The following is a 72,089-nucleotide window of genomic DNA, read 5'->3' as shown; positions in this document are numbered from 1 at the left end:
TTAAAAAAATGTTACAAAGCACTTAAATAAGTAATTAATGGTTAATTAAAGAAATCAAAATTGACATAAAACCTTCTGATTCTATTATATAATCCAGGAATTCGTGACAAGTGCGCTCAATCGCTGGATCCTTACAATTGTATACTGTAAGACGTATAATTCACAAATGAACAGGATAGGACACAGGGGTTGATGAAATCAATGGCGAAGTAAAGTCCCCAGATGGGCCAATGATTCCTGAAGGTTAAGACTGCTGGTCAAAAACCACAAACAAACCCTCATTGGGATGGTCCCTGGACTCACAATAAACAATTATAATACATGAAAGAGTAGTACTCACAGATGCCCCTGTCCTGTATGTCCTGATAGGTAAAAAAGGAGGAGGTAAACACGCTCCTATGTGTTTTGTATATACAATACACTTTATCAACGAGTAATGATGGATAAATAAAGATATTTTTATACATCATTCTGGGACCCACTCCATTGGCTGCGCACCAGTTTTTCCTCTTTCTTATTCTATTATATACCCTTGGTTTGGCTGTGTATTAAAGATGTATTCTAGTACAGTTATTATACATTAAAGGCCCTGTATCTACTGTATGTCAATGTTTAGACCATCTGGATGTGGGATTTTTAATTTAAATATCCAGTACAGTAGGTCTCCTGTTTAGCTAGTTTCAGCAGGAGGTCTCCACCCCTCCAGTTAACTGCTAGGTGTTCAATCACTCTATACGTCAGTCCCGTTTAACCCTATGGGACTGCCATATAGAGTGATAGAACACATAGAGGTATTGTAAATGCTTCTGTTTTTGGTTACAACCAGACCCAAAATACGTCATGGTGAGTAAAAACGTGACAGAAACGCTCCACCGTATTCTGTATTTTGCACAGTCTTCAAATGACCTGAACCCTGGTTGTAAAACATTGGTCTACCGAATCAATTAATTTCCTGTACACTGATTGATTCTAATGAATTATAACTCTGTCTAGACGTCTTCCACAAAGCTTGGTTTGAAATGGGAATTTAATGTAACGTGCAAAACCGGTTGGGGAAGATTTTGTCTCTCTTAATTGTACTTGTGGAACTTGGCACTTATTTGTAAGTCAGACCAAGTATTTAAAAAGAGTTATGGAATCCTATATCCCAATAGACTCTTAGGCCTGTCTTGACTTGAACATCCCAGGGGGTATCCTAAAGGATATTGCACGTACTGTATGCAATCTATTACAATTGATTCTTGTAAATATCAATTAGGAATTATATGCTCGTAGTGATGTTTGTAACGTTACCTCTATTCTTTAATACAGCATAATAGGTAGTCTTGAAATCCAAGTTGAAATAGTAATTTACACATATGTAATACATTAACGTATTAAGTTAAGCATAGTTAGTAGCTCCGTCATGCACATCTGCGCTACGATTGTTAATTAGTGGCGGGAACCTTGATTTTAATCTTGTGTAAAATCTGATTCTAGTTATTTGTTAAGTGCTCCAGACAGATTATTTAACATTACAAGAATTTTTCACTAGGACATTGTACAGTATAATAGGAAAGGGGAATTCTGTATTCACCCATGAATCAGCTAATGAGCTTAATAATAACAGCAAAACAACAGAAATACATATTTTATCAATTTCAATGAAAATATGAAATATTTATTTATAAAATGTTTTACCAGGAAGTAATACATTGAGAGTTACCTCTCGTTTTCAAGTATGTCCTGGGCACAGAGTTAAGACAAATAATACATGGTTACAAATACAGTTACATAAATGAACAGGGTATACATTTTATACAAGACATTGCATGCACAGTTAAAGATAATATATATTATAGGCGTATGAACAGTTACAGACCAGATTAAAATGCGAGACAGCTTTAGTTTTGCTAGAACTTAGACTGGTGGCGGCTGGGAGAGTCTCTGGTAGATTGTTCCAGTTTGGGGGTGCACGGTAAGAGAAGGAGAGCTTGGAAATTAGCCCTGAATATATTGTAGGCATTTTAAAACGCCCAGAAAATTCACCTTTTCAAGGAAGCCTATCTAGCACACGTCTAACACTCTCTGCGCCCTCCCCCCCGCCAACACTATTGAGCAGCTGTGCAGCTAGACTGAACTCTACCCTGTTGTAAAACCCCCAACATTCACACCCCCAAACCTTAATGAGACCAGCTGTGCGCAGAGGCGGATTTACCACAAGACTAAGTAGGTTATAGCTTAGAGCGACAATTTTTGGTGCGGCGGCAATTTTTGTGTATGTTGACAAGGGGTCTTACCTTCTCCGGAACTGTCCCCTGCCCAGCATCGCATTGTCATGGCGACCCAACGTCAAATGACGCCACAAGATCACTTGACGATGCATTGCATGACAATTTGGCATAACATGCCGCCGTGAAGTCTTGACATCATGACGCCGCTTGGCTGCCTCAGGACGGCCACCCCCGCTGCCAGCGGGAGCTTGTGGGCGGCAAAAGGTGAAATCCACCTATGTCCACTTTCTCCTGATCAATGAGCAGACACTTTACCTTTTATTTCAGCATTCCCTCATGCTCTAATGAGCCTTATGTATCTGTTTTAAGCAAGTTTGTCCTTATTTGTATTTAACTCTGTAATTATCAAACCTCTGTACCCCCATTGTACAACGCTGTGGAATATGTTGGTGCTTTACAAATAAACGTTAATAATAACGATACATTAGAAAAACTCTTTGTTGATACTTTCCTTACTTTCTGCAGTGACACATTCCTTTCTTTTTTAGACTCTTTTTTTTGGGGGGGGAGGGGAAGGATACTAGTTTTTCCTCACACGAAGTAATGATTTGACAACCTATTAATTAAAGGCAACTTATAACAGGAATTCTACATAGATACAGACAGAAGGCTCAATATTCATAATAAGGATGGGCAGGTTCGTAGGTCTGAAATTAAAACATTGCAAGTTGCCAAGTCAGTTTGGAAGTTTGAGTTGAACTTTGTAACAAACTTTTGAGTATCCGGTGGAATTCCAGCCAAAACTCCGGAAAATCTACTTCTCACATTAATTTAATTTCTTTCTGGAAATCTGATGAGTTTGAAAAAGAAAAAAAAAAGCAAACTAGCAAAAAGTTCAAAGAAGCTTTGGAAACTTTGCAAGTCTCTTGTCTTGAAATTTCACAAGTGATCGCAATGTTTTAATTTTCTTTTTATTACATAGGATTGAAGCAGGGGAGCACCGGAGCTGAACCGCATCCATTGCAGGTCCAAGGAACCCTTGCTTCCCGAGTTACAGGCCTCCGTCTCGGGTGCCGGTATGTCCTGCAAGTATAAATGTCTTGCGTTATGGATCACGTGACCAGGACATTTAAACTTGCAGGAGATACCGGCACCTCATACTGGGGTCTTTACCTCGGGAAGAATGGGGTCTCGGACCTGAAAGCTATTCAACTCTGGAGACCCCCTGCTGCAATCCTATGTAGTAGAAATAAAAGTACCTTCATTACCTGTGGCTAACCGCTATGGTAATGATGGGTTTAAACAGAAGTAAAAAGTTGAAAAACAGACACACCAGACAACACATCTAATTGCTTCTTGGATTTATTCCACTGACAGTTTTTATTTGGGTCCATGTGAGTAGTGGCACCTCGAATTTAAATAGACACTTCTATCTCTTTAGCACATTGCAGTATTGCACTATGTATTCTTTTTTATGTCTGATATGATCCTACACTCCCCATTTCGAAAGGACACGTTAAACAGAAGCATCCAGGTTGTTGGTAGATGGGGTGAGTGAAGGTTGTAGTTGCCCCAGGGTGGGTGGTTATGCCTCCCGGAAGGGTTGCGGTAGTAACCGCTAAGGTATTTAAGGTATTACCCCCTCCCACTACCCACCCGGGAGGCCTAACCACCCATCCGGGAGGCCTAACCACCCACCCTGGGGCAACTACCCCCTTCACCTACCCCCAACAAACCCCCACCTTGCCATCACAGAAGAATGGGCAAAAGCCCTATATTTGCCAAATATGACAAATAGTGCTTTTGCCCATTCAAATATACAGTACAGTTCAATAAAATGCTAAATACATTATTCCATGTTTTACTTACCACTGCCAGGATGAAGACTGTCCTCCTCTTCATCCTCACCAATGTTGCAGAAAGGGCCAATGCCCAACCATTAAAACACCAGTAACCACTTAATTAAGGGGTTAACCCCTCACGCTACCTACACCGGAAGCCTAACCACCCACCCTGGGGCATCACTAAAAATTGAAGGCATCACATGGTACATCCACCAATTCTTATATAAGGCCTGTCACATGTCATTAAACAGGAAGAAGACAGTGTTGCAACATTTGCTGGACCTGTTGAAGAAAGAAGAGAAGAAAAGAAAGAAGATAAGAAGATCTACTCACGGGTGACTCCTCTTCAAGCAACGTAGGATCGTTGACTTCTGCGTATTAGATAGACGAACTTTACTAGAATATAATTAAAATAAAAAACAATCCACTGAGTTGAAAAACCGAACTTCATTTATTACGCAATACAATCAAATGGCTCCAAAAATAAGACACATTTTCAATAAACATTGGCCAATTCTGCTTCAGGACGATATGTTTGCACCGAAACCCAACATTATTTTCACCAAAGCCGCTAATCTTAAATCTAAATTGGCACCTAGTTGCCCCTTAATATACCCCAAATCATCTTCATCTAATTTCACTAAAGGTTTCTTTGCCTGCACTACATGCACCGCATGCACATACAGTGTGAGCAGAAAAACCTTTATGTCTAATGTTACCTTCAAAATCTATCAGATCAAGTCATTTATAAATTGCTACTCTGCATTTGTGATCTACGTTTTGCAATGCCCATGTGGCTTCCAATATGTGGGGAGAACTGGAAGAAAGACAAAGGAAAGAAGAGTTTATGAGCACGTGTACAATATCGAAAGGGTCTTATCACACATAGTGTCTCACACCATTTCTTGACACACCATAACCAAAATCCAGCTGGTCTGGTGTGTCGAGCAATAGAGATTGCCTCTTTGAACTGAAGAGGAGGTACTAAACTCAACCAGCGTGAAACCTACTGGATCTATGAGTTGAAAACGCTCTCCTAGTAGATTAAATATAGATTTTGAGTTGGGAGTGTTTGAGAACTGGCTACCAATATTGGAAATGGTTCTCTCTCCACTATCCAGTCTGAAACATAGGTGGTGTATCTCTCTGGTGAAGTCTAAGATCAATGACCAGTTCTCTCTTAAATTTTCAGAACAGCTTGTTCTGTCTTGAGTGATATAAAAAATATACTTCGCCAACCAAGTATTACTGAAGGTTTCCCTGTACAGTTACTATATGTACAACCCTTGTCATTTATAGGTTTATACTATTTTGGATTATTAGGTGGTATAACCTTAATGATATAATCGTAGATGTACTGCTGTGTTTTATTTTTATTGTTGTCATATGTATTGCCAGTTTTATTATCCTGTTAGTTCTCTGTAGTATTGTTTTTGTTATTATTTCGTTGGCTGAAATTTGTGTTAGTGGTGATTGGCCGAATTTGATCCAATCACGGCAATTGTATAGGTATAAATATTAGGACCTATCTAACACTGCATATACCCCTGATGAAGTGACGCACACGAAACGCATAGGGTCAGAGGTTAAGGCTAATCGCAAGAGACACGTGTGCAGTGTTCTAGGCACGGTGATACATTTCCAAGCATTATAAAGGGGTACTTCCCTCTGGTATCTTCTCCTGTACCAGAGCTCGGGTCACTGAGCGTGTAGATGGCATCGGAACGATCCCACAGAAGTCCTCCTGCAACAGAGGAGATAGTAGCAGCATTTGCCACAGTTGGATTTGCCTTTATGACTCCGCACTGTGGTGAGTAGGATTCTGTTTTTTACCACCAGACCAGCAGCACCACACCACTCTATTTATAGAACTTTATTTTTTAATAAATTAGCTTAACTGTTTTTCTGCAGATAGTTGTTTTTTGTTATCTGTTTCTGTTTGTTGTATGATTTTTGTAGTGTGTTGTTTGTTTGTCAAACTTTGGTGTGTTATTATTGTATTGTCTGTTCCTGTGTTTTGTGTGTCCTATTGTAGCAGTATACAATGTGATTTTCTTCTATGTTTAATCCCGTATGTCCTGAGACACTTCTCTGTGGATCCATCAAGCTGATCCGGGTGTGCCAGATTGGACTTCCTAACAAGGTTCCCAATACCATCTATTATCACATTTGGACATTTATTGGACATTTTTTGAGGCGCCGGTTCGTATTTGTTACTTTAATTTTATCAAGCCGCTTATGAATTTCCTCAGTTAACCAATTGGTTGTTAATATAGAGGATATGGCTTCCTCCTGTGGCTCTACTATTGCAATTGATTCTTCCCTTGTAAATACAGAGGCAAATAATGTTAATAGACTTTAAGTCGTATGTTTTAAACATGTTAGCGCGCAGATACACGTTAACATGTGCTAACACACGTAGTACGATAATACGCACTATATTTAACTGTTGAACATACATTTTTAAAGCACATACAGTACTGCACATTGTTTGATAAATATTATTTTATTCATCAATTATAATATATAATTTAAAAACTTAGTTGTGTAGAAAGCCAGTGCATCAGAAAAAACAAGTCCTGTTTGGCATAATAAACTGAGGTTTAGGATAAGCATATAGCATAACGAAGCCCTAATAGGGTTAGGGGACTAGTACCTAATGCCAGCGGCACCATAAATAAATAGTACAGACCAACGTCCCATATATCAGAGAAAAAAGGGGTACAGCGACCCACAAAGTGAACTCACTCAGTTTCTCCTGGAGTATCCAATCTCAGAATCTTCATAGGCGTGCAATCTCCCAGGTGATGGCAGGAACAAGTAGAAAAATAATGCAGTGCACTGCCCAAAGTAACAGAAGGAGGCTCAAGGTTTTAAGCATCAAAAAATAGATTTATTACATTAAAAAGTGGACAAAAGGGTCCCCCCTAGGCCACAGCAGGGGTCCACCAACTAGTTTCAGGCAAAAATGCCCTTTATCAAGGTGTACAGAACAACCCAAAAAGCCCCAATTTATAATACAGCACTGATCATGCTATCACGTGACGTCATGACCAATCAGAAAGCAGCACCTATTAGATGTGTCACATCAATACACTAAACTTTATTAGACCCCACATGTCTGCAAATACAAGGCAATGAGTATGGGCAAACAGGTAGTGCGCTCTGATTGGTGCACTGACTTCTGGAACAAATATAACTTTATTAAACTGACATTTAAAAACGTCCATGACAACAAAAAGGGGCTTCTTAAACCTTAGTGCAAAGATAAAAAAAACAACAAAATATAAAGAACAGACATTCTACATAAGGACTAACATTAATAATAAACTTAAAAAAAAGAATATTAATAACAATTACAACTTAAAATTAAAAACATAAACATATGTATAAAGTGCTATTAATCAAAATTGTGAGAGAGATAATAATACATTAACTCCCATGAGGAATTTTAACTATGTCCTAGATGGCATGAATATTAAAAATTGACAAAAATAGCACAGTTGCACACAGAACATTTGCAAGACCAGGAGGGCACAAAATAGATTCATACATAATTGTTAAATGTTACTTAATCATTTATCCCTTCTTTCCTTTAAGATTATTAAGCACATAGACCAGAAATTAACCCTATAATAAAAAAAGAGAAGGGGAGAATCCCCTAAGTATGGAATCAATAATGGTCATATGTGATCTTAGGTTTATCCAAAGGGAAGGGGGAAAGGTCAACATTTGAATACTTCAAAGAACAATAAATACTTGAATGTGAAAAGATTAGGTATATGTTAATTTCACAAAGCAGGAACATGATGATTTCAAAAGACCAATATTCTATTACAGAATATTATTTACTTGAGGAAAATCAATCACCTCAGAAAATGTCTATAACAGAATATAACATATTTATATCAAGTTTTTAGGGATTTTCTAGGAAGGTTCCCTTGTAGACATTTAGCAGATATTTCAACACTTAATTAGCAAGATTTTTTAGAAAAAGCATATAGTTAGCAAGATTTTTAGCAAATTTTATAACCAATCTCTCAAACATTGTTGGCAAATTTTTGGCCAATTTTCTAACCATTTATTTAACAAATCCTGCAACAGATTTTACATTAAATCTCTAGCAGGATTAATAACAGAATTTTTAGCAAAATTTTTAGCAGAAATTTTTTTAGCAATGATTTTTAACAAGGTTTTTGCAAGATTTTTAGCAAGATTTTTAGCAAAAATTTGAGGAAATGTCCCAGGTCCCAATCTGTATTAAGTCCAAATGGAACCTGGGTTTTCAAAGTAAATATCCAAAAGGCCTCTCTCTGATCAAGCCTCTTGGTACGATTACCACCTCTCTCATGACACAAAACTGACTCAATCCCACATACTTTGAGTAATCTACTATCTCCATGTGGGCAGTGGGTACAGTGTAGTGGAACCGGATGATTGAGATCTTTTTTCTTAATGAGCCTCACATGCTCCATAATGCGTATTTTGAGGCTCCGTGTAGTCCGGCCCACGTACTGTTTCCCACACTTACAGGTGAGAAGGTGAATTAGATATAGTTTTGGCCTTTTTGAAAACCAGTTTGGGTTTATGTGGCAGACTATGTCCCAAGACAGGATCAAGGAGCAAAATGCTCCAATGTTTTTCCAGTATTTGTCTAACTTCTTGTGCCTGTCGACTGAACTGAGTAATAAATAAAGGGCTGTCTAGTTGTGATGTCTTTTTTGGTTTTCTTTTTAACAATTCACTCCTTTCCATAATTTCAACTTCTCCCCTTGCTTTATTTAGATCAAGGGGGTCATGACCCCTGGCCAGGAATCTATTATATAAGTCATCTGATTGCCTATGGAAGTCAACATCTTTTGAGCAGTTTCTTCTAAGTCTCATAAACTGCCCTTTTGGTATTTCTTTTATGAGTGACCTGGGGTTGCAGCTGTCTGCTCTTAGATAAGTGTTTCGTGAATTTTCCTTTCGAAAAATATCTGTGTGGATAGTCAAGGAGTGATCAATATATAATAATAAATCTAAATATTTAAGGTGATGGTGATCAAAAGAAAATGTGAACTTTAAACCATACTCATTATTATTAAGTGAATCTATAAATAATAACATAGGGGCCTATGCAGAGAGCTGCGAGAAGCCCAATCTCGCCAGTTTTTAGCCAAATATGCCTATAGCAATTTAGTAAATGGCGAGAAACTGGCGAGATGAGTAAAAACCGCCAGTTTTTTTTTTGTTTTAAAAACTCGCCGCGCGGGTGGCGAGAAGCAAAATCTCACCAGTATTAAAACCCGCCTTATGCAGGTAGCCCCGATTACCATCTCGCCGCTGATCGCGCCATTAAAATGGAGAGATGTTCTCCAAATTGCTCCGCCAACATAAGTTGGCAAGAAGCTGGAGCTGAGCGGCGAGAGGGGACATAAAAAAAAAATGATCCCTTTTCCTGGCTCGGATTGATGCCGGGGGGCTCCAGAGCTGATACCCAGGAATATCAGCACCGAAGGCCCCCGGCATGCATCCGAGCCAGGAAAAATGCATGTACAGCCCACTTCATTACCTTAGCGGCTAACCGCTAAGGCAATGAAGGGGTTAACCCACCGTGCCAGCTTTATTGTGGGTAGCGGGTGTGGGTGAAGGGGGTATTTGGCCCTTGGTAAGAGTTTACGGCTTGCGGGGGGGTTGCGGGTGCACTTAACCCCTTCAGAACCGTAGCAGTTAATACCGCTACGGTCATGAAGGGGTTAACCCCTCCCGGTACCCCCGCAAGCCCTAAACAACCACCGTTGGGCTAATACCCCCTTTACCCACCCCCACTACCCACAATGAAGAATAATCACACACAGCAGCCCCAAAATAAATAAATAAATGTAAATGAATAAATAAATAAATGAATATAAATATATATATATAACAACAACACCTATAACCCCTAACATACACATATATGCACATCAATGATACTATAGACCGGCGGGGGCCCTCAGGTGTTACCCGCAGGCCTGCAGTACCAATTATGTGCCCCCCCAAATTAATGAATAAACACATACATACTTTTAAAGAAATAAGCCCCCCCAACTCATAGAAGTATAGTTATGGCCACAATTACTATTATCCACAAAGGGATAATAGTGAATGTGCCCATTTTAAATACATTAACAGCAATAAATACATTAAATACATATAGCACTCACCCATGTCCGGCTGCAACGATGAAGGCCATCCTCATCTTCATCCTGCCCATGCCCCCTCCGCTGCTGCAAAACAGACACAACAATGAAAACATCCAAAGTAATGTCCCCTAACCCCTTAATCACCATAGCGGTTATTCACCGCTACAGTCATTAAGGGGTTAACCCACCCTCACTCACCACTCGGGACGCCTACATACACTCCCACAGTAACCCCCCAGCCCGTGAGGCCTAACCACCCTCACCCACTACCCACAAGGGAGGCCTACCCACATACCGTTGGGGAACAACCCCCCCAACACCTACAGTACAATAATGTCCAAAATAACTATTATCCAGATAGGGATAATAGATTATTTGGCCATTATTAAAAACATTAACTAGCATATTCAAATACATTAAGTACTACTGACCTTATCAACAAGAAGTCTCAATCGCCAGCAACATCCTTGTCTTGCCCACAAAAAACATAGCCAATACAAAGCCAATACATTGCAATTACATTTAGATATCAATTAACCCCTTAAATACCATTTCGGATAATAACCGCAAAGGTATTTAAGGGGTTAAGCCACACTGGCCCGATACCCACCCTTCACCCATGAATTTGTACATTGGCTTCATCATGCAAATATATATATATATACAGATATATATATATATATATATATATATATATATATATATATATATATATATATATATATATATATATATATACACACACACACATGATGAACCAATATACAAACAAATGTAGAAGGGTTATCAAAAACATGCATTACTCAAAATAACAGTTCTCCATTAACACACACTACAATACAAGTAATTTCCTTTCATAATCCTAACTGATATTACAATCAAAAATATCAAATGCCAATCAAAAACCTCTAATCACAATCAACACATTGCATTTACATTGTATATATGATGCATATAATCTACGCACCATATACATTCTGCAAATGAATGTTAACAATAACATTGCAAGCAAAATACAGATAACTCCAAACAAATATACTGTTTTAACCAATCCGGTAAACATAAATCAATTACCATTCAATAATGACATCCCTAATCAATTTACATTCCATCCCTAAACAATTTACATTCCATCACTAACACTTAAACAATTAACTAAATCAAACCTGCAACTGAACAATGTAGGCTGTGAAAATATATAAGTACCAAGAAGCATAAAAAAGTAACAACCAAGGCTACCCCTGACCTCTAAAACAACATACAATAGCAACGATTACATCTATCTAATTTAAAAAAACTTTAAACACACATTAAAGTACATGCATAGTCAAAATAATTAAAAACACATCAAATCAAGCTTTTAAAACACTATCATTTCTTACCCTGTAAGTATATATCTCTCTAGACATACATACATACAGTGGCAAGAAATGATATACCACAGATAATTAAATAAACATGTAAAGAACAGAATTTAAAAAAATTAACTAGTTCAATTAAATACATTTCTTTAGTTCACTTACCATTACTTGGCCCCACCGACTCCTGTTGAACTGGTTACTCACGTACAAAACCACCAGGCACAGGAACCCATAAAATAACAAACCATAAAAAAATAAACATTAAACTAAAAATCCAAATCAATCCACGGGTCTTCTACTTGTAATCCATCTTCATCTGTATTCTTCTTTCTTCTATCTTCTTCCGGGGTCTTTTTCCCGTCTTCGGCCACGCCCTGGCCTTCTTCTTCAGTAGGAGTACCTTCCTCCTCGGCGTCTGGCTTAAAAATGAATGAGACGACATAGGCTTTTAAAGGCCTATGACGTCACATTTTCGTCATATGGTTCCCACGGCCCTGACTGGGCCGTGAAAACCATGTGTTTTGGCCGATAAAAAAAAACTGATGACGTCACTTAAAGGCAATGAGAGCACAACCAATCAGAATGGCTTTGCTTCAATTGCCTTTAAGATGACGTCATTAAAAGAAACATGGCCGTCCACACATGGTACGGTAGCCAATCAGAGCGTGGGAACTCCATCCCTACTCTGATTGGCTCTAGTACCATGTGACAGGCTTTCAATGACGTCACATCCTTTCTCCCCCAAGTCTCTGTCACATGGTATACTAGAGCCAATCAGAGTAGGGATGGAGTTCCCACGCTTCCCGAGATACAGGCCCCTTTAGGGGGTGCCGGTATCCCTCTGCTTTCTTTACATTCTGCGGTCACGTGATCGGGACCTTTAAATGCAGAGGGATACCGGCACCTCATAAAGGGGCCTGTATTTCGGGAAGCAGGGGGTCCCCGGACCTGAAACCAATGTGGTTCAGCTCCGGAGACCCCCTGCACATGTACACTATGAATAAAAATGGTATTAACATAATTTTTAATGTGCTGATGTTTGCGCAGAGAGAGCGGCGGATCTCTCTCTGCTGCAGACATATCTCGCCAGGGGACGGCTTCTCGGCAGTTTCTCGCCAGGCAGCCGTCTCACCACCGGTTACTAGCCATTATTTCAAATGGTGGTGGCGCATTCATTCGCCAGGGATTCGGCTCTCCCTGCATACAGCGAGGTTAACACGCCAAAAACCTGGCGAATTGAAACCCTGGCGAATGCCATTTTTCGGCCCTTTCTGCATAGGCCCCATAGTGTTAGTATCACCTTCCCAAATAAAAAGAAGGTCGTCTATGAAACGACGATAAAAACAATGTGATCCCTAAACGGGTTCCTATCTCCAAACACGTGGAACGACTCCCACCATCCCATGAATAAGTTTGCATAGGATGGGGCAAATCTGGTACCCATAGCAGTTCCACGTGTTTGGAGATAATAAACACCGTCAAATAAAAAATAATTGTGTGTTAATAAAAAGTGAATAGAATCCAAAATAAAACTCCCCTGTGCTGGTGATAAATCTGAAGTGTCCAAAAAATAACTTGAAGCTGCCATCCCCAGGTCATGTTTAAGGATAGTATAAAGTGATGTGATATCCATAGACAACCAGATGAAATTGGGCTTCCAAGAGAAACCTTCTAACTGATTAATCAAATCAACACTGTCCAAAATATTGGACGGAAGAGCTAATGCCAGGGGTTGTAGATAGTGATCCACGTACCGTGAGAGACCATCTCCCAAAGACCCAATGCTAGAGACTATTGGCCTCCCTGGAGGAGAGACCAACGTCTTATGGATCTTTGGGAGATGGTGAAACACGGCCGTGGTGGGAAATGGATTATATAAGAACTCAATCTCATTAGTATCTAATACACCCAAATTTTTTCCTTTCTCTAAGTGTTCCTTTAGATCAGACATGAATGAACATGTGGGGTCGGCAGGAAGTACAGCATAGGAGAGAGTATCATCAAGTTGGCGTTTAGCTTCCTTGTGGTAGTCGCTCCTATGCTGCACCACTACCGCCCCACCCTTGTCCACAAACTTAATGATTACTTGTTTATTTAATTTTAAGTCTTTTAACGCTTTGGCCTCACCTTTAGTTAAGTTATTGGTCAAGGGTTTATTAGATTTTACAGAGATACAGAGGATAGACAGATCTCTTTCTACCATTTTCTCGAAAGTTGTTATTGCATTACCCTTGACATAAGTTGGGTAAAAACTGGATTTGTTTTTAAACCCTGAGGCTTTCCTCCCCAAGAAATCTTGGTAGTCATATTGAGAATCCTGATCTAGGAGCAACTCATTCAAATCCTGCAAATGGCAGAACTCTTTAAAGGAAAAAACATTTTCACATATATCAATAACTTCAGGAACATAGGAACTGTCAACAACCCCCACACCTGGTGCAGAGTGTACAGTACCTGTGTCTTGTATGCCAACATTTTTCTTAAAGAATTTATTAAGAGTTAATTTTCTAATAAATTTGTGTAAGTCCACGACTGTATCAAAAAGGTTGAAATTGGATGATGGGGCAAATTTAAGTCCTTTACTGAGGAGAGAAAGTTCCTCTTTGTTGAGTTCCACATTAGATATATTAATGACTTCACTAAGGTCTTCTAATTGGCTTTCTTCCTCTTTGTCGAGGACCCTTTTAGATCTGCCCCGTCTACCCCTTCTTGTCCTCTGTCGTTTTTTGACATTGTAAAAAAGGTGGATCTTTGACTTTGCATAATTTCTTTTTGCTCATCTGGTTTTCTCCCCCAGTCAGACTTTGATTTGGACCCTTTTGGTTTCTTTTGTTTTTCAGAATATCTCTCTTCATTTTCAGAATGTGTATGGAATGAAACAGAGTGTCCTGAAGCCTCAGCACCTGAGGCATCTTATTCTGGAAGCCAGAAAGTGTCTGTAAGGCACACGGTATCTTCTCACTATTCTGGAAGCCAGGGGTCATGTGTAAGATGATATAGCCCAGATAGTGTCAACTCGGCCCTCTTTTCCAAGCACAACAAGTTCTGTTTCTTTTCTTTATTTTATTTGGGGAAAGTAGCATAAAATACAGTCACTTGTGAAGAGATGTTGATGTATGAATAGTGTCTCTCTGTGGGTGCCTTGGTAGTTAAGAGCAGGTGAGAAGATAATCCTACCATACAGGAGTATACAGCAGTGCTCACTCATCCAGAGGTAATGGTGGAAAAGGAAGTGAGGTGCAAGGGTCACACTAAAGGTTCAGTGAGACTGCACTAACTGTCAGCAAAAGACAGGGGGGGAAATGGGAAAGCCCAAAACTAGGAGGACTGGAGAAGTTGCCAGAGCAACCAGGGGTATGACAGACTGGAAGGAGAAAGAGATACATAATGTATCCATTCCATCTGCACTGAGAGAGAACTGCAAGGAAAGTGACATCCTAGTGCAGCTAGCAGGGGGAACTGCCAAGGGAAGGGGGGCTGAAACAGAAAAGGCAGACAGGGGTATTTCTGTTCCATGACACATCTGATTCCTGACTGGTGGTTAATTGATCAGATTTGTTTTTAAGGATTGATTTTTGAAAAAAATGTTTTCTTTTTGCTTTAGCAGGAGTAGAGCTGTTGATTTGAGAGGGATTATAGGATTTTCTGTTGGTGACTGGTATTTGCCAGAAATAAATCTGATTTCTTAAGTAGTCCTGTTTATCCCTCTCAAACTTCACCTGTTTTTTCTGCATAATCTCCTTTTCCACTTTATTTATATTCTTAGCTAATGCTACATCCATTTCTAAAAAAACTTCCATTTCTGTAAACTCACATAGTTTCTTCTGCAGACTTTCTATATCTTTTTCAATTTGTGTTTTCTCTTTAATTTTAAAAGATACAATGAGGTCCATTAACTTGAAGGAGCATTCATCAAGTGCTTGTTTCCAGTTGATTTCTAAAGAGTCTTCTGGAAAACCGAATGTGGGGGATTTTTTAATTCGAAAACCTCTTGGAATTCGTTTAGTTCTAATGTAATTTTCAATAGATATAATATCCCACCATAGTCGAATTCTCGTTGTGACTAACTTTTCAAATCGTGTAAAATGATATTTCAGATCAGTTGTATCATCACATTCAGTATCCAATGCATTATCAAATACAAGTTGTGCCTTTCTGTTATAAATAAATAAAACCGTGAGCCTCCTTCTGTTACTTTGGGCAGTGCACTGCCTTATTTTTCTACCAATTTAAAAACTTAGTAGAAAGTAATGTTTGAATTTGAAAGCAGTTGCTGTATTAATTGTAATTTTGAGAGTTGTCTCTAATGCTATGTGCAGCTAATGTTTCACGTACTGCAGCGGGCAGTTTCGTTAAAGGTCTGACTGCAAGTAACTACAAGTTTAGCCTTCACTTAACTAGTGCATCGTTAAATAGCAGAATTATGTGTAACTGAGATCTGTGCGATGTTAATGGAAACGCCTCTTTTTGTCTTACCCGTACAACAGAGCTTCGCGCTATTTTTTTTAGCTTTGAGGATCTACATTAGCACCGAACGATGTGTTAACTAAACGTGGCACCTTGATAAGACAATAACGGAGTTATGAAGCTTTGGGCCTAAGAATTACAGTTCTATCACTGGAAAGGCAGATTAGAAAAACAAATATTATGAATTATCTTACAGTTTTGTCACTGGGAGACATTAGTAAAAACTAATCTCTTCTCCATCACATTCCATGATCCCCCGTTAACTTCCTATCCCATCCCCTCCCCTCCCTCATCCCACCCTCCCCACGACCCAAGATCTCCCCTACCCTCACCACTTCCAAAACCCTCCAAAGTCCCCCCACCTCACCAATCCCATCACCTCCATTATCCCCACTGTCAGACCCTTCACCATACCACCGATAAGAATAAATCCAGACACCTAACTTCATCCACTGCCCCCAAACCAAGCAAGTCCTCAATGCACCTACTGTAACCCATAGCCTGACCATAATGTTCCCACCCCTACCTATCACAATGACATCTTAACAATTACTCTATAATCTAATCTATATCTAACCACACCTTTGTTTTACCAACTTATGTCCAGCACCCTGGATAAGTGCTGTTATAAATAAATAAATAAATAATATATTGCATTCAATTGTATGCATTGGAATGCCGAAGGGTATTGCACTCAAACATTATTTATAAAGCATCCAATTGCTAAGCCCCTAGGTCATGCTGAATATTGTTTTGTAAAGCCCTCTGAAAAATGTCAGTGCTGCATAGCATTAAAGTAAAAATAATATTCATAAATATAAAGATTATTTATATGAACTGCTGAATGCTATGCCCCGGGATTGACAAAGGAGCTGGCTCTAGGAGTGAAACTACAGTATGTTTGTCTATTTACTAATCTCTCCTGGCTGCAAACTGGGGCAGAACAATTGCAAAATAATTGCACGAGAAGAATAACAAATAATAACACTCCAATTGCTTTAAATGGGGTACCTTTACTTGAACATAGACTTACAGTATGCACTGGCGTCACACCAGTTTTGTCAGTGTGAGACATTGGTAAATACAGATGCAGCAACGAGTATCCGAACACTTGCCTTGTAAAATCTGGGGCAATCTCCCAGTAATGCTGCAACATTTCTGTGACATTTCTGTGACATTTCTGTGATTAACAGAGCGGGGGTCCCTGGCAGTCTCATTCAGTTTGAATAGGACTGCCAGGGACCCCCGCTGTGTTAATCCGATGGGCCATTAGTCTGTCTGCAGAAATGTCACAGAAATGTTGCAGCATTACTGGGAGATTGCCCCAGATTTTCCCAGGCAAGTGTTCGGATACTCGTGGCAGAATCAGTACTTTAGACCCTATGCTCTATAGTAAAAAAAAATAAAAAATAGTGGCATTAAGTACTGGCCACGTATATATTTAGCATTACTGCTTCAGATTGGCAGACTTCAATCATTTTCATATCAGAAGTTGTTATCCTGCAAATTTGTCCAATGGTTTCAAAAAGTATTATTTCAGGAGCTTTGAATAAGATAATATGGTAGAAAGAATTTTAATTCACAAGGAACATAACTCAAGTCAGAAACCACTGAAGAGTATACTGTAGGTATCTATATGGTTCACACGTTGAACTGTCTTCTAACAATGAAAACTAATGGAGCAAAGTCATAGCAGTAACATAATATATGAATCACTTAGGCAGAACCAGGGAGTTGCATTCAGACATATGGTTGGTGGACACACTGTTTATCTGCAGTAATTACCGAGACGAAATGTACAGATGTTTCAATCTGTAAGGAATTCCATGTATCTGAAACTCTTCCCCTGCAGCCTCAGACAAAATATATCAGGCACCGGATAGTGATACCAAATGTACAGGCAGCAGGCACTATCTCCAGAGAAGCCAGTGAAAATGTATTCTGCAATCAATTGACTTCAGTCTGGTCCACAATGTGCCTCCATTGGGACAACAAGGCTCGCTCTCTCTCAATCGCAGATACATTCACTTGGTCCTTGGCGACAATATGGAGCACTATGAAGAAGCATTGGGATCGAGGCATCAGAAATGAGTGAATATATCAATATTACATGTTTATCACCTTATATTTGAAGGACTTTCATTATATAATAAGAATAGATTTTACTTTTGGCAAATGCATAGTATGTCTAATTCTCTTAGTTGCATAGATCAGTTGTAATAACCTCAAACATTACCACTTTTGGGGGAATAGCATTGCCTTTTTTCCCCGATCTGTCCTTCCTTAAACATACAGTAGCAGTTATATATGTCTGGCAATGACATAGATCAGGGGTGGACAAATCCAGCCCTCAAGGGCCAACAACAGGTCAGGTTTTCAGGAATATCCCTGCTTCAGCACAGGTGGCTCAATCAGTGGATTCGGACACCTGTTCTGAAGCAGGGATATCCTGAAAACCTGACCTGCTGGTGGCCCTTGAGGGCTGAAGTTGCCTACCCCTGACATAGGTATATAATTATACTCTCTATATACAGTGACATCCGGTGACTATAGAGGCAAAAGCCAAAGGAGATGATAACATTCCCTACTTTGTCATGAAACTGAAGGAGAATTGAGGAGTTATGCTGCATTTTCCAGGGCCCATCTTTGTAAGGAATAGAGAGCTTAACTGGATACACTTTTACTCATGTTATTCTTGAATCTCAATCATTTTCTTTAAACGGTGATACCTTATATTAGATTAATATCAGCATTCTTTTCACATACTGGGCTGTAAAATGCTTCACACATTTTATGAAACATAAATTGCTTTCAGAAGTGACCTCCGAACTACTTGCCTCCTGACGCAAGAGGTGAAATTAAAGCAAGTTACCTTCTTGTACTGACGTTAACGTAGAAATGAATAAACTAACATTTTGTCTACAAACATTCAGGCAATAAAACAGCTTTTTGAAGAATTTTCCAAAGCTCTTTTTTTTGGATGAAAAACATAAATATTGGCATTGGTAGAAAACACATGTGTAGTAAAACTGTATTTGGATTTTTGGGTTATCAATATTATAAAAAGAAGCGTGGGAGGTAAAATGCTTTCGAATCAATGTTTTATAATTAGCACTACCAATAAAGACCCATTTGTAGTAATTATTTCTCCGCAGAATAATGGAGCTGTAAAGATCTATTCATATATTTATTTAATACAGATAATTTTTTTAACTCATGACTGTAGTTTGTAGGTTATGCTTGGTGTATTTTAAGTATAATTTATTTTCCTCTCCCTCACTCCCCCTCTCTTTCTAATTTTCTGTTGAAGCCCCTCTCCCGAATTTTCTCTCCCTCTTGTTAGGCCACAGACTCCAAGTGTCCGTGCTTGAGAGCAACCAACAGCCAGGTGTCCAAGATTCCTGAAATGAACACTACATAAACCTACTAACTCAGTTCTAATAATCACCAAGACAACTTACTGAAGGATGTGTTTTTCTGAAAACCTGGCTTGCTGGTTGCTCTCGAGGACTGAGCTTGGGGGATCCCTGTCCTAACCCCATTGCAGGGTCTGGGTCTCTTAGTGTTGTCAATTTTAGCAGATTCCTGCAGCAGCTAAAACTAATTTTGTATTTATTTTAGCTCTGTAAATCTTGGGTAAATATCTTGTGAAACTAGGAAATGTAAACATTTTGCAATGGACCATTTCGCCCATCTGTATCATCAGTCACGGCAGGTCTGTTTGCTCAAGACATGGTTATGGGAAGTCTGCTTAGGTTTGGTTGTTTAACACACATTGTTGGAATTTAAAAAAAAGTAAGCAGGTGTTCTTCCCAACAGTGGCATACTGTATTTTTCCGGGGCTGTAGATAAGGTTAAAGGTAAATTAAGACCTTAATAAATCAAGTCCTACAAACAGTTTGCAGTGATCTGCTGAGTGTTACTACAGTATGAAATAGGTAGTAACTTTCCTGAAATGTGTCCCACTCCTATCAGAAACACTCTGCTTTGCTTCTTCAAAGACCATCTCATATACTCCCGTCAACTGTTCTTTTTATAACACCTCTCTTGTTATAAGTGGTTTCTTTCTTGGGGCTTGTTATCAAATCCACAGAATCTACACATGTAACTAATGTTATCACCACTCGCGGGTGGCGCGCACCCGCAGGAACAGGAGTGCAATAGCCTCGCCCCATCTCGCATGCATAGCCACTTCTTCTGCTGGGGCTTTGTGCATGTGGCACTGCAGCTCACCACGTGTTGCATTAACGTTGGGTACATCTGTACCTACGCTGTCGCAAATGTGCATGTATGTCACATTTATGGATAAGCTCTCCCAAGTTACCTCCAAGTCAAAGGTTTCTCAGCATATTAGAGATTGTGAACTGTCTGGGTCAGGGATTGTTCTATTGTGTGACCTATAATACGATGCATTTATTGTGCCACAAGTACCTGTATTCTAATGTCTATGTTTTGAAGCGCTGCACACATGGTTGGTGATACGTCAACATATTTGTTGTGTGTGCACGTAGCTAACAAATCTGGAACAATGGTAATGGATTAGTAATGATTTATTGAATTTATTGAATTGGGAACTTTCGACTTTCCTACCCACAAAAAAGTGGCAGAGGGTAAGAGACCAGCACTAAGGAGAAGGGAGTATGAAAGGGAGGAGTAAGGTATGATTCTCATTTTGCAGCTAGCTAATGAGCCTGAGAAATGTCTGATATTTAAAAGCATAGATCAGCTGAGATTAGTTAATCGGCCTGCTGCAGGGAGGCAAGCTCAAAGACTGGACTGGTGTTGCTACTCCTCCCACACAACAAATACAGGCCAAAGCCTTCCAAATATATCAAAATATAGTACCAACAACAAAAATATCACAACCTGCATCATTTGTGTGCTGTGATCAATATGACCACTAGAGCTCAATACCAACTGCCCATGGGTGATTTGGGATGTTGTCCCAAGACCAAACTAAACCCACAAAAGCATACTTTGTGTCCACACTGTATGAATGGACTAGCATAAACGCAGGGCAGTTGATTGAATATTTGATACCCTTGGGAGATATCAGCACAGTATTTACGGGAAACTTTCATTTCAGGAGAAATCCTCTAAATGTAATTTAAATTTGGACAGGATATGTGCTCTAATAAAATGATTTTTATCTGTTAAGCTGCAGCAGGAGTCAATAAACTCAAACCCTCCAAAGCTTGAGTCATAGGAATGCTTTGCAGACTCCTCCATCAGTGAAACAAATAACGAAAGCTCCACACGTTTGCTGGGGAATAACTAATGACATCAAAACACGGAGTACATCCTTTTTGAATTTTGCTTGGTAAGTTTACCACACGGCATACTTTGCTTATTTATTTAAAGCACAAACAGATGGTTCCATTTTTTAACTTGATTTTCTGGAACAATCAAAAGTCAGTGTTTTCATCTGTAAAGTGACTATTTGCTCTGCTGATAAAAAAACAGTGGAATTCAGCTCAGATTTAAAGATCCAAAAGTGCTTTTTGGTTCGGCAGTATTTCAATAGACTTTGATGTTGTGCAGTTGTGGCCAACTCCAGTCATCAAGGGCCACCAACAGGTTAGGTTATAAGGATATCTCTGCTTCAGCACAAGTGGCTCAATCAGGGGCTCAGTCGTTGACTGAACCACCTGTGCTTAAGTAGGGATATCTTTAAAACCTGACGTGGTGGCTCTTGAGGACTGGAGCTGGCTACCACTGATGTAGTGGAACAGTCATATCTAAACAGTAAATATGCTACTGTATGTAGGATCTGTTTCTAACTTTTTCCATTTACTTAGCTTATGTAACACACTTACCCCCACCCTATGGGAGATGTGGCGGCTATGGTGTGTGTGGTGCGTTACCTGCTGCTCACAGGAGGCCTGAACCTCCGCTGCTGGGAGCCTGGGGTGTACCTGATCCGTCTGGTGACAGCGCCTCCACCTGCACTATATAAGTAATACACACTGGTTTGGTATAACATGTTTACTGAACGCGTAAGAATAATAATGATAATAACAGAACCACTCCTCGCAGGGCCGCAACCCCACACTGTGTCCCCAACACCGTGTTCACACCCGGTAGGGTTTACCCCAAAGTACTGAGGTGCCCCATGGCACCCAACCACCCTGGTGTCCACAGAGTCAACCCACCCAAAAGTGATCCCCTGATACAGCGACGTTGTCCTTGATGGCATCTACCTCCACATGGGGTGGTATTTGGTTGGAGTGTCCCACCGTGATGATAGTCTCTGTGCCTTTCGGTGGTGGTCAAATGCAAATGCTGCGTGGCGTTCTGCTGCGACCCTGACACTAATGATGCTAAGCGGGGCAGTGTCCCTGTCTAAGGGGCCGGTCCCTATAGCAGCCACAAGCTATGTGGGAGTCGGGGCCTAACTTGGGCCTAACAGGGGTCTAGTATAGGGGTCACAGTCGCCCTGCAGATACACAATCTACCCTAATCTTGTCCCTAGCACGTGCAAAGTATCAATATCAAGGAGCAGGGGAATCCGCCCGTGCAATTGGTTAAGTTTAGCCACTTGACTCCTAGCCCTTGGGCATTATGAGGTTTGTAGTTCCCCTGCGGTGCTATTTCCCTAATGGATGCCGCTTGCGCTTGCACTGCGCTTGCACAAGGAGTCCCAAGATGGCCGCCACAACTACTGCTGGCACTCTGTGCATACGCGGCATTTATAACATGGTGGCGCCCTGCAAAAGGCGCCACCGGGAGCGTCAGGTGATCCGGTCACCTCCCAAGTCCCCACCGCAAATACCCGGCACTCGCCGAGCACACCCTGTACCTCCACACCCACAACAGGAGGTTGGGAACCACGGGGGACCCAGGGGAAACCTGCCTACACTTACAAAGAACACTTCAAGGGCATTGCGACAGGGTTAATACATCTGTGCTAATTATGCAGCAGCAACACTAAAGCCTTTCCAAATTGCTGGTAAAATATTTCTGCTTGAATATCACCCATCTTTTTATGCAATTAACAGAAACATGTGCAGTTAGGGGCTGTCAGAGATTCAAATGCATCTCTTAAATACAATTCTCTTGTGATGTTTACTCTTTGATCATTGAAGCTAGAATACAGACATTACAAACCCGAGCTACTGATATGATATCTCTGGAGTTTTGAGACAACTTAATTTCTCTAATGGGCTCACTGTTCACAGAAGGGGAATAAGGGTGAGACAAGCATCTGTAGACAGGTATTGACTTCTTGTTTGGATCAAACATGAAGATTACTTCCTTGATCAATGTGCATTAACAGACAGTATTGATTTTTAACACTGCTGAGACAGATGCTTATTTATTATATGTGCAATTATAGTACATACCAAAATGATCTTGTTGTACTTACAGTAGTTTTCCTTCACATTATTAATGAGAGAACCTTGCACCAACTTATGCCTAGCATAATCTGCAAATAATAATAGTGACCGAAAGTAAACCTGTCAGTACTAGTAGCACCTTTTCCCCCACCCTAAGGCTGCGGTCCCAGTAATTACTACAGCGCACGTCTCGGTGTGCGCTGTGCGATTAAACTCCGCCCCCCAGTACCTCCGGTCCCAGTTACTACCCTGACGTGCAATTTCCTCCTACTCTGCACGACAGCTTTTCAGGGAGGCAGGGGAAATTGAGTTTACTCCTAGCGACGGAGGCGTGGCCACACCCCCACCGGCGGTTCACCCAATGAGGGCGAACCAGCCGCGTGACGTGATGGCCACGCCCCGCAAATCCCAGACCACGCCCCCTCCCGTCGCAAGCTCCCTCTCTCCCCTCAGACCGCAGATCGCGGTTAGCGCTGTGCACGCGCCGTACCCCCTTCCCCCCCGCCGCGCACGCATGTCACAGTCATGACTGGGACCGCCGTCATGACTGGGACCGCAGCCTTAATGAGATCATATAGCTACCGGTGTATTCTGGTGCTGGTGAATACCTGTTAGGTAGAACAGAAGTAAAACAAAACAAAAGGGGCGCATGAGAGAAAACACAGAGACAGGATGTACTACCAAACACAATTTCTCTGTACACTAATACATGTACAACATACTTAAAATTAAGACCGGATCATAATATCCAATGATACAACACGCAACACTAACAGAGGGCAAGCCTCAGTACCCCAAGGCACTCGTTGAATTCAGAGATCTTATGGAATGGGGCTTACATGATGATTATCAGCCAGCCCAATGCCTTCAACGGAGCCCTCATGGGTGTGTATGCGTGCGCAGCTTCTGGAGTCCGTCGTCTTGAGCCCTCCGTCGCTGCCTATGACCTCACCGCGAAGTGTTTCGTGTCAAAATTACACTTCCTCAGGGAGTTGGTCTAACAGTTCTCTTGGCACTAGTTAAGTACCCTTCCTGGAAATAATATCAGCCTATGGGAATGGCACCTTGCAATTAGCAATCCAATCAGTGTGCTATATGACACACCTGTTAATAAAATCGTAAAACACTGACAGTACATGAACAATACTAAACAAGACAAACATTTAAGTAATCACAAAAACACAATTATTAGTACATAATGTTACTATCAATTTAATATAAAATGTCTATATACTGTAAAAAGACTAAAACCATATAAAACGGTGGTTATTATAAATATCAAGGAAGATGTTAAATTTAACCCTGATATCCTAAAACCAGCAGCATTAAAAAGCATGCATGCAATCAATCAATCCTGCATGTCAGCCTTCACAGAGTTAATTACTGAGCTTAGAAGGTAAGGGCTTACATGAAAGTGAACCTCTTAGCATGTACCACTATAACAATCTTTAACACATAATACGACATAACTTAATAGTCATACATATAAAATGTTAGTACAGAAAAGTTACCCTGTCATGGAACAAGAACTACATTTCTCTCCTCTGCAGCTTCTGCCTGTCAGATCTTATTCCCAGCTGCATGGAGTTTGCACACACATACAGTACTGTGCCTGTGTAACTTGCAACAATGTTGCATTTCTTGCCTCTGGGCATGGAAGCAGTGAGCTGCTACTGCAGTTTCTGAGATCCTCACCAGAATGGGCTAGTCTGCCCCCCCTCCTGTTTGTTCAGACATAGTCTGCCCCTAGACTATTCCTTTACCCACACTGCACCTCACTTCCTTTTACACCCTGGAGACAGTGAGTAAAGAACCCCTTCTCTGTTTATCCCCCATGGTGAGGCCATCTCTTTTTACCGGTTTCTAACTAATAATCCACAAGTATCTGTATCCTGCTGCCTTTTCCCAATAAAGTGGAGGAAATTTTACAGGGCTTGGAGTGATTTAAAAGGGAACTGTGTTAATGCTATCGGGAGCCAATCACACCAAACGTGACCCTTGCTTCTGAAAATACCCACATGTAAAATATTCGAGGGATAACAAAAGGTAAACTACGTAGTTCCCTGGCTGGGAGCCAAAGTGAATATACAGGTAAACCCCGTTATAGCGCGACCCGTTATAATGCGAAATCGGTTATAACGCGGTTTTCACGTGGCTCACGGTTTTTTTAAATTATTTTTAATTTTTAAGGGGTGGGCATAAATTGGGACAAAACATCCCCCCCTGCTCACAGCCCCCCTTGCTCAAAGTACACACCAGCTCACAAAGTACCCCCCTTGCTTACAGTACCCCCCCTCTCTCACAGTATCCCCCTGCTCACAGCCCCCCCTTGCTCAAAGTACACACCAGCTCACAAAGTACCCCCCCTGCTTACAGTACCCCCCCTCTCTCACAGTACCCCCCCTCTCTCACAGTACCCCCCCTCTCTCACAGTATCCCCCCCTGCTGACAGCCCCCCTTGCTCAAAGTACACACCTGCTCACAAAGTACCCCCCCCCTGCTTACAGTACCCCCCACTCTCACAGTATCCCCCCCCCTGCTCACAGTACCCTCCTGCTAAAAATACCCCCCTGCTCAACCAGTAACCCCCCTCCCTACTCACTGTAATCCCCTTCTCAAATTCACTTCATCTGTTCCCCACCTCTTCTTGCCGACTTCATACAGTTCCTTTGCATCCTGCTTAGCGAGTGAATCGTCCACACTGCTCCCCTGGTCTCTCCCGGCAGTTGACAAAGACACCAGAATTCTCTCGAACATGCCAGATGTGTCGGAGCAAATATCATCCTCCAGGCTCCTCGCATATTTGATTCTATAGTCTGGAGTCACGCAAACCAAAGTGGCTAGAGACCTAGGACTGAATGAGTCTACAGTTCGCGGATGGAAAAAGGAGGAGAAACTTCGTGATTCAGTTAAATCCATAGAAACAGACGATGGACTGAAGCGTAATCGTTTGCGTGAACCTAAAGACAGCCAGTTGGATAAAGCTGTTTTTCAGTGGTTTGTCCAAGAAAGATCCGAAGGCATGCCTCTGTCTGGACCCCATCTGCAAACGCAAGCCAAAAAGTTTCACAGCCAACTTCACGGCAATGCTTCAACCTCCTTCGCGGCAAGTAGTGGATGGCTAGATCGCTTTAAAAGGCGACATGGAATAAGGAAAACCGCTACATCAGGAGAGATACGGTCAGCTGACGATGAAGCTGCATGCTCGTACCCTGCCCAGCTTCAGAAGATAATTGAAGATGGTGGCTATACCGCAGAACAGGTTTATAACTGCGATGAGACCGGACTGTGTTTCAAAATGCTACCGAATACCGATTTAAACAAATGAAAGACAGAGTGACTGTACTTTTTTGTGTGAACCAAACTAGAAATCCCAAACTGAAGCCACTTTGTATTGGCAAGTTTAAATCACCGCGGTGCTTCCACCATGTGAATATGGGTACTATGCCTTTTGCGTATGACTTTAGCAAAAATGCCTGGATGACTGCCAGTATTTTCGAAAGGTGGTTTCATCAACAGTTTGTACCAGAGGTCCGTAAAAACTTACGGCAACAAAGGTTGGATACAAAAGCTTTATTGTTACTTGATAACTGCCCTGCACATCCCCCGGCCGATAGCATAATAAGCCGAGATGGAAAAATAAGGGTCAGCTACTTTCCCAAGAACACGACATCCAAAATACAGCCACTGGATCAAGGCATTATTGCAACCTTTAAGATGAACTTTCAGAACACGCTGATACATCGAATAATTATAAGTGATGATTCAGTTATGACATTTTTAAAAAAAATGAATCTAAAAGAAGTTTTTTATATTGGTGGCGAAGCATGGGAAGTGGTCACACAAATGTGCATTTCGAAATGTTGGCGAAACATAACAGGTGCACGTCCGGTGCCGGCTAACGTTGAAGTCGCCAGTGACAGTGAAGACGATGCTGACTTTGAGGGGTTTACGGAGGAAGAAGTCACCGCCGCCAATCTGTTATTTGCAAACTATGTGAATGAAGGCCTCACAGAACAGGAAATGGCCAATGCAGAACGAGTACTGGAACCGTTCCTTGATACGGAAAGTGGGGCTAAAATTGACTGTTGGGTCGATGGGGACAGCAGCTGTCCTACTCATGAACATATGACGGACTCAGAAATCATTCACAGCCTTAGCAGTGAAAATACTGATTTGGATACTACTGAAGACGATGAGGATGAGGAACCAGAGCCGCCACCAAAGATCACAGAGGCGCTGGTAGGATTACAAACAGGACTTAAATTTCTAGAGACAGAAAACATCGATTCAATTACAATCTTGCAATTAAAAAGAATCATTGAAATCGTCAAAAAGAAGAAAAGAGATGCAGTGAAACAGACAACCCTCGATAGTTTTTTTAAAGTGTAATCTCAAGCTGTTTTTATTATGTACAGTACTGTATGTTTTTTGTTGTACAGTTGTTACATGAACACAGAGTGCATTACACGGTTTTCACTTTAATTAGGAATTACAGCACAATTGTTAATGTTCAAACAGCAATGTACAGTAACTGAAATGTTACATGTACTGTACTGTATAAAAGCAGTTGCGAGTTCAGTATGTGCTGTATCTACAGTGGATACTGTATGTATTTTTGTGTGTTGAGCAAAAAGTTATTTAACGTTCAGTACTTTATTTACAGTATTTATGAGAAATGAACAACACGGTAATTGGTGTTTTAAATACAGTACTTTATTGTAGAATGCATCAATAAAAGTGTAAATACTGTACAATTGTGCATTTTCTGTATTTTTTATTCTACTGCTGAGGTTTTAAACACACACCGACACACTGTCACACACACACACACACACACACACACTGACACACACAATGACACTAACACACTTACACACACTTAAACACACCCTTATACTAACACACACACACACACACACACACACACACACACACACACACACACACACACACACACACACACACACACACACACACACACACACACACACACACACTGGCACTAACACACTTACACACACTTAAACACACTTATACACACTTACACACACTTAAACACACTTACACACACTTAAACACACCCTTACACCAACACACACACACACACACACACACACACACACACACACACACACACACACACACACACACACACACACACACACACACACACACACACTGGAACTAACACACTTACACACACTTAAACACACTTACACACACTTAAACACACCCTTACACTAACACACACACACACACACACACACACACACACACACACACACACACACACTGGCACTAATACACTTACACACACTTAAATACACTTACACACACTTAAACACACTTACACACACTTAAACACACCCTTACACTAACACACTTAAACAAACACACACACACAATGGCACTAACACACTTAAACACACACACAATGACACTAACACACTGGCACACACAGACACACACTAACACACACACTGTCCGCCCATACAGTCTGTGTAGTGTTTAGTCATAGCCATGAACAGCGCATGTGTCTGCATGTGGAGAGCATTGCACATGGCTCATGTAAACAAAGCAGGGACGCCACAGTCTCTTCTTTGAAACCCGATCCCATGCACATGCGCAGTGCGATCGTAACACAGCAGTGATATGCTGGCCATTCTGAACACTGACAGACACCGGGAGCAGAGCTGCCAGATGCCAGGTAAGAGATTTGTGTGGTTGCCGCTGCCCCACTGGGTCTGGGAATGCTGGGAGAGTTCTCAGCTTTCCCTCCGGCGGACGCGGTAGCACTTAAGCGGCGGCATTTAATAAAATAAATAAATTGTGGCGACCATTTTGTTTTTTCGCGACTCCGTTACTAACGCGGTGATCTCGGGTGGACCCTGAGGACCGCGCTATAATGGGGTTTAGCTGTATTATGTTCCTTAAAACTCACTTGTACCATCCCTACAAAAAAAAAAACATATTAAACGTGAAAGATGATAAATATTAATGCGACTAACAAATATATGTCAGACCGAGGTATGTAGCACATTAATATGAATAATATTTAAACCAAAAATAGCACAGAATGGAGTTGAACAGATTTAATATTATTTTAAAAAAGGAACAAGTTCAATCAGTTCATTTAACCCACTAGGTACTTTAGTTCCCAGGGTATATATCCAGAACTGTTCCCTTTGCGCTTATTGTGCGTGCGACGGCGACAGAGCGATGTTGCCATTGTGAAAACTGGTAGCCGGCAAAATTAGATTTTTCAAGGGCTGTCGCGTCACGTGATTGCCCTTGAACCTATCAAATTGCCAGAAACACGCAACGCCGCCGCCCAGCGAAATATAACTATAGGCACTATAGGCACAGCCTTTGAGGAGCCAGGGAATTAGTAGCCCAAGGGGACTTGGCTACACATATAAGACAGGTTTCCATCTAGAGCAGCACTAAATAAAGACAAAAGTTTTGTACCAATCAGTGATTATCACGAGTACAGAATTAGAATGTCAGTTAAAAAAATCAAAATCCCTTTGAGAGTGAATCATTTTTATATACAGATGTACTGTAGCACCTTTTATTGTACAGCTGACGCATTTTGTAGGTCATCCAGAACCCAATATTTTGGAGCAGGTCCATTCAAAGAAATATGATGCATGCCAAAAGTCACAAAGGGAAATCACATTATCTATGATGTAACAAGTTTGCGGGTACAAATTTTGTATGCAATTTATTAAGGTGCTGCTGTGTAGGTAGGGTGTAGCCAGCCTTCATAATTAAGGGGAAGCCCAGATAGTTACCCCTAAACCGGGGTTCCCCGGCAGCTTATCAGCACCGATAAGCCGGGGACATTGTGTGTATTTTGACCTCTTATGCATTATAGCTAGGAAACTGGGACTTCGGGAATGGGACCCTAATAGTGGACACTGGGGGACAAAAAGGGTTACAATATCTGTCAAATGTTTTGGAATAAAGTTACCGGTTGTCCCATAATTCCCAGATTTTTGTCCTATGCATTTAAATTGAAGTTTTCTAGAACTGGGAAGTGTTTTCAGACTATATAAAATAGGGTTCCCTGTCCTTCACCATCATTCTGCCTTTATTTATGCATTGAACCAATCATCTATAAAATTAAACATTTTCCTTCCCAGGAAGGTGTTGAACATTAATCTGTATATTTAATTTTTGAGCAGGGTGAACGAAAGATGCTGAATATTTTTGACAATCCAGACTATGCACATGAATCTTCAAACACAGTGGACACATCCTGTCTCTCTACTGTAACAAATGTTACTACTAAGCTGATCCTTTACACCTTGATCCGTGGACTGATCCTAACAACCTTGACTGGAAATATTCTAGTGATCATCTCTATTGCCTATTTTAAACCGCTACATTCCCCAACCAACTCTTTTGTTATCTCTCTTGCAGTTGCAGATTTTCTGGTGGTGGTGATGCCTTACAGTATGATACGAACAATTGAAGGCTGTTGGTATCTCGGCTGTAGACTTCATTCTAGTCTTGACGTCATGCTCGGCACTGCATCAATATTTGCACTTGGGTTGCATAGCTTTTGACAGCTATTATGCAGTGTGCAACCCGCTTCTATATGGTTACAAAATGTCTCCAAAAAGAGTGACAACACTTACTTGTACATGTTAGGCTGTGCCTGTGTTCATCTCATTTGCCCCAATCATGATTGGTCTCCATTTATTAGGCATAGAACATGTATTAACTAACAATTTATCTTTCTTCTAGTTAATCAAGTGTACTCCCTATCCGTTTCGTTTGTTGCCTTCTACTTTCCCATGTTTATCATGCTAGTTGCCTACTGGAAGATTCACAAAGCAGCCAGAAAACAGGCCTTACAGGCACACGCTACAGAGAAAAATGTCAAGAGTCCCAAACTCCACCATCAATTCCCATAAGAAAAATAAAAATTCATTAAAACAAGAAAGAAAGCTGCACAGACACTGGCAGTGATAATGGGCTTCTTCCTTGTCTTTTGGACACCTTTCTGTACAGCCAATGTTATTGACAAGATGGGCATGTTAGAATAGGAAGTATTTCTCTGGTTGGGGTATGTAAATTCGGCTATGAACCCTCTCTTGTATGGACTATTTCATAGATCTTTTAGAAGAGCATTCTTTATGATCATGGGGTGCTAATCTGTAACCCTGGGTCTTCACCCAACACTGATCTCTCTAATACCAAGCGAGAGAGCACAGGTTGCAAAAACAAGGGTCTACAGTAGATTCCGGACACGAAGGGATATCTAATCACTGCACGCTATATTAATAGTATGAAAGAGTGTTTAATAACTAGATTAAAAGTATTATCTATACCAACTAAATGTCACGCTAAGCAGCATTAAGAGTGAAAGTAATAAAAACCAGAAATGATAAAGTAAGCTACAGAAAACATTAAGTCATTGCACTCTCTATTAAGTGAATTCCTTTCTTAGATGTTATACTCTCTGGCACACCATTCACATATTGCTCTAATTATAAATGTAACTATTTTATCATTGTTAAAAATCATTCTGTATAGAGTTGGTGCTATGATGAGAAAATAATAATACTGTTCATGTCTCCCATCACGCAGATACAACTCTTTGTATTTGGATGAGGATCGTCCAGCTTCTCAAATATATCTAATAAGTGCACCTACAATCATTTTTTTATATTTTTACAGAATTCACTTTAAAGCTGAGTCATCATTCCAGATTACTCTATTCATCTAAAGTAGGTGTGCACAAACTTTTGAAGTCGCACCCTCCCCCCCACCCCCACCTCTTACCTGCTCTCCGGCATTTCATCTCTGTGCCTTCATATGATGTCACGACGTCGCGTTGTCTTGGCAATTTTGACGTCGCATTGTCATGGCGATATGACATCAGGAGAAGCCAGAGAGAAGGTAAGAGGCAGTTACAGAGGCCCTTCGCTCTCCCCCCAATGTAAATGTTATGGGGAAGAGTGTGGGGCCCGCCTTAGAAAATGTTCCCACACCCCCCCGTTTGCGCACCCCTGATCTAGGGTTTAATTCTTTGCCATTCACACCAGCCGATCAGGCCTTTTTGTCTGAAATTCCAGGATTATTTAAATGATTGTGGCCAGAAATCAGCTCGATCAGCTGCTTTGAGTCATGTAGATTAAGCCCCTAAGGCAAGAGCGGCCAACTCCAGTCCTCAAGGGCCATCAACAGGTTAGGCTTCAGCACAGGTGGCTCAATTAGTGGCTCAGTCATTATGACTTTAATACATTCATTTGATGTGATTTCCTGTCTCCACATAAATGATTCTCCACCACACACACACACACACACACACACACACACACACACACACACACACACACACACACACACACACACACACACACACACACACACACACACACACACACACACACACACACCATTAAATCATATCAGTGACTGATTGAGTTACCTGTGCTGCAGCAGGGATATCCTGAAAACCGGATCTGTTGGTGGCCCTTGAGGATTGGAGATAGCCGCTCCCTGGCCTAAGGTGCATATTTAATTCTGCACCTGGAAGAAGCAGAAATAGATTACGTAAAATAAAGGCACCGACTTTAGGGTGGAATTTTCAATCTTAATTAAGGCAACTTATGTTGTCTTCTGTTTCCCTGTGCCTATGAAATATATAAACATGTAGACATTTTTAGCAATATATGAGAAAAAAAACTATATTTTATAGTCCATTCTTTGAAGCATGTCTATTTATAGTAAATGCTTTTTGTATGTGTGTGTGGGGTGGAGAATCATTTATGTGGAGACAGGAAATCACATAAAATTAATGTATTAAAGACATATTATCCATATAAGATGGATATTATCAAAGATTAAACTTGTTGTTTGTATAATTACTGAAGATTTTCGTGTTCGATGGTAATATTGGGTTCTAATGTCTTAGGGGATGCTAAGAAGTGATGGGCGAAGTTTTTGCAGAAATTCAAAGTTCCTTTCAGCTGTGAATCTCCATGGATCAGCCTCAAAAAGGCACATTCCTTTTTTTGTCTATCACTAAAAATTGGGGAAGAAGAGGGGAAGAAGAGGGGAAGAAGAGGGGAAGAAGAGGGGACGAAGAGGGGACGAAGAGGGGACGAAGAGGGGACGAAGAGGGGACGAAGAGGGGAAGAAGAGGGGAAGAAGAGGGGAAGAAGAGGGGAAGAAGAGGGGAAGAAGAGGGGAAGAAGGGATAAATATCCCCTCAAACATTCCTCCAAATAACATATGGAGAGACACCTGTGCTCAAATAGGAGCACACCAGCAAGATATGCTAATGAGATATGCAAAGTATATTTAAATGAATCACACCCCACGCTTCCTAAAAGGATTTCCATAAGACCTGAATTGGCAAAGCTAAGGCACTTAGTGAAGAAAATACTGGTGTCAGACCCAACACGATCAGAAACCATTACCTTGCCAATTCAAGACATCAGCTCTAGCAGTGTGAGCTAAACCGCATCACAGGAGACTCTTAGCTCTACTTCTCACTGTTGCCAACTGCCCCTGACTTCCTTTAAAAGTAGACACTTCTACCTCCTGTTTGCAAAAAAGGAGCCCACATGAGATAAGTGAATAGCCGGATTAGCCACAGATGTGTGCAGGTGAGCTCAAAAGTATGCTGTGATGTACAGTATCTCCGGATGGATGGATGGTGCTTGGGACTCTAGCAAAACAACCCTCTCTCTATGATTTTTTAAAACGCACATTAGAATTTAAGAGGAAATCTGATGGCGGGATAGGTTGTATCCACCTGAGTTTTTTAGTGTCCAACTCACCTTCAGATTTCCGTGTGGGGGTGGGATTTCGGTGAAACCCCAGCAGAAAATCCACAGATTGGATTTTGACTGTTTCGCTCAGCTCCACTACTGAGGTTTTTGACTTTCATTGTGTTATTCATTGTTGTTTATACTGTATGAGACAAAAGGTAGGGGAGTGGGGAGAGTGGGTGGACTGGGCGCTTCCCAAGTAATAATAAATTGGTGTAATAAGTGACACACCGGTTGATACACAGATAAACCTTACACCAAAGAGTGAATTAGAAATATATAGTGTAAAAGAGCAGCTCAACTTCCTCTGATGGGACAGTTCCAAGTCCCAGGATGTGGAATTTTCTTTTCTTGGAGTTGAGGAGGAGCGCAGGGAAAAATCGTGATATGTAAAAGATAAAAAAATATATATATATATAGTGCAGATGGTAAATCACTGCTAAAATGACAGTCAACAATAGGAATCAAACTCACAAAAGTCGTAGTAAATTACTGCATGTCAGAGATCCATCTCTCTCTGACTGAAGCCCTTTAGATATCAGGAATCAGGATATCCCTCGGTGGATGGATATGATATGTAAGTGAAAGAAAACCACAATAGTGCATACTATTTGAACTATAAATAGTGTATTCGTCACAAATGGTAAAGGAAACTCACATTTTCCATATATAAGACGGATGGTGGAGAGAACCGCCGATAGAAGGGTGGTAGAGTGTGGAGCTGCTACCCGGTGCTTCACTTGCGCCTCACAGTGTATTTTCGCATCAGTCTCTGCCGTCGCGTCACTTCCGCTTTCGCGTCACAGGTGAGGGCGGGAAGCCGAAATGGGTCTGGTGTCAGCAGTGAATTTGCCAGTCCTTCAGTGTGCAGGTTCCCTCAAAAAACTCTACGCGTTTCGCACACTGCTTCGTCAGGGGTATCTGTATGAGCCTGAAACACCAAATGGTAAACTGTTTACTAATTGGTCTCTTCCAATTTTTCCTATGTAACATTTATCAAAATCCATTTTAGACCATGTTCTTTAATGTACTGGAGCCGAGATGTTATCAGTATCTCACCATTCCATAGCGTTCTTCTTTGCTCCAGATGAATAACTGTGCCCAGAACATACTTGAAAATGAGAGGTAATGTATTAATTCCTGGGAAAACATTTTTTATAAATAAATTACCATCATAATATATATCTTGCACATCAATGGAGCCCCCCACCCCATTCCACTAAAATGTAAATATCTCTTTCAGGTAAAAAAAAAAAAAAAAAAAAGATTTATAATCACAAACATTTATATTTTCTACTTGATCTGGGCCACAATTTTCCATGCTGGATCTCTAGAAGAGGTGTTTTTTTCATAACATACTGTAATTGTTTATTTTAAAATCAGTTCAGATATTTCTTACAAGCAACTGACTATAAGCAGACTTTTGCCCTCTAACTTTCCTAAATGCCAGCCGTGGGAAATGGTCCCTTATATTGTAAACTATTTAACAAGTAAATTATGTTTAACGTCTTTCTGCTAATATCTGATTTTTATTTATGTATTATTTTTTTAAATTTAACAAAGGTCAGCCATTTTAATTTGGTCATTTCAGAAATTTTTACTGATGTTTAAAGGCCAATGTAGATAAAAATGTAATATAATCATTTATCTTAAAATACAGCTTAGCACCTTTTCCCCCACCCTAAGTGAGATCATGTAGCTACCGGTGTATTCTGGTGCTGTGCATACCTGTGAGGTTGAACAGAAGGCCCTGAGACTCCACAATGGTATGGGGAGACATCCGAACAGGCTCTCGGTGATGATCCTTATAGCGCAGCACCTCCAGCCGGTGAGATCCTAATGCAGCCAGGATTGTCCGCACTGGCATCTCAGGTAGTGGCCCAGTCAATTAGCCACAACAGATGGGTTCACTAGGTCTTTATTATCAGCATGCACATGGTTATAACAGGCACATTCCCTGAAGTAGTACCCACGGGGCTTGAGACCCTGCAGGCCTCTTCTCAGCTCCTTTACCGCCTGATGGGATAAAGGGTAAGTGCTTCCACTCCACAGGGGAGGGAAGAGAGCCTCTTGACCTATGGGAGCGTGTCAGCTTATGTACACCAGGAGAGGGGCTTGTAAACCTGCCCCATAACAAGGCAGGTCCAATACTGACAAGCATCACATCATGTGCATGTGACCCAGCCACTATCCTCCCATTGGATGACACTCTCTGGTTGTTGTTAGGCCAGCCCATGGATACAACAATAGTGTATTGAGGCTGCAACAACAAACTAGGCCTCCATGTGAGAGCTTATCCCCCACCGTGCCTGTGTCTAACATGACTTATACTGTTAGGGCCACAGAAAAGATGATAGCCAGGGGACTAGGCAACAACAGTATACTTGCTTAACCCTTCAATAATTTTGGGAAGCAAAACATTGCAGAATGATGTTTCTCTGTAAGGGAGGGGGTTTCCTACTAAAGGAGGCCCTCCGACATACAATGGCAGTGTACAGTATGCTATGTTTGAATGCACAGCATCTGTGTTTAGTCTCTCGTATAGTGAAGAAAATCTTATATTAAAAAAAATACTTAGTTACAAGATATACTCGCAGATAGAAAATATGAGACCTTATTTAACCTTAATTAGTTTAATTGTATTGTTTTCCACTGCATTTGTAACAACTTTGACCTCTCCTATTGTGTTACCTTTGCTGATATTTTCTTCTTGCAACTCCCGATTTCTACCAAGGCTCTAAAGGACTCTATTGTAGGATGTCTGTTCTTCTCCATTTGCATGCTCTTTTTAGGTAAACTAATCTACAGATGTAGAGGAAGTCACTCACGTGACGAAACGCATCGAGTCTTCAGCTGATGTGGGACATCATCACGGAGACGCAGAGTCGGAGACCGCGTGGAGATTCAATCTGTCTCTATGCCACAACAGCTGACTGGAAAGGACATTCTTGGATGCGAACCGCATGCTGTTAATATTGCGAGTGCTGTGAATTTCATCTATGGCCTTATACGTTCTGAGACAGCCTAACCCTAAGACGAACTCCGAGGATTTCAGATGGCCTACTATTCGTGTATCCAGTGGTACACTGGCGACACACTTTATTCGAGCTTGGCTAGTCCCACGAATTCGGGTATACCCGGGTGTATTGAGGTTTGTGACTGTTTTCTGCCCGAGTGCATTGAGGTATTTTCCATGCAGGGATTGAAGCATTTTATTCCCGCTGGCTGCAATACTGCACAGTATATATATATATACTGCATTACAATTCATGAATTTATGCCATCTGGTAGACACGCGAAGCATTGCAGCCTATTAAATCCTAATCATTATCATTTAACAGATCAGCCGCCCGTCAGCCAGGCATGAACCCAGGCTGGGAAGGCAAACGCAACGGGGCTTGTCAGAGGTGAGGAGCGGCGCATTCCAGGTATCTGCCAGGTACATACTGGGTATTTGCTCGAATAAAGTGTGTCGGTGCAGTATCAGCCCCTGACTCCGTTTTGGTGATATCATCCGTGCAGAGAGATTTATCTCTATATGCCTAATTTTTATCTCCCCTTGTGAGTGCAGGTCCTGCAGGCTGCCTCTTCTTTTAATTACTAATAAATTGCACACAGAGTTTTTATGTGATCCCGTGCTTAGTTGTTCTTTGTTTTAATGTAAATTCATGGCAGATGGCACTGCACTGTGAATATTTTTAGTGTCTGCGCATTCCAGGGAAATGTGTAACTACTTTTGGTGTTTTACGTCCTGCACGGACTGTCATGGCAGTGTTGCACGCATGTCACAGATGGTTTAACAATATTGTGCACATGCGTGTTAGCGTCTAATTTAACATTTTACTTTTTACTTTTTTACCTACTTTTGTAATCATATAAAAAGTATGGTGTTATAGGCAGCACTCCCAAATATAATATTTTGATTATATCAGGTGCACGGGAATGGCAGGAAGGACCCTGAGCCCTCCCAAAACTAGAATACAAAATAGGGGGTGTTCCCAGAATTCAAAGGAAATATAATGACTCAACACTGGAATATGCCAAAAAATATATTTTATTAAAACAAATGCATAAAATACCAAATCTCCTGGATGCTATTAACTACTATATAGGGGATCTATGTGTACCAACAGTTGCCGAACCGGTGTGATGGGGAGAGAGGGGAGTGGGGAGAGAAGGGGAAACAAGGGGAAAATTCTGTGAAAGGTAAAGGGAATGCCGTAAGTGGCAAAACTGAAAAGAGCTGATGTGGTAGAAAAGGGGGGCAACATTTCGGGGCGGGTTGCCTCTTCCTCAGGCCTGTTCCTACAGAAACCCTAAAAAAGGGGGGACTTGTGGTACTTCCCTTCACACCTTACCACATTAGTCACCCTCGGGTCAAAATAAAATGGTGTATTTGTACACCAAAACAAAATAATGTTAGGTTGTACTACCAAGACAGGGAAATCAAGAGATAAAATTCCAATTCTTGACAGCTATATCAAAGTGGGCACCAGTGTTCATAACAGTTGTATATCAGATAATCAGAATAATAACACAACCACTATTTCCAGCTTATATAGATGTGCATACACACAACAGGCTAAAGTTCCACGCAATAAGATCAAGAGCAGAGTAATTTTATAAACAGTGCTATATGTGGCTATCCTGATGGGAAAAAAGTTCCAATGAATAGGTAAAGAGTGCCGTGAAGCATCAAGGTTCCACAAATCCAGTGTATCTCAGAAAGTCATACGTATCACTCCATCAGTGCTGCAGTCAAGTCTCTGGTGCCGCCTGTGGTTTCCATCAGCTGTACTGATGATTTATAGGTGAGACGCATTGCTTGCACTAACTAGTCATCCTTTCCTTGGCACCGTTAGTGGGGGACTCCTAATGTATCCTGATTATTATTTTTATTGTAAAATAAAGTATTTAAATTCAGTATGTCTAGCATTCTGGCAGATGCACAGTGAATATTTTTGTCCCTGTTCTGTTATACCGTAGCCATTTTGGTGCATATCCTTCATGTAGAACCAACATTTGTGCATATATCTGTAGTAGCTCCCTCCCTGGCTTCCTATAAAAGCAGACCACTTTCTCTTCCTGGTTGACAGTTTAATGTTCCTTGAGGAGCAAACCTGAGATACATGTGAGATATGCGAATAGCTAGATTAGTTACATGTGTGAGCAGAGTGCAGCCCAAAAGTAGGATGTTACAGTGATACTAGCAGTGGTTGTGGGTTCTAGTACTGTTGGGTCTGACACCATTCCAGTCTTTAGGTTGGTGCCTTATGCTTATTATAGACTCTATGTATTTAGTATGGAAATCCTTTTAGGAATTGTGGGACGAGACTCATTTAAATATACTTTGCATAGCCATTAGCATATCTACTAGCCAGGTACCTCAGTTGTGCTCCTTTTTAGCACAGGCATGATACCCTAATTTATTTGTAGGGACGTTTGAGGCGATATATACAACCGGTGATTGCTTCTAAAATTAGAAAAGTCTCTCTCTGTCTGTTCCTTTTTAACAATGCGCAAACTCATTAAGTATCCATCTGCAAATTCGAAAAAAATCCGTCTGGATTGTAGTCAGTGGTGGATTTGAATGAATCTGCCCATATTTTTAAGTATGCAATCTTCATGTGGATTTAAGTGGACGGAACGGATTGTGTCAAAATGATCTGCGCAATTCTGGGAAGCACATTTTGACAGATTCGCCGATCCCTACTAATATTCACCACCAACTTTATAAAAATATGTAATTATCTTAACACTCTTTGTCATGATAATATCATGAGATATTATGTATTTTAATCCATCTGGTACTTTAGGAGGTAATGGTGCAACAGTTTCAGTTTAAAAATACAATATATTGGGTTTATGACAGGTCAAGACTTTTCCTGGGTCTGTGCTGGTCTTCAAAGAGGACTTAATTGGGGGGTGGGGGGGCGGGGCAGGGGAGAGCTATCGCGTGTGCTGTTCGTGACAGATGATATATGGGACGGATTGAGGGGATATATTGTTAATTTGAGGGATTTTAGGGAGCTGTGTATTAACACTTGTCCCATATGCAGGTCACATGCTTACAGGTGTGCCCCATATGTGCCACTCTTCTATATTTTTTGTTCCAACACCCCAAAAACAGACTGAATATCTTTGAATAAGATATATTTAGGACAGGGGCATCGCAGTTACTTTTGTTTACTAAGGGAAGTAGTGTACAGGCATACCCCGCTTTAAGGACACTCACTTTAAGTACACTCGCGAGTAAGTACATGTCGCCCAATAGGCAAACGGCAGCTCACGCATGCGCCTGTCAGCACATCCTGAACAGAAATACCGGCTCCCTACCTGTACCGAAGCTGTGCACAAGCGGGGAGACTATAGAGCCTGTTACAAATGTGTTATTTACATTAGTTATGCACGTATATGACGACTGTAGTACAGGACATGCATCGATAAGTGGAAAAAAGGGAGTGCTTCACTTTAAGTACATTTTCGCTTTACATACATGCTCCGGTCCCATTGGGTATGTTAATGCGGGGTATGCCTGTATATGTACATTAACTTTATTTCATGTTTTCATAAGCATATATTAAACTTTATGTACACGTTATAAACATCACTTGTACTGTAAATATTTCCTTTCTCTCAGTCTCCAAACAAAACCAACCCACAACTCAGAAGTCCCATATACAGAACTGTACTTGATTATAAACACATCATAGAAATTTATGAAAAAATAAAGTTTTCATTTATTTATATAAAATGCATACATGCAAATCTTCACCTGCCCTTCATTCCCTTTCTCCCATCAACCCCCCTAACTATTCCCTCCCTACTGTTATCCCCCCTTAAAGAGGCAATCCAAACGGCACTTAAAAAAAAATCTTTTTTTTTCAGTTTAATATATGCAGCCTTTGATTACCTTTATTAAAAATGAATTAACTAAGCTGACAATCGATCCGTTCTCCCGTGATCGATAAGAAAAGATCCGGCTTCCCTTGGTTCACTCAGTTTCAATCCATCCTTCAGTCTGTGTAACTCAGCAGCTTCAATGTAATCATATATAACTAAGGTAACATTGTCTATTGTTACAGTTTACAGCTCCAACTGCTGGGAGAATTGGCAACAAATTATCTCAAAAAGGAAAGTGTAAGGATGCGTTCCCAGTCACTGCCACAGCGCACGGCTCAGCGTGCGCTGTGCGTGTAAGCACTGCCCCTCGATGGGGAAGGGCCCAGTCCGCACCTTCACGCTGAAGGTGCAGCCGCGCCATGCTGCAAGATTTTTTAAACTCAATGAAATTGAGTTTAAAACTTGCGACGGAGGCGTGGCCACGCCCCCACCGGCGGTTCACCCAATGAGGGCGAACCTGATGCGTGACGTGATGGCCACGCCCCCGCAAATCCCTGACCACGACCCCTCCCGTCGCAAGCTTCCTCTCTCCCTGTCAGACCGCAGATCGCGGTTAGCGCTGTGCACGCGCCCCGCCCCCCCCCCACCCGCCGGGCGCGCGTGTCAAAGTTATGACTGGTACCGCAGTCTTACAAATATCTTGCACTACTGCTGAGCTGGGCTCAAAACTGCTATTAACATCAAAGGACGCTCAGTATATTAAAACTCACTAAAAATGGTATTAAGAGGGAAATAATATATATTTTTAAATGCAGTAATTACCTAATACTACAGAACTGATTTTTTTTAAACACACATGTAGCATACTGCTTGGATTGCTCCTTTAATAAATACTCCCCCCATACTACTCTTCCCCCTCCCCCCCACACACACACACACAAATACCCCCCAAACTGCAAATCAAAAACAAAGATAAGCTTCTCTGAGCCCCAGGCTGCTTGGTTGATGGCTGTTTCCAATGAATGACTCATCACCTGTGGGAGAAAGAAGTACAGCACTGTTTTACTTACTATACAATAAGTAAGGGAGCTACTGTAAAGATGTGCTGCATGTGTTGTTACACTATATACTGTGCGGGAGTATACAACGTTATTGTGCACACTACCTGACTAGTTAAAAACTAACTCTTTTACACATGCATGCTCCAACACAGAGCAAGCTCATGCTGTATCACTTTCTATACCTTATAACAGGGGAGCACAATCATTTTCCCCTGCGCCCCCCTGCGCCCCCCTGCCAGCTGTCCTGCTCTCTGCGCGCCTCCCCTCGCAGGAGTGTTTAACACCTTCATTACTGTAGCGGTAGTAACCCCTATGGGGATGAAAGGGTTAACCCCTCCCACTACCCACCCGAGAGGCCTAGCCACCTACCCCGAGGCAACTACCCCCTTCACCCAACCCCTCTACCCCCAATAAACCAGGTACTCTTACAAACTGATGCAGCCCAGTAGGATTCGAACAGCGGAAGTCCCATTCAGAAGCAGGGATGCCCGCTGTGTTAATCCTGATGGGCCATTACCCACTGCTATGCACTGCGCTGCGGACAGTCAACTCTTTGCACACTGTGCATCAGTACATGCTCTGCGGCCACACGACTGACAATAGCGCTGCATCTGTATCTTACAGATAAAACTGTACAGGGGACAGCCTGGGAATTTTGTTGGAAGAAGATTGAATTATTTCCCCACATTTTTTGTTATTTCTGTTATTGTATAAAGCAATACATATCTTCATAAATCTTACACCGATGTACGTTACACTGGCGACACACTTTATTCGAGCTCGGCTAGTCCCACGAATTCGGGTATACCCGGGTGTATTGAGGTTTGTGACTGTTTTCTGCCCGAGTGCATTGGGTTATTTTCCAGGCAGGGATTGAAGCATTTTATTCCCGCTGGCTGCAATACTGAACAGTATATATATATATATATATATATATATACTGCATTACAATTCATGAATTTATGCCATCTGGTAGACACGCGAAGCATTGCAGCCTATTAAATCCTAATCATTATCATTTAACAGATCAGCCGCCCGTCAGCCAGGCATGAACCCAGGCTGGGAAGGCAAACGCAACGGGGCTTGTCAGAGGTGAGGAGCGGCGCATTCCAGGTATCTGCCAGGTACATACTGGGTATTTGCTCGAATAAAGTGTGTCGGTGCAGTTATACTACATGTTTCTTTCATTTACTTTAATAAACCTGTCATTATTTATAAAGACTGTGTCTGTGGTCTTAAGTTTCCTATCATTGAAAGAGTCTATGGGAATAAGGGGTGGGTGGTTATGGGTGGCTGGAAAAACAACTTACTCAGTTACATTACACAGAACAGTAAAAAAACGTGCTTTCATGTTTCAATAGCCTCGGAATACAGTACATTGGATTTAGCTGAAATAGACACTAGCACCGCCTACCATTACTGCAAAGTACTGTGGCAGCCGCAAAGCACAATTCGGCAATCGTGGCTCAGCCACGGTCACGGGACATGGAATGAAGTGCTGAGGAATTGCACTTACTTTCCCGTGGTCATGGGAACAGGAAGTCTTGATACATCTGTACTGATTTCTTTATCACATCCATGCTGACAATACCCACGTTTGCCTACAGTATACTCTATTTATTTATAAAAATATTTTACCCGGAAGTAAGATATTGAGAGTTACCTCTCGTTTTCAAGTTAGTCCTGGGCACAGAGTTATTACAATACATGGTTACAAATACACAGCTATATTAAGTGAGCAGTGTTATACATTATATACAAGACATTGCATGCACAGTAAGAGATAATATATGTTATAGGCGTATATAACAGTTACATATCAGATTAAAATTGGAGACAGCTTTAGTTTTGAAAATCTTAGACTGGCGGCGGCTGTGAGAGTCTCCGGTAGATTGTTCCAGTTGTGGGGTGCACGGTAAGAGAAGGCAGAGCGGCCGGATACTTTGTTGAACCTTGCGAACATGAACAGTCTTTTGGGATCAGATCTCAGATGATAAGTGCTGCAAAAAATCTCTATATCAGATCTAAGACAACTTCTAATTTTCCAACCTAAAAATTCCAGGCCAGTGTATTCCAGGCCAGTGTCTGAATGGTTGCTTACTAAATACATAATCTAAACAATATTCCAAAAACAATGCTTACAATACTTTTTTGACTAATTTTCCTCCATCCTACTGTAGTCCTTGTTCCCCTGTACCTGGGAAGGATCTACCGGTACTGCTATTACCTGTCTGGCAACCAGGAGGTCTGAGCCTCCGCACTGGGACACTGGGGTGATATCTGATCCGTTTCAGTGCAGCGCCTCCAACTGTAAGGCTAGGTCCCCGCTGCAGTCGGCGGTGCACGCGGCCGCGTGCTCGCCTCCCACCAGCTGCTTACGTTCTCCCTTGCAGTCCCCGGTGCCTCCTCGCTCTCTGGCTCACTACATACTGTGACGTGTCAGCAAGCAGGGGCTACAACAGGATGGTGTTCCCGAGCGGCGACGCGTCACATGGTGCGCCAGGGAGCCAACCAGAGATCACCAGGAAGCTGCAGGGGGGGAACTATGGGAAGGGAGGGGTGAGCTGGACAAGTGTGTCCTCTGGTCACGGCTGCAGTCTATTAAAATGCTATGAAACCATTTTCAATAAAATTATTACCTTGCACTTTTCATTGTTTTGCAGTAGTTTTTGTTTCTTTCTTTATTTTGTAAATATGTGACTTTGATATAGCTCCTCTGATACATATTTTCTCCCCTGTATACTTATAACCTTGCGTTGTGCTTGTGTCATGGCCCCGGCCCCTCCCGTCTTGGAGGCGCCCACCTTACCCATTTTGGCCATGCCCCCGCGCCAATATAAGGAACCTACAGACCGCAGATTGCAGTGAAGCACCGTGCACGCGCCGCCAGGCACAAGGTGGGCGTGCAGGCGCATGCAGCGGGTCCTTAGCCTAAGGGATCCCAACGTGGTGGGATAGGCCCCTTACAGGAACAATACCCATAACACACTCACAGGTATATAACAACAACCTTTACTGAACATGCAAGAAGCAGTACCCTGTACCACACAGTATAATATGCCCCAACCTGTTACTGCCAGTGAGTGTCCCCAAAGTGCTTAGCACTTAGCACTGTCTGTCCTTTTCCCCAATGTCAGGGCCCAATCAAAAGTGTAGGAGATAGCGCTATCCCATGAATGTTGGTGCACTTGTTGAGGTTCCTGCCCAGGGCTCCAGCACTCGTGTACTGCAGATTTACAAAGGGGATCCGTCTGATCCAACGATGTCATCGTCCGTGATGGCATCCGCCTCCACGTGGGGTTAATTCCTACGTGGATAGTATCACCATACAGTCTCTTACAACAGAGGGTGTCTGGTCCCAGATCACAGGACGCAGACACCACGTGGCATCTCACCGGTGCTGTAACTGACTATAAGCAGCTACTGGGGAAAGGTCTCTAACTATGGGCTTTCCCTGTAGCAGCCACAACATATTGTGAGTCTGGGCTTAGCTGGGGCCTAAGGGGGAGATCTGGCCTAGTCCAGGGAAGCACTGCTCCCTGGACACTACATGCACCATTGAGGTTCCTCTTTCGACTGGTGTGGTCCCTCTGTTCGCTCCAAACACCTATCTCTGCTGGCCGTGATTCCCTTAGCCTTATGGGCTGCTGTCACGCTGTGCTCACCACAAACAGGACGAGACCCCGATACTGAGATGGGAGCAGTAACAAACACCAGCCACAGGCACGGGGGCCACGTCCAGAGTGTAGGTTTGTCTTGACAGCAGGGTCAGGGATATAGATATCAGAGTTGTCTTTATACTTGCCGAGTTCAACGTAGGAGATATCCGGAGCATAGAAGTTACTTTTGCCAAAGTCAGGGTTGGAGAGTGGAGAGTGGTCGAGGTGCAATGCCGAGTTCAGGATTAGAGAGGAGCGAGGAGTCAGAGGTAGCCAAGATCAGGAGCCAGAGGTTGGAGTAGTCAAAGCAAGCCGGTTCGGTACACAGAAGATCAAAAACTGGAACAAAGCAAAAGGACAGGAACAAGGCAGGAACAGCAAGGGTAAACACAGAGTAACAAGAATCTATGCTCAGCCAATGTGCCTATAACATTGGTGAGCATATATAGGCTGGATCAGCCAGCCCCCATAGGGGGGGTGGAGCGGGGGCGCGGCCTCTGCAGTAGCTGTGATAGGTCCAGGGCTCAACGAGCAGGTGTAGCTGTTTGTGCAGCTAATGAATGCATCTATGAGCAGGTGCGGCTGTAGTCCAGCTAATGAATCTTGACACGGAGCTTGGGGGCATGGTGCACTTGTCACATGCGAGCTCTGCGCGCAGTCAGTGTGCGTCATGATCCGGGGGCGGAGCCAGAGTCCACGGCATCAGATGATGCCATTTTGGCGCGCGTGCATGCTGCGCGCGTCTGGTAAGGAATGTGGTCCATAGGCACCCTGCGCATGCGCGCTGGTGCTCGAGAGGATGCGCGGAGCGGCTGTACTTCGGTATTCCTTACAGCTACCTGGCAACATGTGGTCTGCAGCGTGGTGAACTTGTCACATGCGAGCTCTGTGCGCAGTCAGTGTGTGTCATGATCCGGGGGCGGAGCCAGAGTCCGTCGCGTCGGATGACACCATTTTGGCGCGCGTGCATGCTGCGCGCGTCTGCAAAGGAATGTGGTCCATAGGCACCCCGCGCGTGTGCGGTGGTGCTCGAGAGGATGCGTGGAGCGGCTGTACTTCGGTAATCCTTACAATACCCCCCCCCCTTCAGAGGAGACCTCCGGGCAAACCCTGCGAGGCTTCTGGGGGTTTTTCAGGTGAAACTCTGTGATGAGTTCGGGTGCGTGGACTTGCTGGTGTGGAATCCAGGATCGTTCCTCTGGACCGTATCCTCTCCAGTGAATGAGATACTTGATAGTCCCTTTAGAAAGCCTGGAGTCTAGGATGGCCTGAACTTCGTACTCCTGCTGGCCCTGTACGATTAGAGGACCCGGTGGTGCAGGAGATGGATCAGGGAAGCGGAGGCTGCGGTATGCAGGTTTCAGTAGTGAAATATGGAACACGGATGGAATCCTCATTGAAGAGGGGAGTTGCAGGCTACAAGATTGATTTTTTTTAAGATCTTGAATGGACCCAAGAATTTTGGGGCCAGTTTGAGTTTGGGGACTCTTAGGCGTATGTTCCGTGAGGACAGCCATACTTTGTCTCCCGGTCTCAGCTCTGGAGTTTCGCGACGGTAGCGGTCTGCCTGGGTCTTCTGTCTGGCGGAAGCCTTTTTTAGGTTACTCTGGATCTTGGTCCATGAATTTTGCAGTCCTTGGATCCAGTCGTCCACTGCAGGAACCCCAGAAGGCGGGGAAGAGTTGGGCAGTCGTGCCGGATGAATACCGTAATTTACGTAGAAGGGCGAGACCTGTGTGGATTCATTCCTCAGGGAATTATGGGTGAACTCTGCCCACGGGAGAAGGTCTGCCCAGTCGTCCTGAGTGTCCGCGATGAAGCAGCGGAGGTACTGCTCCAAGGACTGATTGGTCCTTTCTGTCTGTCCGTTTGTCTGCGGGTGGTACCCGGATGAAAAATGCAGGGAGATGTCCAATTTCTTTGTGAAGGCCCGCCAGAATCTCGAGACGAACTGGGACCCTCTGTCCGATACGATGGTCGTGGGAGTTCCGTGGAGACGGAAGATCTCCTTACAGAATATGTCCGCTAGTGTGGGAGAGTTCTGTAGGCCTTTAAGTGGAATAAAATGTGCCTGTTTCGAGAAGTGATCTATGACTACAAGTATAGTGTTCATATCTCTGGATCTTAGCAGCTCTACTATGAAATCCATAGATAGGTTCCTCCAGGGACGGTCTGGGATGGGTAGGGGATTCAAGAGCTCTTGCGGTTTGCTGCGGGGTACCTTATTCCTTGCACATGTGGTGCATGCCTTGGTGAATTCCTTTATGTCGCCTTGCATGTCAGGCCCCCAGAATGTCCGTGTGATTAAGTCTGCGGTTCTTTTGGTACCAGGATGACCGGCGGTTTTTGATGAGTGTCCCCATTCCAAGATCTTTTTGCGGAAGGGAAGTGCTGTACAGAGGCATCCATCCGGGACCTCCAGACCTTCCGGAATGTTAGTTTGATCCCGCAGGATGTCATCCATTATGTCAAATGTGTTGGCGGAGATGATAAACCTGGCAGGCAGGATGGTTTCTGATTTGGCTTCGGTTTTGTTCTCTTTTACGAACTGGCGGGAAAGGGCGTCTGCCTTTACGTTCTTGGAACCGGGTATGAATGATATGATGTAATTAAAACGAGAGAAGAATAGGGACCAGCGAGCTTGACGGGCTCCAAGTCGTTGAGCGCTTTCCAAGTACATGAGGGTCTTGTGGTCGGTGAGGATTGTAATGGGACTCTCTGTCCCTTCCAGTAGATGTCTCCACTCTTCTAAGGCTAGTTTGATGGCTAGTAATTCTCTATTGCCCACATCGTAGTTTTGCTGTGCAGATGAGAATTTTTTAGAGAAGAAGGCACATGGGTGTAGGTTTGAAGACGGTTTTCCTCTCTGTGACAAAATGGCGCCGGCTCCGATATCTGATGCATCCACCTCCAATGTGAAAGGCTGTCTGGGATTGGGGTGGATCAGTATGGGTGCAGAGATGAAGGCTTTTTTACGGCATTGAAGGACTGGATAGCTGCAGGTGGCCAGGACACAACGTCAGCTACTATCTTTGTGAGAGCCGTGATGGGTACGACAATGGAAGAGAATTTGTGGATAAACTTTCTGTAGTAATTTGCAAAGCCTAGGAACCTCTGGATGCCCTTGAGGGACGTGGGAAGCGACCAGTCCATGACGGCCTTCAGTTTGGAGGGGTCCATGGTGGATCGGATATGATGTATCCTAGAAAGGTAGTGGATTTTTGATGAAAGTTGCATTTTTCCAGTTTGGCGTAGAGGTGGTACTGACGAAGACGCAGAAGTACCTGTTTGACTTGATTAATATGCTCTGAGATGATCTTGGAAAAAATTAAAATGTCGTCCAGGTAAACGATAACGAATCTGTTCAGCAGGTCTCTGAATATTTCATTTACAAAGTCTTGGAAGACCGCCGGAGCATTGCACAGGCCGAACAGCATGACCAGGTATTCGTAGTGGCCATCTCTTGTGTTGAATGCCGTTTTCCACTCGTCTCCTTGACGGATCCTTACTAGGTTATAGGCACCACGGAGGTCCAATTTGGTGAATATGGTGGATCCCTGTATGAGGTCGAACATCTCCGATATCAATGGTAGTGGGTAGCGGTTTTTAATGGTGATCTTGTTTAGTCCCGGTAGTCGATGCAGGGTCTTAGAGTAACATCTTTCTTTTTGACAAAAAAAAATCCAGCCCCTGCCGGTGATGAGGATTTCCTGATGAACCCTTTTTGGAGGTTCTCCTGGATGTATTGGGACATAGCTTTTGTCTCCAGGAGGGAAAGAGGGCAAGAGCGCCCTCTAGGCAGGATAGAACCAGGCAGGAGATCTATAGGACAATCGAAGGATCGATGGGGGGGGTAGTACCTCTGACCTGGCTTTGTCGAATACGTCTCTCTTCTGATAAAACGTCTTGTGGCTTCTCTGTGGTCTTCATGCTGCAGATCTTTTGAGGTGGAACTACGCATGTTGTGGAGCATTGTTGGTTCCAAGAGATGGGTCTTTGCTTGGCCCAGTTAATGAGTGGGTTGTGGCGTTGTAGCCAAGGAAGGCCCAGGATGATCTCGACGGATGGTGAGTGGATCACGTCAAAGATTATGTTCTCCCTGTGGGTCTGTTCGCATACCAGGGAGATTTCCGCGGTCTGTAGGATGATGAAGGCCGGCTGCAGGGGACGTCCATCAATGGCCTCCAATCCCACCGGGGTTTTTCTTTTTCGAATGGGATGTTGTTCCTTGTGGCAAATTCTGTATCAATGAAGTTTCCTGCGGAACCAGAGTCGATGAATGCGGATGCGCTCACCGCGAGGCCCAGAGCCTGAAGTGATACAGGAATCAGGATTCTATTGGGTAGGGGTTCTTTGGTGATGGAAGAGTTGAAAAGTACTCCCATGGGGGTTCCTCTGGGACTCTGTGGGGATTAGTCATTTCCCGACTTCAGTGGGCAGTGGAGGGCTAGGTGGCCCGGATTGCCGTAGTAGAGGCACAGGCCGGAGGTTTGGCGACATTGTTTCTCAGAGAGAGTTTATTGCCACCCAACTGCATGGGTTCAGGAACCTCGGTCATAGGTGTCTCTGGAACAAGGAGTGGAAAGGTGAAGACCTGGCGGGTACCTGATGGTTCCGTAAACACTCGGCTTTCCTCTCCTGCAGACGTTGGTCTACCCGTATGCAGACTGCGATGAGCTCCTCCAGGTCCACTGGGCGCCCCAGCGCGGCGAGCTCGTCTTCCAGGGGTTCCGAAAGTCCTTGCCAGAAGGCGGAAGAGAGGGCCTCCCTGTTCCATCCTGTCTCTGAGGCGATTGTCCAGAATTCCAAGGCGTATCTTGCCACCGGACGATCTCCCTGGGAAACATGAAAAGGGGAAGACGCTGCAGTAATTTTATGCCCTGGGGTGTCAAAGACATGTCTGAACTCCTTGGTGAATTGTCTGATGTTTAGAGTAAGGTCTCTTCTCCCAGATTGGAGAGACCCACGCCAATGCATCGCCCGTGAGCAAGGAGAAAATGTATGCCACTCTTGACCTTGGGGCCAGGAACCGCGAGGGTGTCATCTCAAATTGAATGAGGCATTGATTCAAAAAGCCGCGACATTCTAAAGGGTCTCCGGAGTACCGGTTAGGCATGGGGAGTCATGGTTCAGATGGTGTGAGGCTAGACAGAGGTGTGGGTTGTGGGTTAGAGAAGGTGGGTGTGCTGGATTGTTGCACTTGCATTGAGAGGGTCTGGAGGTCTTTCTGTAGGGAGTCTAGGCGACGGTCAGACTGGTCAAGATATTTCTCCCGTCTAGTGAACATGGCGGCATGAGATGCCACCACTTCTCCCACCTCAGCGGGGTCTATGTTTGTGGGGCTGAGCATAATGTCACGCTGTGCTCACCACAAACAGGACGAGACCCCGGTTTGAGATGGGAGCAGTAACAAACACCAGCCACAGGCACAGGGGCCACGTCCGGAGTGTAGGTTTGTCTTGACAGCAGGGTCAGGGATATAGATATCAGAGTTGTCTTTATACCTGCCGAGTTCAACGTAGGAGATATCCGGAGCGTAGAAGGTACTTTTGCCAAAGTCAGGGTTGGAGAGTGGAGAGTGGTCGAGGTGCAATGCCGTGTTCAGGATTAGAGAGGAGCGAGGAGTCAGAGGTAGCCAAGATCAGGAGCCAGAGGTTGGAGTAGTCAAAGCAAGCCGGTTCGGTACACAGAAGATCAAAAACTGGAACAAAGCAACAGGACAGGAACAAGGCAGGAACAGCAAGGGTAAACACAGAGTAACAAGAATCTATGCTCAGCCAATGTGCCTATAACATTGGTGAGCATATATAGGCTGGATCAGCCAGCCCCCATGGGGGGGTGGAGCGGGGGCGCAGTCTCTGCGGTAGCTGTGATAGGTCCAGGGCTCAACGAGCAGGTGTAGCTGTTTGTGCAGCTAAAGAATGCATCTATGAGCAGGTGCGGCTGTAGTACAGCTAATGAATCTTGACCCAGAGCTTGGGGGCATGGTGCATGTGTCACATGCGAGCTCTGCGCGCAGTCAGTGTGCGTCATGATCCGGGGGCGGAGCCAGAGTCCGCGGCATCAGATGATGCCATTTTGGCGCGCGTGGATGCTGCGCGCGTCTGGTAAGGAATGTGGTCCATAGGCACCCTGCTCGTGCGCGGTGGTGCTCGAGAGGATGCGCGGAGCGGCTGTACTTCGGTATTCCTTACAGCTGCCTGGCAACATGTGGTCTGCAGCCCAGAGGCTCATAGGAACTGTAATTCCCCTGCGGAGCTGTGGGTGTAATGGCTACCGCTTACATTATTCTGCACATGCGCCAGGTGTACCAAGATGGCCGTTGCAACTCCAGCACCTCTCTGCGCATGCGTGAACCATTTCTACGCATGCGTGCGCACAAACAAAATAGCGGCGCCCTCGGCAGGACACCAGCGACCGGCTTGCCTGCTCCATAGCAACCTCCCCACAGCGTCCCTATCATCCCGGTCAGGCAGGTGAGAGGGGGGACTATAGAGGACCTGGCTACACTACATATTCAGTTCTTTACCAAATTTGTCTTGGTAGAATCTGCCCTTTTCTTACTCATAAATCAGCCAAGAGCTTCTAAATTACTTCAATCAGCTCTTGTTCAATATTCTTCTCCCACTTGTGTAATGTAAGGTTTACCGTACCTGGAATATAGTGTATGCCCACCTAGTGTCAGGTAGTTAACATGATCGCTGTCAACCAAACCATTATTGGAGAGGTACAGTATGCTACTTTTACTCCCCACCTGACCTGATTAACTTTACATCAAACTTTTTGAAATGAGGTTCAGATGATGGTCACTGGATTCGGCATAGGTATTATTATTATCTCAATACATTGAGACTTATCTCTCATTTTCAAGTATGTCCTGGTTACAGAAGATTTTGAATATTGGAGATATTACATTTAGAAACATGTGTAAAGTGAGGAACAGCAGAGGTCTTGAAAATCTTAAACAGTTGGTGGCTTTGATAGGATTCCGATTGGATAACATAGATCCAGGTTAGGGTACTTAAATAAGTGCCAAGGGATTCTAAAGCAGACCCCTTGATGAAGTATCAAGGCTACACGAAACGCTTTGTGGTGAGGTCAGGACAGAGACGGGGTACACGTGACGACGGAGGCCCAGAAGCTGCCCTCACAGTACACCACGAGGACGCCTAATGAAAGTTAAGGCTGGTAGCTATACTCCATCTGTGCAGCTGGATCCTTTTTGCCCTATAACATCCTAGGACACTTTCAGTGTGGGGGTTTCTCAGCATAGAGCTTTATGCTCTTTGTGTGTACCTTTGGATCTATCAGATCCTGTTTGTTTTATAATTGGATATTATATGTTTTTTATTTTTGACATATAAAGTACTATTTTATTATTAATACTGTCTTTGTTTTTTTCTTTTTTTGCACCCCTTTTGTGTATTTATGGCTTTGAGAGACTCAGGTAAATTGTTAAAGAAGTGAGGTGTTAATACTGTACATAAATCACAGCTAACAAGCTTTGTACACAAATATTACTAGTTTACTGAAAAATTAGACAGCTTATTTGATTAGTAAATTCACTATAAAAACACTTGGCTATAATTTACATTTGCATACACTGAAAGTAGGCATACATGATTTTAATTACACATAACATAAAATACAGTAGTAACCAACGTTGCCGCACTCATGCGCTAATGTGGAAATAAATCAGTTCTATCAGTCATGAACCTTCTTTAGCAGAAAAGGAGCCTGGTACAGCATGAAAAGATCATGTTACTTATCAAGAAATGTTAAGGAGACTTGAGCTTGTACCGTGATTTTCTGCAGTGCTACCAGTGTTCCACATCAATGTCTGCTTTATATGGACTACATTAGCTGGTAAGATTATTGAATAAGATACTTTCCAGGTATCTACCATCACAGCAATTTCTACTCCTCAGTTTTCTCACAAAAACATTCCCTGGTTTTCCAGAACAGCTCTCATGTTAGAGATGATATCCTCTATAGCTCTGTAACTGTTTCTCCTAAATGTGCCCATTGCTTATGTACAGTACATGCTACATTTCTACACTAGTCACTTTTTTAAGATCTCGTTTCTATAAGAACCAATAAGATAGCAGTGTGTCTTTCCCTTACCCAAGCAGAAAACATACTGTATGATGCAACGTGACACATGGATTTAGGTTCCAGGAACGTGACTTTATTTTTCCTCAATAAAGTACAGCATTTAACCTCTGTAATACTTTATTTAAGTCAGTCACTTAGACGTGCCTCAGATGTCCCTAGGACATTGTAATTGCACTGTCGTTCTCATACTTTTTAATTGTATTCTCTTTGGAAATTTGTCATTTTCGGGAATTTTTCTCAACAACAAAAAAATCGATTCACGCGATTATGCAAACAAAAGTGCATATCTTTAAAAATGAATGTGACAGGGTGAAGTCAGGTACTAATAATTATGCCTGGGAAACCTACATCCGAGTTCTTCTTCCAGCACTCAGAAGGTTAATCCAGTAAGAATAGTTGGGTAATCAGGAAGTAAACTGACACAGCTGACAAAACATATAAAAAGAACACCTACTCCCCATAGGGAGAACTTGCTAAACACTCCAAGCCCGATAGCTAGGGCTTGGAGTGTTTAGCAAGTTCTCCCTATGGGGAGTAGGTGTTCTTTTTATAAGTTTTGTATTGCCTTAAAGGGACAGTGTGCCCAAATGTTTAGTTGTGCTGTGAAGAAATAAAACCACACAACATTTGCTTTAACCTGAAACTGCACGTGTGTTCTATTGTCTGACTTCGCCTACAGGCAGTCCTGCCACAATGACATACAACAAATCTAATGTGTGTTAGGAAAAAAATGAATGGATTTTCACAACTCCTATGTGATGCAAATACACAAATAAAAGTTGAAATATGTTATGTAATGTATTTTACAGTATGTTTTGTGGCTCTGAAATGTAACTGCTAAATAAAAAGGAGTTTAGGTCATTCAGAGCACTTATCAGTGTTATGAACAAAATGCAATCTTGCATTCTGGGATTATATGTGTTTAAGGAGCTATTGTGAATTCCAGGTATATACTTCGACCCATATTCAATATGTTTTGAAGCTGTGCTAGAGAAGAGTTAACATTAATGGGATTACAATCTTCCCCAGCATTCGGCATAAGGAAGAGGGAGCCAACAATATTCAGAAAACACTTCTACTGATTTCTCCTTTATCATTTAAATTCTATTTACTATGAATAAAGTACAGTTGTTGCCTTTGGGGATGGTTGAGGAAGGACAGAAAAAGTCATAAACAATCTAGATTACGCTGTACACCTCACCCATATTGAGTTGGGTTATTGACTCATAAATCAAACTGCTATTTAAGGAACACTAGAAATAATAAAGTGGGTCAGAAGAAAAGAGTGATCATATTTAAAGAGAAAAACAATAGCAAATTGGGCAAAGTTTGAGTTGCTTTTTTTTTTTTTTACAAGAAAGTGACGAGGAAGCGGAGATGTTCTTAAAATAATTGAGGTAGTGTAAGGTTATGTAGTGGAACAGAAGAAATGGAGAGTGAACTCCTGTATTCCAAATGCTAAACAATCATATGTATTGTGATATGCAATCACTGTCCAGGTGTGACTTAGGATTGGAGTCTCCAAGCAGGTATAAGGTATAAAGTGAAAAAGAAAAAGAAAAAAGGCTGGTGCGCTCCCTATTTATTCAAGCTTGTAATACTGCCTGTGAGGTAATGTATAACCAAAGAAAGGGTAGTGTATACTTGCCCCTGTTGTTTTCTGCAGCTGGACCATTAGAGAAGATAAAGCCCGGAATCTTCTTGTAACAGCAGTGGAAATGGAGGGTTGGTTCAGCGCACGGGATTTTGCTCAGAGATAGAGATAAAACAATGGAAAACATGGAGTTACTGTTTTGAGTAGGCAAACAGAACAATGGAGAGTTTAAAAAATGTTTAAAAAATAAAAAATTTAAAAGATTAAAATTGTGTGGTTGTTGAACAATTTGTGCGCAAAGCAACAAGGCTGTTGGAGATGGATGTGTGATGATGCTAATATCAACTGTGTATATACAAGGCTGGAACTATAGAGCGTATAATTCAACTTGGGGGTAAGTGGAATAAATATATGTGATATATATGGGAGACTAGCGGGCTTCTATATGCTTGGATAGCCTGCTGTTGATCAGGGTTTAATGGGGTAATGCAACTAGCTTGCAAAGTCTAATATGCAGTCTTTCCCTCAGGGAGTACTGCCAGAGACGGTAGATAGCTTTCTCACCCTCCCAATGGAGGCAGTATGTGAGTTGCTTCTCTCCCAGGTGCCCAAATTAGAAAAAATGGGCCGAACTCGGTGAGTAAGCAAATAGAATTTATTAAAGTGCAAAAAACAGTAAAATAACACTCACGATACAGTTTAAAACAGCCCAGCGTCAGCCCGATCCATCCGGTGGTATCCCTCTCTCCGGTGTTACTCCCGTGATCGCATCTGACGCGGTTTCAGTTCTTTCTTCTTTAGTTAAATTATCATGGGGGAAGCTGATGGAAGTGCAACCCTCCGCCAGCTGTTTGAGATCTTGTTCCACCAGTCTCTCAAAAGTGGAGATAAAGGGACCCTTGGATGTATATGGGATAAATTTGGATTTTTTCCTAAAATCTGTATGCTGATGGATAAAGAAGTTAGACATAGGTATATCAGTACATTGTTCAATCTCATTTTGTTCAAGTAACAACCCCTCCATATCTGATATCACACTAAGCTCCCTAAAGGAGGAAAGTGAGTGAGGAGGATCAAGTGTCAAGTTCATATCAGGTGGAGATGAAGATGATGTAATCTCTTGGGCTGGTTCTGCATCTGACCTTGATGAGAAGAATTTTTTTAAACACAATTTACGTATAAAGCATTGTAAGTCAATGGTGGTGTTAAACAGGTTGATGTTGTTCAATGGTGCAAAGTTCAGACCTTTATTCAAAAGGGTTAGTTGGCTAATGGTCAGAATCTTATCTGAAATATTGATGACATTGTCAGTTGCTGTATCTATGAGTATTTTTTCCGTTTTGTTGCTCCTCGCACCCCATTTCTTCCTTGACCGCCTCGTCCTCTTCCAGACCAGTTTTTTGACTCTGATTCTTTTTGTGTTTGATGCCAGTTGACTGATTGTCCGGATGTACTCGGAATGGGATGATCCCTATTGTCCTCCCTGTTACGACTACTCGATCTCCATGTGTCTGTGATCTGATCAAAGGCAACCGATATGTTTCGGCTATCTCCATCTGAGGCCTCAGACTCAAAACTAGAAGCTTCAGAGTATTTGTTTTTCAAGATAGATTTTTTGGGGTTTGTGGTAGATTTCTCTTTATCTTTGGTACCTGAAAATGACCTATCTGATCTACCCCTATTGGTATTTGTCACTGGTCTCCTCTGCCACACGTATACTTGTTTTCTAATATAATCTTGCTTATCACGTTCAAATTTGCCCTGTTTCTTAAGAATAATCTCTTTCTCTATCTGTTCTAAATTTTTGGATAAGATCTGGTCGTTGTTATCAAAATGCTCCATATCCTCAAAAGCTTTCAATTTTGTCTGCAATAGTTCAATCTCCTTAGCCAATGATGTGATCTCTTTGGTTTTTTGTTTGACAATAATCTGGATCAGTTTGAATGAGCAGTCATCTAACGTCTGAATCCACTGTTTCTCAAAGTCCGCGTTATTAAAACCAAATGTGGGTGTTTTCTTAATGCGGAGTCCTCTTGGGATCCTTTTTACCTTAGTGTAATTTTCAAGGGATGTGATTTCCCACCATAGTCTTAATCGCAGCGTCTGTAGTGTTTCTAATTTGAAAAAATGTGTGCCCAGGTCTGAAGGCTCATCACAAATCAAATCCCCACTGTCATCAAAAACATGTTCAGCTCGTTTGGTGCGTTTGGTGTTATCAAATCTATTGTATGAGAAAGTCTTAACAGTTGGTTCTTCAATAATATCCTCATTAGAGTTTTCTGTATCCATAATGAAAAATATGATCTCCGTACTAATAAATTTGAGTTAGGGTCTATGAGAAAACCAGAATATATAAAAAAATATAAACCTGGTTACAAATCACACATCAGGAACCTGTCAAACAAAAAACCAAATAGATCACACCATTGGCTAAGGAGATTGAACTATTGCAGACAAAATTGAAAGCTTTTGAGGATATGGAGCATTTTGATAACAACGACCAGATCTTATCCAAAAATTTAGAACAGATAGAGAAAGAGATTATTCTTAAGAAACAGGGCAAATTTGAACGTGATAAGCAAGATTATATTAGAAAACAAGTATACGTGTGGCAGAGGAGACCAGTGACAAATACCAATAGGGGTAGATCAGATAGGTCATTTTCAGGTACCAAAGATAAAGAGAAATCTACCACAAACCCCAAAAAATCTATCTTGAAAAACAAATACTCTGAAGCTTCTAGTTTTGAGTCTGAGGCCTCAGATGGAGATAGCCGAAACATATCGGTTGCCTTTGATCAGATCACAGACACATGGAGATCGAGTAGTCGTAACAGGGAGGACAATAGGGATCATCCCATTCCGAGTACATCCGGACAATCAGTCAACTGGCATCAAACACAAAAAGAATCAGAGTCAAAAAACTGGTCTGGAAGAGGACGAGGCGGTCAAGGAAGAAATGGGGTGCGAGGAGCAACAAAACGGAAAAAATACTCATAGATACAGCAACTGACAATGTCATCAATATATCAGATAAGATTCTGACCATTAGCCAACTAACCCTTTTGAATAAAGGTCTGAACTTTGCACCATTGAACAACATCAACCTGTTTAACATCACCATTGACTTACAATGCTTTATACGTAAATTGTGTTTAAAAAAATTCTTCTCATCAAGGTCAGATGCAGAACCGGCCCAAGAGATTACATCATCTTCATCTCCACCTGATATGAACTTGACACTTCATCCTCCTCACTCACTTTCCTCCTTTAGGGAGCTTAGTGTGATATAAGATATGGAGGGGTTGTTACTTGAACAAAATGAGATTGAACAATGTACTGATATACCTATGTCTAACTTCTTTATCCATCAGCATACAGATTTTAGGAAAAAATCCAAATGTATCCCATATACATCCAAGGGTCCCTTTATCTCCACTTTTGAGAGACTGGTGGAACAAGATCTCAAACAGCTGGCAGAGGGATGCACTTCCATCAGCTTCCCCCATGATAATTTAACTAAAGAAGAAAGAACTGAACTTACCATTCTGCAAAATGACCATTCAATAGTCATTAAGAATGCGGACAAGGGGGGAGCTGTGGTGGTGCAATCCTCGTCCAGCTACCAATTAGAAGCGCTTAGACAATTGAATGATGCTTGTTCATATAGGAAACTGGGGAGTGACCCTACGGCGAAATTTCTAAAGGAGTTAAAAGATTTGTTAGATTCGGGGGTGATGCTGTGTGTCCTCAACAAGAAAGAATTTGATTTCTTGTTGTGTACACATCCCATCGTCCCGGTGTTCCACCATCTCCCAAAGATCCACAAGTCACTAACCTGCCCGCCTGGTAGGCCCATAGTGGCTAGTATTGGATCTTTGGGAGATGGTGTATCACGCTATATTGATGGTTACCTTCAACCGCTGGTTCACTCATTGCCTTCCTTACTGAAGGACTCTAATCAACTTTTGATAGACCTAAAAGAGATCAAATGGAAAACCTCTTACAGTTGGGCTACTATGGACGTCACGTCGCTTTATAGCATTATACAACACAACCAAGGGATTTCTGCTGTTCAACATTATCTTCATCTATCCAAATTACCAATTACACTTTGCACGTTTTTGATTGAATGTATCACATTTTTATTAACACACAATTATTTTACGTTTGATTCACAATTTTTCTTACAACTTAAGGGCACTGCTATGGGGACTTCATTTGCACCATCTTATGCTAATTTGTTCATGGGCTTCTGGGAATCTATTTTTATTTTTAGTGATCAGAACCCTTTTAGAGAGCACATTATCTTTTACAGGCGTTATATCGACGATCTGTTCTTTATTTGGGATGGTGATTTTCTTTTGTTTAAAGCTTTCTTTAACACTCTTAATATTAACCAATACAATCTCAAATTCACCTATGATTTTGATATCCAACACATTGCATATTTGGACATAATGTTGTACATAGATGTCAATAAGGTTATACAGACGGACGTCCATAGGAAGCCCAATTCACGCAATGCGTTCTTGATGGCAAGCAGTAATCACTCCAGGCCTCTCAAAAAGGGGATTTTGAAAGGGCAATTTTTGCGACTAAGAAGGCTTTGCTCTACTGAGGAATCCTTTAATACACAATCTGAGGATCTGGTTCAGAGGTTCCTCAAGAGAGGATATAACAAAGTCCATATTTTGGAATCCCTTGATGTTGTAAAAACTCTAGATCGTACAGATCTTTTTACTAGTGGAAAGAATTATAAAAATAAGGATAAAAGAACCATGATGACAAAGAAAATGGACAATAGGCCCCCTTTTTTTGTAACGCAACAGTGTAAACAGGCAGACGCCATTAGACGTATCATTTACAAACATTGGGATACCCTAAAATTGGACAAAGATTTGCAAAATGTAGTTAAAGAGGGACCAAAATTTGTTTTCAAAAAAGCTAAGTCATTGGCAGGTTTTCTGTCACCAAGCCTGTTTCACTCCAATCATCCACATCACATTTCTAATATACCTAAAGGTTTTTTTAAATGTGCCCATTGTGTGGTCTGCCAATATGCCACACCACTGAAATGCATCAATGCGTTAAAACCTAAAAAAACTATAAAAATATCTACATTTATTAATTGTAATTCCAGCTTTATTGTATACATACTTAATTGTGGGTGTGCAAAACACTACATTGGACGCACCATAAGACCACTGAAAATTAGGATAATGAAGCATGTCAGAGCTATAAAAAACCTTACTACTACACATCCGGTGTCACGTCATTTTGCCCATTGCGCACATGGAGGCATCCAGAACTTCTCTTTTTCGGCTATTGAGCATGTTCCTCCACCCATTCGTGGTGGTGACAGATTGAACATGCTCAATAGACGTGAGATGTTCTGGATCTTCACCATGGATTCCCTATACCCAAATGGGATCAATCAAGATTGGGAACTGATACATTTCTTATAAAACCATTTTATGTTCTGACTTTGCCTCCATTTTTTCATAATAATCTCTTATTATTAATGTATATGCTCATTATTAGGTACATAAATAATTAATATTATATACATTTCAATCCAATATATTTTTCTATTGAATCAATATTTGTATTAATATACTTTATTCTTAGTTTTTTTCTGATATCCATGACTCTGATAGGACTAAGTTAATTTAATAGCGTATTGCTGGGTGATAACAGCATTATTATCTTTATAAATGTATCTTTCAAATTCTCTGTTTTAAGATGATAATTATACATATGTATCTCTTTAACTTTATTATTACTGCCATTATTTTTGTATTGAGATTAGTTTATTTTTTTATTTTGACTTAACCTAAACATTCATGTTTATTATTATATTTAGTGATAATGGATACACTATTATCAGAGTGATGGGTCTACTGATGGGTATATTTCTTCATGTTCCCAGTTATCTAATAAGAGTTAAATATTTATTTTATATCTCTTCATATGTGTTGCTTTTTTACTTCATGTACTTTTCATCTCTTTATTTAGTATGTTATAGTCTATTTACTTCATTTTTTATTCTTGGGCAATGTCTGTGTTATGTGTCGTCACCAGGTTCATCAATCTGGCTATGTATGTAGTTTTTTTGTATTTCCGCCTTTGCTTTTTCAGCACGGAGGTGTTTCTACCCTATGAGGCCACCGTAGTTTTTTACGTGGATTCAGCTTCAGTCAGAGTTTTGACTGATTTTTGGCGCGAAATCACCTCCGTGGTGAACAGCATATAAGGGGGATCAGGGGAGACAGGAGTTACTCTTTGATAAAGCGCTATCATAGCGCGAAACGCGTTAGAGGACCCTTTTAATGTAGCTGTTGCTACCATGCATCTGGAATAAAGCATTTTTACTTTTCACGGATTTGCCTCCAGCCCTAATTCTTTGCAGTGCTCCACCATCTTTCTACACAGACTTCATCTACAAAACGGAATGGATGCACGCAGTCATGGAGCAGAAGGGGTTAATAAGTGAGTGACTTACTATTTTTCTATAGCTACTGTGACTATAGGGTATGTGCAGGGCTCCAGCCTATGATACAGGATATGATTATCCACATAGTGATTGCACTGGGAGTTTCTTTATATAAGGGCTTCCATGTGGTTTCGCTTTTAAAAGTGGTTATGTTTACTCTGTCCATGTTAGGCTTCATATGGTGAGCCATATACCCTGTCACACATTCATACACTTATACAATTAACATACCCCGGACTCCCAGGCATTATGGCCAACATTGCACAATCCTGGATTTAGAAGCACCATCAGGAGATTCACTTCTCATATTTTGCTGTATTGCAAATGTAGCCTAGTGTCCCTGGCTCTACCCTTTTCCCTGGTCCCAACATTATAAGTCCTGATAGGAACGGGCAGTGTTGGGGTTAAGCTCCTGAACAGAGGCCTAGCATGTGAGTTGCAGACTGGATAGGATACAATATTATCATATGAAGGTGCAAGCCTAACCGCAGTTTGGAGTGCCATGCCTGGGATGATACTGACTGGATCACATGCAGTTGGTGTGATGCCTGTCAGTACATGGATCTGCCCTGTTATTGGGCAGGGTTACAAATGGAGGAATTGGAATGTTCTGTATCTTCCTCAATAAATACCAGTTATGCTATCACTGGCCTAAGTGTGTCTATGAAGGAGTGCTAGTGGGGAGAACTTCTGTCCCTGGCAGGAGCCCTACAAGATGGAGGCGGTGCACCATGAGACCTGAAACTGAGAATGTGCCCTGATAATACTCCCTAATACCATCTGCGGAGCACTCAGCCTTCTGTGAGCCTACAGGTATGCACCACCACAACCAGTAACATGAGGTGCTTATCCAGGAAGATGATTTGATAAAGCATTATCAGGCAAAACATGTCAGTGTGATTTTCTCCATTTTTTGCCCTTTATAAATTCGTTTATTTTTCACCCTCTTTGCTTTTCTTTGAAGTGGTGCAGCGTTTTTTGACTTTTTTGCCCTTTTTTCTCTATGCTTACCTCTTCAGCGCTACGCACCCTAGGGATGGCATCCATCAAGTGAAGATTCCTCACTGAGAAGGATTCCCTCATCTCTACAGTATGTGAGTACTTGTTTATCTTCTTATATGGATTAAGTCTTGGCAATAGGAGGTTTCCCCTGGCTGTTGGATTTCTCATTTTGCTACATTGCATTTATCTGACTGGGATTCTTTACACTTCCACCAGACTCCTATATCTGCTTATGATTCACATTAAGACTTGCTTAGGGTGCCTCCTGCTGCATTATCAACAGTTCAGTCTAAGGAACTTCAGGATTTGCCTGTTATCCATTTTGTTCCTTTCTCAGTGCACCCCACATGCTTTGAGCCCCATTCTTCCCTCCTTGGGAGACCTCACTCTCTGCATTATCCAGGAAGAGCAGATCTCCCTTAGGGAGGTTGAGGGGGAGGGGGGGGAGGGGTGAAAGTGTGCTACACAAAGATTTGCATTATTTTTTAAATACACTTATACAGAGTAAGTAGAAAAAATAGAAAACATTACATTAAGCATTAAAGTACATTAAAGTAATCATTTTTCTTGTTGTAGAGATAGGTTGTTGGTAAGGATGGGTACCTCAGTCTTCATGATTTATAAGAATAACATATTTTGTAGGGATACCAGTGTAAGACCTCCCACCCCCCAAGGGAGATTTGTATGCTATGTACGTTACAGTGCTAACCTGCAGGCTCACAGAAGGTCTTGGTCTCCGCTAGTGGGGAGCTTGGGCGTACGGGATGCAGCACCTCCACCCATGGGGATCCCAGCATAGGCGGGATGGCTCCTCATGGTAACATATACAGCAATAACCACAACACACAGCAGTGATAACCAATACCCTTTTACCAACAGGTCCCTCCTGATACACATACAACAACAAAAATAGGAACAGTATAGTCCAATGTGATATTCTCAAATACCCAAATACCTGTTCCCTTGGGCACTCCAGCAACGTTAGGTGTCCAGCAAGGCAACCCAGAATGTACTGCATGTGAGGGCAGCGCTACCCTCCCTGATGTATTTGGTGGTGCACGTTGGTACCTTCCTGGTTACAGCGGTGTAGCCAGGGAATCCGCGTATATATTAGGAACTGCAACCATGATCCCACGTAGTGGGGCCTCCCAACAATATTCCCCTCACTCCTCAGTTCCGGCAGCCACGCGGTAGTACTCCTTATCCTGGGGAATCCTCTTAGCGATTCATCCTGCTCCGTAGCTCTGGAGGTAAAGAGCTAACAGGAATATCCCTGATATAGGGCCGTCCCTACAGTACTCAGCTAGGGTGGCTCAGGGCCTAACTCAGGCCTACGGGGTTCTCTGGCCTTGTCCTGGGCAGCCTAACTGGTGCCCAGACAAAACCTTCTCCTCCGCGGTCTCCGACAGTTCTGACGTGCGGTCTCCAGTGTCCAGAGTATATCCTGTTCCTCCAGGAGATATCCTCTCTCGCTATTCCTTTGGGGAGTGCCAACATGGCAGCTGCACCTCCGCAATAGAGTCCGAGGAGGTGCAGAGGACTACCCTGCCACATCAGCTTAAAGAATCGACTAATATCTCTTTGTTTGTATAAATGAAAAAATCCCTGCTGTAAATATCTACACTTACAGGATAACAGTTCAATTCAGGCAGAAATGACAATCTTAGCTTGTTATGTTGTTGGAGGGGTCCGCTCGGCCACGCTCTGCTACTGTAGGCTCCTCTAAGGTATATGTCCGCAGAAGGAAAACTCGACACGCCAACCGGATACTGCAACTATCCTTAACCGTTTCAAGGAAACGTCCCGCAGGATACTGTAATTGCAGGATCTGGTTGACATGTGGAGTGTTCCTTCTGCGGACATATCTTTTATGGTTTTATAGCTCAACACATTTGTTTTGTACGTGAGTACACCCTTTCTCTTTCCTTATCTCATTGCTAATATCTATTCTGGGCGCCCAGCTAAGTCCATCAGTTAAGTGGCAGCTGTTGTATGTGAGGAGGATCTTTCCTGTTCAAGCCCAGCAAATGCATCTTCATAGAGGAGCCTAGCTGAGCCTGGCAGAGTGGACCCCCTCCAACAACATAACCAGCTAGGATTGTCATTTCTGCCTGAATTGAACTATTATCCTGTAAGTGTAGCTATTTGTAGCAGGGATTTTTCATTTATACTATACAGAGTACACTATGTTCTGTTTTTGTCTTCTGTGCGCTTTTTGGTCTTGTCCTGTACTAAATTGACTTTTCTCTCTGGGTGAGAGGTTGGACCAGCTGCAGGGAGACATTAATTCATTTAGTTAACTTAGTTATTTTTGTGTTCCCCTTGTTTAGTGTTTATCATATTGCACAGTTCTGTTCTTTGCCATCTCTACGTGTGTATTTAATAAAAGGTTATTTAATAAAAGGTTCCCATATACTAAAGAATCTCCGTGCTTTCTTCTTGTTTAAAGCTGTACGTTTCTCTATAGCCACCAATTGCCAAATTTTATTCCACCATGCTTTAATGGATGGAATCCCCTGAGATTTCAAATAAAAGGATACATTCAGTTTGGCTGCATTCAGCAGATGGGCAACCAGAATCTTCCTATTTCCTGGGTAAATGGTTTAAAATAAATATTTTGGGTTCAAGTGAGATTGAGCCTCCCGTAATATCCTGTATGCAATCTCTAATTTCCTTCCAGTATGATTGAATAATGGGGCATACCCACCACATGGAAAAAGGAATTTTCATGTCCAGTTTCTCCAAAAGATATTGGACACGTTATGGTAAATCAACCAAAGCCTAGCTGGGGTATAAAACCATCTGAGAAATACCTTACATTGGACTTCTCTAGTGTTAGCTGATCTAGATAAAGTAGGGGCATTATTCCAAACCTTGCCCAATGATTACTCATAAATTTCAGAACAAATCCATGAAATAACAACCTTCATTTTAGATTTTTTGGACAGAAAAACATCAACGGGTTTGAGAGGTCTCCGAATGTTATGTTGATCCACGGTAGAGTTAACCCAGTGTTTGATTTCAAGAAATGGGAAACAATCTTGTGTGACAACGAATACCGCTCTCTTAATGTTCGGAATGCGATTATCTCCTAATTTTTATTGATTCATTTGTATATTCTGTATGTCCTATACTAGTAAATTTGTTCCATTTAATAATTGATCATACATTTGTGCTGTGAGGAAATTTTGATTTAAACAAATAGGTCCTAATGGGTGAAATTATAAGAAAGAATGGGTAGAGGAAGAAAGGAGGAGGGGAAGAAAAGCTCTTGCTACAGTCTATAGCAGGCCTGCCCAACTCGTAAAGTGAGAAGGGCCGAACTGCTCCAAGGAAAAAAAAATTTGTCCGCACGGGTTAAACCATCATCATCATCTCTCCTCCAGCACCTATCATCATCATCATCATCATCATCATCATCATCATCCTCATCATCATCATCATCATCATCATCATCATCATCCTCATCATCATCCTCATCATCATCCTCCTCATCCTCATATCTCCCCCAGTACCCCTCACTATCAATCTTAATGATACTCCCCATCTATCTCTCATACCCCCATCTCTCCCCCTCACCCACACAATACCCCCCTCCACATCAAACACACAATACCCCCCTCCACATCAAACACACAATACCCCCTCCACATCAAACATACAATACCCCCATCCACATCCCCCCAGCCCAATCCATGTCAGCACCCCCCCCCACAAGTCAGCATCCCCCCATGTCTCTCTTCCCTCTATATGACATGCTCTCCCCCTCCCCTTAATGACACTCTTTCCCCCTCCCCTCAATATGACTCTCTTCCCCCTCCCCTCAATATGACACTCTTTCCCCCTCCCCTCAATATGACACTTTTTCCCCCCTGCAACTCACATCACTCTCTCCCCCCCCCCTGCAACTCACATCACTCTCTCCCCCCCTTCACCTCACATCACACTCTCCCCCCTCCTGCACCTCACATCACACTCTCCCCCCCACCCGCACCTCACATCACACTCTCCCCCCCCCCCCGCACCTCACATCACACTCTCCCCCCCTGCACCTCACATCACTCTCTCCCCCCCCTGCACCTCACATCACTCTCCCTCCCCCCTGAACCTCACATCACTCTCTCCCCCCCCTGCACCTCACATCACTAGGCAAGTGTAAAACAACACCTATAGTGACAGCACTCACTCAAATAATGTATAATGTGTGAAGGATAAAACGTAACCTTTAATGGTGTCATCTAATTAATAAAGGGATTAAACACAAAACACAGACGAACAACACTTGTAACACTAGTCACAAAACAAAAATAAAAGAGTATTAAACAATATACTCCCAGACCTTAATAATTGGAATGGTGAGACAAGGAGACTGATATATATCTGACACCTTGACCCTGTTTGATGATAGTAGGGAAGGGAGATCAGATAAATTGGTGTATATATTGAACAGACAGGTGTGTTAAAGTTTGTAGTCACTCACCATATACACCACACTGTGGAATACCACTAACTAGTTGGTCATACAACTAAGATATGCTAGGCGATGACAGCACCGCCACATGAAGGCATAAAAATCCTAGTTCAAATAGGTTGTCATGCAGTCTTTTAATAGTACCGCATTTAGCAAGGATAAAGTTGGCCACACTGTTGCCAAGTTGTTGGTGTTCACAGTACATAAAGAAGGAATGACATATAAGTCATAACTTAGGCTAATAAAATAGTCCTTGTTGTAGATGTAATAGTAACGCAATTAAAATACCTGAATGGTATCAGTGTAGGCTACTATGTAGCTGGGTGTACTGAATTGGTGAATGATAAGCTCAAAGTTATTCACAGGATGAGTTTAGTTTTATTGATAAATAATATATTGATCTAATATATTATATTGTGAAACTACATGTAGGGCCAATCAATGATAATATATTCATACACCAATATCAAATTAGAGCAGTAGGAGTCATTAAAACACTTAATAGTGGGACTAAATATAAACCGTACAGTCTTCTCATCTGATATTGATTTGAGACTGATGCTCTATTAAACCGTGACGAATTCAAACTGCTATAGCAATCAATTAGATGTGGTAGTAAAACATCCATTAAACAAAAGTTCTGATCCAAGGTGTTATATATGGAAGGGGAGAGGTATAGATCATAACCAATTGTGACATATAACACTTACTTAATGATATGATATACACACATTACTCAGCAGAGTATATTAGTAAATACCTCAACATTACAATTAGCTGAGTCAGTGGATGGTATATAGTTGTTATATTATCCAACTATATAGCTATTGACATATTTAGTATAATGTCTTCGCTGAGAAGGAACAGTAATACAACTATATGCAGTGTTAAGTGCCCCCACCCAGCATGGAGTATTAATGAGCACCATAGATTCAAATTAGCTGAGTGGGCGGAAATACCTTTTAAAACCAGAGACAGAACATAAAACACAGACAAAGCTCAGTTTTTAGCACATCCAGTGAGACTCATACACGGTACAGTGCCTAAATATATACGTATAAATATCTAATAAGTAAAATGGTCTTTTAGTTTGACATTTTTGGCCAAAATTGTTGTAAGCCCCTGAGCCAACGCCAAAGCAGACCACATATCAGGGGTCCCTAACGCTAATATAAATTCTTAATAACCTGTGTAATAACAGGAAGAATGATTTATAGTAAATCTGTCAATATTAGTTGCAAAGTTCTGAGTCTGACTGAAGCTTTTATTAACCTGTACATTACCAGGAAAAGCACTCTGTATTAGAGATGTCACAGCCAAACTGCAAGCAGGCAAGTTCCCCTGAGTGGAAGATGCTATGGAGTGAGCCCATAACCATTTAAATGTGGGAGGGGGTGAGCTTAAATTAGGAAGGAGGTTGTCACCCTCCAATCAGCCATGACTAGCTGGACAAGAATTGTAAAACATACTGGACACCTAACAAGCTCCTATTGAACCCCCAAAATGACCACAACATATATATAAGCATATGAGTGTCACAGAGGAGTGCTACTGAGCATGGCAATATATATTTTAAAACCAGAGACAGAACATAAAACACAGACAAAGCTCAGTTTTTAGCACATCCAGTGAGACTCATACACGGTACAGTGCCTAAATATATACGTATAAATATCTAATAAGTAAAATGGTCTTTTAGTTTGACATTTTTGGCCAAAATTGTTGTAAGCCCCTGAGCCAACGCCAAGGCAGACCACATATCATATTAGTTGCATAGTTCTGAGTCTGACTGAAGCTTTTATTAACCTCAGAACTTTGCAACTAATATTGACAGATTTACTATAAATCATTCTTCCTGTTATTACACAGGTTATTAAGAATTTATATTAGCGTTAGGGACCCCTGATATGTGGTCTGCCTTGGCGTTGGCTCAGGGGCTTACAACAATTTTGGCCAAAAATGTCAAACTAAAAGACCATTTTACTTATTAGATATTTATACGTATATATTTTGGCACTGTACAAGTCTCACTGGATGTGCTAAAAACTGAGCTTTGTCTGTGTTTTATGTTCTGTCTCTGGTTTTAAAATATATATTGCCATGCTCAGTAGCACTCCTCTGTGACACTCATATGCTTATATATATGTTGTGGTCATTTTGGGGGTTCAATAGGAGCTTGTTAGGTGTCCAGTATGGGCGGAAATACCTTAATATGATAACTATGGGCTTCATGCAGTAAGCCCCGATAAACTATTTTCGGCAAGGGTTGCGGATAGGCCTTTTTTTGGCGATTTGCCCTCACAGTATTCAGTAAGGGCCGAATCCATGCCAATCCCTGCCGAATCACTGCGAAAGCAAAACTGCCGATGAGCCTGTGCCGATACAGCCTGGCTCCCGATAACCTGGCGATAGGCCTTTTCTGCCGATAGGTGTTTGCAGCAGAGAGAGACAAGCCAGCGCCTTAGAGTCCAAATACTGGGATATATTACAGTCCAATGAATGGTTGGAGATATCCAATAGATGATAATCCAGTCCAGTAGACAGCAGTTTCCTCAGCAAGAACAATGATGTGATATGCAGGGAAGACAAGAGAACAAGATCATAGTGTACCAAAATATGGTTAAAACATATAACACATAGACAGACAAGCACATACAACAATAAACATATAGGCTGACTAATAACAAATAGAATTAAATGAACACAATAAAATTCAGCAAACTGGTGACGAGCAGATCCAGGATCCGGTTGTGAAAAACCGGAATCCTACTTACAGCAAGTCCTCAGAATATGTGCAGATAGGGGAGTAGAGATGGTTCAGCTGTGGATGATGGTGGACATGTGCCACGTGTAAACGCCCGCAGGTATCTCCTCAGATTCTTCCGGTATGGGCAGTCCTGCTTCCAGCTCCACGAGATCACCACCGCTCGCAGCCGGAACTACGTCACAGCGGGCGGGACAATCGCCTGCCACTCGCGGCCGGAAGTGCGTCACTGGGGGCGGGACACCGCTCGAAACCGCCGAATCTCACCGGATCTGTCCTCAAATGACGATCAGAACTCCACTGCTGCTCTGGGTACTGCTGTAAACGTCTGCTCCTCTGTCAGTATAGCTGTAAATGGTTCTAAACGGCCCAACGCGTTTCGTGCGCATGCGCACTTCTTCAGGGGTGATGAGAACAGTCCATGATGACTTTAAATACAGGCAGGACCCACACCATTGGTTTGAAAAAATGTCACTCAAATACAATTAGTGCTATCCACGGGTGGATACAATACCTGTCAATCATGTGCAATGTTAAAGGCAGCCTAACAAACATAGACAACATAAATACCAATAAGACAAAACGAACATATGTAAATACATATTGTTAAACAAGTGTTATATATTATAAACTAATACACCATAATAGTCAAACCTTAGTTGCTTAACTGTTATATACTCAATGGTTTTAACCTTAAAATCTATTTACACATTGATGTAACAATCTGCACGCAAAAGGCTTTTATGATTCCTGATACATTTGTTATCTTAATTACCCAACCATAGTCTAAAAGATATAATTAATTTAATGAATGAATTAAAAATCATCAATTCAATTAAAAAATATTTAAGTTACATAAAATCTTTATAAAACTGTTGTATTAAAAATAATTAAAAATACTTTTTAAAAAACTCATTGAAGAAAAACACCTAGATCAAAATCAATGTTGAGACCATTAGGTGAGAGGGTTTCTAGTTCATAGATCCAGTAGGCTTCACGCCTACTGATCTGTTTTAGTTGATTACCTCCCCTCCAATTATTTTGCACGGTTTCTATGGCTTGACACTTAAGACCCATCGGATTCCTATTATAATGGATATTGAAGTGATGGGAAACACTGTGTGTGTTCAAACCTCTTTTTATATTGTAAAGTGTTCATACACTCTCCTTTTGTAACATCTTCCCGTTCTACCCACATATTGTAGGCCACACGGGCACTGCAATAGGTAGATTACAAAGGAGGAGTCACAGTTTATTGATGTTTTAATAGTATATATTTTCTCTGTGACGTTAGATTTAAAGACATCAGTGCTACTGCTGAACTAACAAGCCATGCATTTTGGGCATTTAAAAAAACCTTTTCTTTTGCTGCCTGTTTCTAATTTTTAATTTTCCAATGGACAACTAGGAGCTAGACGCATTTTAATATTCGGTGCTTTTGTAAAAATGATTTTTGGTTTGTCCGGGAGACATTTAGATAGAGTGTTATCGCATAAGAGCATGGGCCAATGTTTGTTAAAAATCTGACGGATTTTTGGCGCCATCTCATTATACTGGGTTATAAACGAAATGCCATTATTTTGTTCTAATGTATTTTTATCTTTATATTCCAGCAAAGTTGCCCTCTCAATTTTCTCCACCTGGAGAGATGCAGCCTCAAGTAGATGTTCTGGGTAACTTCTATCACGGAATTTATCTTTAAGCTCATTCGCCTGGAGCGCAAACTCCCCAGGATTGGAACAGTTGCGCTTCAGGCGGGTGAGCTGACCCTTAGGAATATTCCGGATCCAGCTAGGGTTGTGCTGGCTGTCTGCCCTAAGATAATTATTAGCCTGGACAGACTTAAAGAAAGTTTTTGTTTCTATTTTATTGTTACTGATATAAATTTTGAGGTCTAAAAACT

Source organism: Ascaphus truei, chromosome 1, assembly GCF_040206685.1.
Source record: "Ascaphus truei isolate aAscTru1 chromosome 1, aAscTru1.hap1, whole genome shotgun sequence".
Classification (NCBI taxonomy): Eukaryota; Metazoa; Chordata; class Amphibia; order Anura; family Ascaphidae; genus Ascaphus; species Ascaphus truei.
The sequence above is the reverse complement of the archived record's forward strand: the minus strand, read 5'-3'. Positions refer to the sequence as shown.